The 72,089-nt window shown below is 39.6% G+C and overlaps 3 protein-coding genes across 4 annotated transcripts; all 3 read left to right on the forward strand.

Moving 5' to 3' along the window:
- Positions 1-26,552: 26,552 nt before the first annotated feature.
- On the forward strand, positions 26,553-30,214 carry LOC141609174 (succinate dehydrogenase subunit 7A, mitochondrial-like). The gene is made up of 4 exons (XM_074428349.1): positions 26,553-26,805; positions 26,951-27,019; positions 28,826-28,928; positions 29,971-30,214. Exons 1-4 carry the CDS (start codon positions 26,752-26,754, stop codon positions 30,024-30,026), a joined length of 282 nt encoding a protein of 93 aa, XP_074284450.1. The 5' UTR covers positions 26,553-26,751; the 3' UTR covers positions 30,027-30,214.
- A 1,126-nt stretch (positions 30,215-31,340) lies between these two features.
- On the forward strand, positions 31,341-33,332 carry LOC141609157 (LIM domain-containing protein WLIM1-like). Of its 2 annotated transcripts, none has more exons than XM_074428340.1 (5): positions 31,341-31,723; positions 32,217-32,313; positions 32,434-32,471; positions 32,602-32,691; positions 32,770-33,332. In XM_074428340.1, exons 1-5 carry the CDS (start codon positions 31,586-31,588, stop codon positions 32,989-32,991), a joined length of 585 nt encoding a protein of 194 aa, XP_074284441.1. In that variant the 5' UTR covers positions 31,341-31,585; the 3' UTR covers positions 32,992-33,332. The 2 variants fall into 2 exon arrangements, with proteins under 2 accessions (XP_074284441.1, XP_074284445.1); XM_074428344.1 differs by having other exon boundaries at positions 31,710-31,829.
- A 2,853-nt stretch (positions 33,333-36,185) lies between these two features.
- On the forward strand, positions 36,186-39,867 carry LOC141602755 (uncharacterized). Its single transcript, XM_074422857.1, has 3 exons — positions 36,186-38,745; positions 38,850-38,952; positions 39,056-39,867. The coding sequence occupies exons 1-3, from the start codon at positions 38,345-38,347 to the stop codon at positions 39,770-39,772; spliced, it is 1,221 nt and encodes a 406-aa protein (XP_074278958.1). The 5' UTR covers positions 36,186-38,344; the 3' UTR covers positions 39,773-39,867.
- Positions 39,868-72,089: the final 32,222 nt, after the last annotated feature.

The raw sequence follows: 72,089 nt of genomic DNA on the forward strand, positions 1-72,089 counted from the left end.
AAATTAAAAACAAAAACAAACAAATCTGAAATGAAACGGTCTTTGTTTCCTTGCTTTTCATTCATCAAACACACAAGATCTTAAAAAATATAAAAAAAAAAAATTGAACAGTCGTCGAGTACCACCACCATAACCGTCGGGTACCACCACCACAGTCATCCGCCTTCCCTCACCACGGTCAACCACAACCACAAACCGACAACAACACCTTCGCCACACACTAGATCTCGTTTTTATTTTTTGGTATTTTTAGATCTCGTTTTTGGTTTTTTGTGGTGGTGTTGTTATTGTTGATGGGGGTGGTGGTGACTGGTGGTAGGGTGAGTGGTGGTTGGTGGGAAAGTGTGAGTAGGTGGCTGTGTTGGTGGAGGAGAGGAGAAGGGAGGTCGTAAATAGCGAGGAGGAGGTAGGCAGGGGAGGGACGGAAACGTGGTGGCGTGGGCGAGTGTTGAGGGTGGTTTTAGTGGTGGTGGCGAGTTTTGGGCGTTGGAGAAGAGAGGGGCCGGGAGGCTGTCGTGGTGTGGTGGCCGGAGGTCGATGGTGGTGGAAGGGTGGAGTTGGAGATGAGAGAAGATCTGGGCGCGGTGGTTGACGGATGAGTGATTGGTGGTGGCGTGTGGTGGGGTGGGGTTGGTCGGTTGGACACTATTTTGACAAATATTTTAAAACCGACCCAAAACGACAAATACTTTATTTTTGAGCATTATTTTAAAAACGGATTCGGAATTAACCCAGCGTAAGTGATTTATCAAACCCATCGAATGAAAAATGAAATGAGTGCAATTTTTAATACTCCCTAGGGGCTAGGGCTGAGAATCGGTCCAAGACCGGACCAGACCGAAGACCGAAAATAAAAATTTAGTGTACCGAAGATGGACCTAAAAATTTCGGTCTTGGACCGGACCGAACCCGAAATATTTGGCCAGGTCCGGTCATGGACCAAAATGGACCTAAAACTAGTTTTTCTTCCCTATTTCGTATACGATAATCACATTTTAATTCCGCTAAATAAAATGCATTTAAGTAATTAGACGAGTCTTTTTATGATAATCATTGACATTACTAATTTATAACTAGGTTTGTGACCCGTAAAATTCACGGGTTTATCTGTTTTAGCTTTATTATTTTATCGTATTGTTAAGATTTGTCTGAGCAATTAATTGATCCATTTAAAAAGATATAGTCTTAAAATACATAAAATTTAGTTAGCTAATGCCTTATTTCTTTGACTACTTTGGTTTATTTTCAAAGCTATATGTTGTACTTTAGTTATTATTATGATTAATATACTAATAGCATGTGGTTTTTTTAAAAAAAATACCTTCAGTGAGTCCAGTAATTCATGACACCCATGTGGAAACACATTCAACAAATTCATGAGTAACCCAACCAATTAATCAACATCCAAGCAACATGCCCTAATCAAATAGATATTGTAAATTAAATAAGATGTTAAAGTTGGTTCAGATGATGTTTATGTTACTAAAATTGCTGAAATTTACACATATTGTACTGGGCCATCACATCTCATCTTTTAATTATTTTGCTTTCTCTCTTATAAACTATTTATATTGAAACGCCTGTGAGATGAAAGTTATTTTAATTTGGCTTGAATAAGAACGTGTCAATAGCCATTGAAACTTTACATTATTGATTCTACAATTATAATTATTCGGGCTCAAAACCCTCAGCAACATGGGTCCATGAACATGAACAAAATTAATTATTAATAAGTATTTTAATGTAGTTTTTTTTAATAATTTAAAATAGTTGTCATGTGGCAAAAAATTAAATGTTTAAGGTTGCCTTTTAAGTAGATTGTATAGATAGATTATGTACTAAATTTTCTGTGTAAAAGTTTGAACGTCCCTTTGTTATCTAGGTAAATGAAGTTAGTGAAGACGAAAAGACAAATTAATGCATTATGCTGAATTTTTTTTTTTTTTTTTTTTTTTTTTGAGAATGGTAAATCCCTCAATATAAGGAGCTTAAAACATATAGGATTAGAGTACTTTTTATCTTCCCAATATTTTAATTCTCATAAATCATTTTTTTTATAGTAGCATAGTTACGAAGTTTAATAAATGCTAGTCTTAGTATATCATTTATATATCAATTTGTCAAAAATTCTAAATTTTAAATTTTTGCAAAAATGATAAATTGAGTTAAATAGTAGTCTACTACAAATCTCATTGCAATCTCATTATGTGTTATAAGACATATACATTAGATAATATGACATGTGCGCATAAATATTAGATCATAATATACATTTAGCCATTATCCATGTCAATAAGATTTACTTTGTCCAAATTGTTAATAAGATTTAGATCTTCGCAACTCAAATTTCACACTATGAGAGCTATTTTTCTAAGGGAAAATGATGAATAAAAAAAAATAACACAGACCAAAATAAAAATTACATTTGAAAGTTTCTGAAATACTAATTTTTTTTTAATGAAACTGAAAACAATTAGTCATTTACATTCATGTTGTCAATCTTATAGTTAGTTTATAATATTGTATTGAATGGAATAGTGGAGGGAGTATTTGTTTAAGCAATTCTAGTTTTTTTTTTTGCAAGAAATTCATGATCCTTTTTATTCAACCACCAAGGGTAAGAAAAAATAAAATAATACAAGAGAACAATTCTAGTATTTTACTTCTTCATATAGTTTTCTTTCTCCAATGAACCAGCCCTACAAAAAAAATCCATTGAGTGATTAATAACAAACAAAATGGTGGAATTTGATTTATGTAATATTAACCTTATCGTTATTAATTTAAGTTTTCTTTTAAATAATGAAAGAAAGAGGGCAATGAATCATAAAGATGTAAGTATATTTACCTTTGAATAACACAACTCCATAAATCTTGATAGCCCCTAAATAAGAGCAAAACAACATATATGTGAAGTCTAAATGTGTGATGAGTACTTCATAACCAATGGAACTTAAAAATAATTAAATAAATTATTAATTTAAAACATTAATACATTTACCTTGATACAATGATAAGAAAGATTATTGGCACATACAATTCTCTTGGTGATGAAGGGAAAAAAATATTGACTTGAATTTTGGGTCACAAATGTTGCCTTCCATTAAATATTTATAGCTAGTTAAGGATGAGTTTTATGACTTTTGGACGTCTTTTTTTTAATTATTATCAAATTTAATATATTCATAAATATGTAGCAAAATTTTATGACTTTTAAGCATCTTTTTTATTTATTAGCAAATTTATTATAGATATAAATATAGAGTAAGGAGAAATGAAATATAAAAGGTTTGCTTTAATGTTTTTTACTATTAGTCTTTTTTTTTTTGTTACAAAATCCACTTTGCATGAGAGTTGCTGAGGGAGTTATCTTACGAAACTAAAAGATGGTACATACTTTGCCTTGCCTTTTATTTATAGATTATACTTATAGATTATATTTATAGATTTATATATATATTTAATATAATGAAATTGAGCAAGGTTATAGCAGTAAGAGTTAAGAGGGAATTACACACATAAAAAGTTAAATTAGAGTACACGATTTAAATTTTTATTTGTCGTTTAACCTATTCTATTTTTAAAAATTAAAATGCCAATGTTTAATGTTTAATATGTTGTTATTGCCCTTAATATTTAAAAATTATTTATTATTTTATAAATGATGTAAATTTAGAATTATGTGATATTTATTTGTTGCTTAAAATACTCTAACAATAAACGTCGAAATTTAAAATTTAGTATGAATTTTGACTTTTAATTGTTTTTTAATTTATCTAGAAATTAAAAGGCCAAAATTTAATGTTTGTTATGTTAATTTATTTTTTATGTAAATATTTTTTAATTTAGGTATCATTTTAAATGGATCATTATACGAACATGAATTACCCTCTTAATTAAACACGTCATACCACATGGAGGATTGGTGACGTGGAATTTTGGTAATGCGAGGTGGCATTTAGTAATGCGAGGTGGCATTGTCTGCGTGGCTTTTAAGGTTTACCCTTTTAATAATATTTATAGATGTCTTTTGAAGATAAAACTAGTTTTGGAGCCCGTGAAAATCACGGGATCGTTAATAATTGACTGTGTTTAAGTGTGAATAACTTATATGGAGTAGTCCCTCTCTCTCAATCATTTGTTTAATTTTAATTAAAAAACCACTCACAAATAATTAAAAAAAAGGTAAATAAATGAACACGACCGAGGGAGCGGTATTTTAAAACAAAAGTTTAATACACTCCAAATTTTTGATTCGGGATGATAGGCAAACCAAAATGTGAATAGCTTGGTTGTTTTGAAGTGAGGACACGTGTGGACATGGGCCACGGGGGCGCTTGGGAAACAAGCGTTTGCATTTGTGGAGTCGCCACCAATTTTTATGGGAAATTGGAACCGTTCGAATACCTCGTGCCATGTCAAGACACAAAGTAGTGACATGAACACCAAGAACTCGTTACCCTTAGCATTCTATGTCTAGAATGACTCTCGTGGATGCCAATGAACACGGATGTTCACAGAGATCTGGAGTAAGGGGTGAGGGTACGTATTAAGAAGCTCTTTTGATCGAACACCTAATCCCGCCCGCCTCGATAGCGGCCTCTACTAATGATTAGGGAAGTTATTCATACTCGATATATCGTCGATTATATGCATGCAATGCAACATCCAAGTTTTGATCCTAGCATGTGAGAATTAGACTAAGTCGGTGAACAATTAATTTAACATGCAATTAGGTCGAAATAGGGGTTTGAGGTTCAATTACATGTAAAAACATACACATGATACAGAATACAATGATAAATTCAATAGGAAAATTACAATAATAAAAATTACAATAATTACAATGGGTTTAGCGATTTATGTCGAAAATACTTCTAAAACGGATAATTTGAGAAAAAGAATAAATAAATGAATTAACGAACAAATCATTAGGCGATAATACGGATAATAGTTAATTATACGTAAGCTAATTAAACTAGGTCAAGAAACAACGGAAGTTCAGAGACATAAGTCAACCTGGAACAGGCGCAGCAGGACTGCGCCCTTTGGAAAAGGCGCAGCAGTTGCTGCATCTGTTCCAATGGTGAGTTCTGGCTGTGAAGCCGGAACTACAAATCGTTAATATTATTAATTAGTGATTTTAAGGATCGATTATGATATTTAACTCGGATGAAGGTGATTTAATTCATTAATTACATATGAATGAGTCATAAAAGCAATAAAACATGGATGAAACGAATGTAAATGAATTAATTACATGGATGAAAGATTGATTAATGACATGGGTGAACTAAATAGGTTAAACATAACGAATTAATGAAGAATCAATGACGAATATGACAATAGACGGATGGAAATATATCAAAGATCGAATTCCAGAAACTCAACATGAACAAATCGAATTTCTACAACCCGGATTGACTTTAATGACGAAAACCCGCAAATATTGGATTATAAGGGATTTAAGTCGAATTTAATGAGGAATTACATGTGTTAATGAATGATGAATAATGTACATGCGAAATTATTATGCTATTGTATCAAAGAATTGACGAACGAATGAAAACAAAACAAAGAAAACGAATTTACAGAGGACGAAGGAAGAAGAAAGGAAGCAGGAACTGCGGCAGCCTCACGAAGAGGTGCAGCAGGCACTGCGCTCCTTCGAAGAGGCGCAGCAGTTGCTGCGTCCTTTCTCGACATAAATCTTACATTAGTGATACAAAAAGTAAAGAACAATAAATAAAGAAGGATTTACACCCTCAGACTTACATGTTTGACGAAACGAGATGAACTAAGTTTACGATTAGTGATGCTCGACTCGAATATAGCGAAAGTGCCCTCGTAGGAGGAAAACGATTAAGATTAATTAAGTTGATTAGTTGTGGAGTTGGTCAAATTGGTCGGTCATGCAAACGAGGCTGGTACTCAGAAGGATCCGAGCTTACGTGGTCAAATGTTCAAGCACGTAGACGCCAAAAAGTAAGAACGTGGTCTAGAATGCAAAGGGAGAAGAGAAGGGCGGACACTCGCGTGAGAAATATGAGGAGCGAAGGCTCCTATTTATACTAATCACGTGAAGGCATAGGGTTTTCGGAGAAACTTTGGAAATGAATCTCGAAAAGATATGAAAAAGATACGAAAAATACGCAGAAAATGACCTGGGAAGAGGCGCAGCAGTCACTGTGTCTCTTGGAAGAGGCGCAGCACCTGCTGCGTCTGTTCCCAGGTGGTTTCCTCCTGCGGAAGAAAGATTTCTGTGTTTAATTTATGGAATAACGGGATAATCTTATTTTCCTTAATATTTTGTATGAATATAACGGGAAATTGTTTACCAAAGATTAAAAGATTATGAAATATTTATAAAATATGGAATAGAAATATCCGGAACATTTCAGAACATTCTGACTGGGATTTAACGGTTATCAGAAAATGAAGACGGTTTTAGGCCCGGACTCCAAATGTACTCTAATTACTGTCAAAACGACCGTATCGGCACGTAGATGACAACTAAGAGGTAGACATCAGTGTTTGAGCAATCACTTGACGATAAACTTACGAACTGTCACAAATCGTTCCGCGTACCAAACATGCGGCCCAATCATCACCGGGTGGTTTGCGGGAGGTGCAGAAACGAGGTGTCTACAGAGCCCCCACTTTGACTGAGGCTTGGACAAGGCGAAAGTTAAAGTATAGCCATCAGGTCAATTGAAGATTACAACCTGACGACTATGGCGACGCGAGGCGGTTCAAGGGGTTTGAACCAAGAACCTGTCGTCGGGAACATTTTAGAGTATGTCGACTATCGGGGAGGGTCATTTAAAGTCCATTAGACTACGTAAGGAGGCTCGCCAGCCATAAGGAGAGACCATACCTGAGACTTCTTTCTCGAGATGCTTCCGGAGTTGCGTGGGAGCTAAGGTTAAGCGTATGAGTTAAGGTTAAGACGTAAAAGATATGTATGGATTTGTGCTAGGGTGTGGGGCCCTAAAGGAGAGCATCAATGGGAAGGAGGCCCGAATATAATTTCAGACTAAGGGGTAACTAAGGCTTGAGTGTAGGAACTCTACGAGTTTGGGAACTTCTGGAGAACGACACCTTCATCGCACTCCGCGGGGAAACTAGAAATGTTGTGAGTAGCAGGACACAGGCGGGAACTGCTGGGAGAAATCTGCTTGGGTCGTATTCAAACAAACTTCGGAAGGACTTTGAGAAGGACGATTGTATGTCGCGAACTCTCGTGTTGGGAAAACCTTATCAGGAATGTATCTCCATGTCTCGAGAGGGATTGTCGATCCGCTTACTCTCGCTGGGGGAATATAATGAAGGCGTGTCGAAACACCTGTGAAGGAATACTTGCTCGTTGTGGCAAGCAAAGTCTTGGAAGCGACAAATAACGTATAACAGTCTGTAGTTGGCTTAGAAATGCGGGTCTGAACGAAGAATAATCGTCAAACGGACCAAAAAAGATAAAATGGCATTGGGGAAGAGGCGCACCAAATATGGGCCCACAAATAACGAACTCATAACGAATTTTCGAAAACTTGTATGAAGGGAACCTCAGGAAGAGGCGCAACACCTGCTGCGTCTGTTCCCGAGTGTGTCTTTCCTGCGTAAAAACGCGATAAAACAGAGGGTTTCAATTCATTTATTCGAAACACAAATTATCAATTTCTCTCTCAAATCTTAACCATTTCCGCCAAAATTTGATCCAAAAGCTTGCATTCGCCATGACTAATCGAGGTATGTATATCATTCTTGCATTAATCTTCTATAATGGATGAATTTGATCGACAAAATTTAGGGTTTTCAACCCTAAAATGTCGAAAATTTGGAGCTTTTCCCCCAAATGATTTTGCCTTGTAAAATTGATATTGTAAATGGCTAATTGGTAGTATAAGGATCATAACCATGTATTTGTTTCGAATTTTCATTGAGTTTTGAGCTTTTGAGTGAAATTGAGACGGTTTCACAGCTAGACCGTAAATTGCTTCGAAAATGGCCTTAGGATTGCCCATTTGCGATGAAACTTGATATTTGGGATCCTTGGATGATGGTTAAACTTCCTACAATCTCGATATTTTGATTTGTGACGGCTTTTTCAGGACACTTTTTTAGTGCATAATCGTTGTTATGACGAAATGCTGCCGAAATTTCGACTCGAACCCATGACTAGGCTTCAACTTAGGCTTGACTTGACCCAAATTACCACATGAGCGATCAGTTTTGTGGGAATACGGCCAAAGATGGCGAGAAAAGAGCGACTTCGGGGCTTCAAAAAGCTCGAAAATCTCTAATCAAGGATCGTCGTCACTTGACGCGGCCTAAAATTACTTTAATGTTGCAGGTGACGAGGCTTCTACTTCTGGGAGAGTTCCCATGGAGATAGACACTGCTGTTGACCCTTGTTGACCCTTCTCGTGTTATCGAGGAGGCTTTGGAGGAGGCTTTCACCGCTGCGGTGATGGCTGCTGAGGACGAGGTCCAGGAGGAGGAGGCTGCTGAGGAGGAGGAGGCCCCGAGGCGGGCCAACGTTGGGCGAGGTGGCCGTCAGCTGAGGGGAGCACCCGCCTGGGCTGAGACCTGGGACAGCAGGCACTTGCTTTGGGCTGCGGAGGGTCACCTGTCCTATAGGACGGTGAAGAGCTTGGTAATCTTGAATTCATTACTCATCACTCATCTTCTTTCATCTCATTTGCTCATATCTCTTCCAATATCATTCAAACTAAATATAGCTTTTGTTTCAAATCACAATAGGAGGCCAGGAACATCAGATCGTTCTCGGGCTACATGACGGCGATGGAGTGCTACGAGAGGCTATCTGCGGAGGAGCGCGCCATGATCGAGCGTGGAGCATTCGGTGCCCTAGTGCAGGCTTGGAGGGATATCGCGAAGAGGAAGCTGCGGGCTAACCTCAGCCTGGTCCGCGCTTTCTTGGACCGATTCTGGGACACGACTTCCACTTTTCACATGCCTTTTGGTGAGGTGGGAGTCACGTTGGAGGACTACAGCATGATTTCTGGTCTACCGTGTGGGACTGAGGCTGTGGAGTGGCCGGAGACCGCCATGAGGGTGGACTCGGCCGAGGCAGGGAGGTTGATCGGCTGGAACTTGGCGCCGAAGGCTGTTACAGTGCCTGGTTTGGTGCCCAGTTCTTATGTCCGAGACTACTTTGCGGGGAAGACCCCGGCACTGGTGGTGATTGACGGGAGAGAGACGGCTCCTCCTCCCTGTACAGCTGAGCATAGGGCCCGTTTGTCGCTTTGGTGGTTTCTGTCTTCGATCTACCTCGGAGACAAGGGAGAGAGGCTGTCGACGAAGCTTCTTCCCTTCCTTTCTGACCTGAGCTCGCTAGGACGTTGGGACTGGGTCACTGCTGGTTTTGCGGTCCTCATCCGCTTCATGAGGGCCATGGTTCGTCCGGAGTTGATGGAGAAGGGGACTTCTCCTGGTGTCGTCGGCCCTGGACTACTGTTGGAGGTATGAACCTTTATTTAGACTAAAATCACTTCCTTTCCTTATCAAATTACGAAAGATCGTTATTGACCATCTTGCTTCACAGGCGTGGGTGTACTCCTACTTTCCGAGCCTCTCGCCCAAGAGGACGGAGCCGCTGGAGAAGGCATATCCCGTCGTGAGGGATTGGGTGATGTGTCGGACGAGGAGCAAGCGTTCCTCTCACGGTGTCTACCGGCGGGACGTGAACGCTCTTCAGCTGGACAGTGTGAGCATCTCACTTGTATTCGTTTTGCTTCTTCATTACTTTTAACCGATCATAAGAATGATCCCTTGCTTGTCTGTCCCCAGTGGATGCCCAGGCCTTGGGCAGAGTACGCTGGCGCGCCTCCTTTTGTGGCTGAGGTCCTTCGACCTAGGAACTCGAGCCGGTTGCTGTTGAGGACGTCGATGGGTCATGTGTGGTACTTGGGCGAGCGTTTGGCTCGTCAGTGCTCTCGGGATGTCTTGATGGTTCCCATCGATCCTCTTAGGACGATGTTCAGGGAGCCTTCTGAGGCTGAGAGGGAGGCTGACTTGGCTGGCGTTGGTGGTGACACCCTCCTTCTTCCTGGTGAGGACTACTCGGCGCTCCTCTACGGGAGGTTGGCGTACTGGCCGGTTGTGGTGAGCATCTTACTCTTCTTTATTTTTTGATTTTGAGAATACGATGAAAGATCATCGATTAATGAGAAACATTTGACTTTGCAGGAGGTTGAGGTGGCGGGCATCGAGCCCCCAGAGTACCCCAAGACCCTCGAATACACTGACGCGACCGGGAGGACGACGATCTCCGAGCTGCGTGACTTTGACGTGGCTGTGACGGATGCTGGCCTGGATGATTGGCAGCATCTGATTCGGAGGGTGAGCCTCTAATTTGTATGATTTTTGGTGTAAGAACACGTTTGATTGAACTTATCCAATTATTGAGAACTTCTTTTTGAAAATGCAGGTTGCGCCGTCCCGGTTTGTGGCGTTATGGAGGGTGACCAACCGGCTGCGAGCTACTGCCGTCGAGGCACTTGTCGGCGGTCGAGGTCGTCAGGTATGAACCTTTCGTTTATTTCATTTTTGAACTTTGATTTTCCAACTTTTCTCATAATTGCTTGAAATGATTGACATGAGCCAATTTTGTTGTTTGCAGGGGGAGCGAGAGTTGGCCCAGTCTCGGGAGGAGACAGCTCGCTTGTTGAGGGAGCTCGAGGTTCGTGACGCTGAGGTTGGTGCTCTCGAGGCGAGAGTTGCGGAGTTAGAGGGCGACCAGCAGTAGTTTTGTTTTGTTGTTGGCTGTATCTTGCACATTTGTACATTTTAGGACTTACATTTTGGACATTTGGATTTTGCTTGGGGCTCGAGCCCCCAGTTTGGTGTACGTTTCCCTTTTTTGGCTGTATATATGATGGCCTGAGTGCCTTTGCTGCTGGGTTGTGTTGCTTGTACCTGCAAGTTAGCTTTCAACAGGTTTGGTAGATGACGGTTTATGCCGTCATGCTGCCGAAATTTACATAGAAATCACGTAGAACATACATTTGTATATACGGCTTATATTAGCGCAAAACGAATGACTCAAAAGAATGCAAAAATGCAAAAGAAAGTGCCAAAAATGCAAAAACTTTGCCGGAAATGACCGGACGGCAGGGAGGGTTACCCCCAAAAAAAATGAAAAAATATAAACCTATAAGTTAGAAATGAAAATGTAGGACGGGAGTGAAATGATTAAAAAAAGATAAATAAAAGAAATATATATAAGTTTTGAAATAAATTAAAAATGAAAATTATTTCCTAAAATGAAAATATACAAGTGTGCTAAAATGACGAAAATGCCGATATTGCCTCGAAATGCGTGCCCGCGGAATTAGGAAACACGAACTATGGTAATTTGCACGTATTTACCAAAATAATAACCCGTAGGAATAGGAAATTATTTGCCGAGGAATTTAGGAAAGATCCAACGCGGAAAATCACATAAACATTGCTGAGGAAGAGGCGCAGCATGAGCTGCGTCCCTTTGAAGAGGCGCGGCAGGTGCTGCGCCTGTTCTCTGGTGTGTCTGTTCTGGCAGATTTTAGGAAACAGATTTTAGTATAAATAGAGACGTCGATGGAGCTTTTATTCACACAATTCTTCCGTCTCTTCTTCGTCTTATTACATAAAATTCTCAAAATCATCATTCATCATGAATACTTTGGAGATTCGTCTAAAAGAGTAGACCAACGAGTTTTCCAACATGGAGAAACACGATATGGGTGCTTATCATCTTGGATCTTTGTTGAGTTTGAAGCTTATCAAGGTTGTCAAACCATTCCTAGATGCTTGTCTTGATTATTGGGACCCGAATTATCATGTTTTTGCTTTCCCCGGAGGTGACATTTGCCCATTTCCTGAAGAAATTGCTGCGATCGGTGGGTGGGACCCAGAACACTTGCCTGCTATTCCTTCTACTTCGCAAGGGTATAAGAACAAATTTAGAGACTTGCTTGGATTGACGAGAATTGAGGTGGACCGTTTAGTGACCTCGAAAGGAGTGCGAATGTTGGACTTCAACCGATTCATTAACAGGGCCGACCCCACCATTTCTTATGTTTCTAGGTGAAGAGCATTCGGGTTTTGCTTGTTGCATGTATATGTCCTTCAAGGGCATGTTGATGAAGACTTGAGAGGTGATCCCCGTCTCCTGGGTCTAGTTGAGCAAATGGAGCTGCGCAGGAGCCCAGCTTGTTTATGCTTAGGAGAGATCCTATTGGGTTTGGATAATAGGAAAGCCAATCGCGACCTACCGTACTTGCGAAGTCCCATTATTCTGCAGGTAAAAGAACGCTTTTCTTTTGTTTTTTCTTTTTCTTCTTTCGTTTTTTTTTTGTTTCGTTTTTTTTTTATATATATATATACCCGCTTTTGGTAGGTCTGGCTTATGGAGCGTCTTCGATTGATCGAGCCCCCAGTACATGTTCCTTCTTATCATGCTCGCTCGATTGCAATGAGGACCAGGCTTTACATGGTTGACTTCACTCGAGTCTGCAATTATTGGGAGAATAAATTGAAGAGTGATGATGGCCCCTTGATTAGGTGGATAGTACCATGGTGGCACCTCAAATCTGTCACTGGAGCATCTTCCTTGGATCCTACCTGATCTGTGCGCATTCCTGGCTTGGAATTCATGGTATGCATCTTCCCGGAGAGGCTGATGAGACAGGTTGGATTGAAGCAGACAATGCCGAAGCTTGACACTGTCCCGCAGACTGCCGTGGCGCTTACTACTGAGAGCCGAAGGGAGTGGGCCAGTAAATGGGCCCAAAGAAACGTATGGTTCCTGAACTCTTCTGCTAATGTCTTATGGGTGTCGGATTCCTACCTGCGATGGAGGAAAGCTACTACTCCGGAGGAGCGCGAGAGATTGAGGAAGCGCGAGCCTGTTGACTACAAGGTGCGCGAAGTAGAAAAGGAGAAAGAGAAGCATCTGACTGAGGGAGAGGAGGAAGCCGGGTTTCGAGTTGTTCATCCTTCGAAGAAACCGAAGACCTCTCCTGTCGTGGACAAAGTGATTGACAAGAATGGGAAGGCTAGACCGCGAGAAAGACCGTTGGTGATTAGGTCTGAAGTGGCGCAAGAGCGTACGGCTCGAGGTCGTGACAAGAAATACGACAAGAATGACAAGGGCAAAGGGAAGATGGAGGAATAACCCAAGTCTTTATTATTATTTATTATTATTATTGTAATAAGAAGATGGGGTTTTTAGAATCCTAGCCTATTTTTATTTTTATTATGTAAGGTATTATTATTATTATTAGAAAATGAATGAAATAAAAAAGGTTAATTGGTTATGAAACCGTTGTGATTTTCTATTTATTATTCTTGTCGAATTCCAAATGCAGTTGCAAATGTCCTTCTATTTACATTTTGAAATTAATGGGTTGTATCCCGTGAAGGATTGCCTACGTATTCATTAATAAAATGAAATCAAACCCTTGCGCGTAGTTCGAGTAAATGTAAAAGAATAATTGTTCTAAGCAAGAGCTTGTAATGAACTTAGAAAATAAGCATGAACTTTTTACTTACTCTTAAGGTGCAAATTTAGTTTATTTGATGATATGAGGATGACAAGTTTGTCAAAATGCAAGAGCAGAGTGACATTAGCTTATTTCGGCTTGACCAGGGGCCGTTTATTTAGTGCCACAAGAGCGACACGTGAGGTTACGCGAGGCGCGTTTTTGTTCCAATTCTAAGCATAATACCGTTTTAGTTGGTCAAGGTTTGTCGGGTTTACAAGTTCATTCCCATCTAGGTCTGTGATTCTAACCGCACCCCCCTGGAAGTATGGACTTGACTAGAAATGGTCCGGCCCAATTAGGTTTGAATTTTACCCGTGGATCGACAGGTAAAAGAGCTCTAACCGACTTGAGTACTAAGTCTCCTTCCTTGATGTTCCTTGGCTTGACCCTTTTATTGAAGGCTCGCTTGATACGTGCTTGATATGTTTGGACATTATGCAAGGCGCGTAGCCTACGTTCATCCAGGAGGATGAGCTCTTCATATCTATCGCTCTTCCAATCAGCTTCCGGGATTTGACTTTCGAGTAAGATACGCAATGATGGTATTTCTAACTCGACTGGTTGTACAACTTCCATGCCGTAGGTCAAATAGAAAGGGGTGGCCCCAGTGGGCGTCCTAACAGATGTGCGATATCCCCACAAAGCAAATGGTATCTTGCTTGGCCAATCTCGATAGTTGTCAATCATTTTCTTGAGAATTGTGACAACGTTCTTATTTGCTGCCTCTACCGCGCCATTAGTCTGTGGTCTATATGGCGAAGAGTGGTGATGCCTAATTTTGTACTTGGCTAGCAATTGTTCAGTCTCAGCTTGGAAATGTGATCCATTATCACTAATGATCTCATGTGGGCAACCGTATCGACAGATGATGTTGTTTTGTATGAACTTTGCCACGTTTTTAGCCGTGAGACTAGTGTAGGAAGCCGCTTCTACCCATTTGGTGAAATAGTCGATTGCCACTAGGATGAAACAGTGACCTCCTGTTCCGGCTGGGGTTATCTTCCCGATTATATCAATTCCCCAGGCAGAAAATGGCCAAGGAGATGTCATTGTATAAAGTAATGAAGGAGGGACATGCGTACATTCCCGAAGATTTGGCAGTTGTGGCAATGTCTTACATATTTGATGCAATCAGATTCCATTGTGGTCCAATAATACCCCAAATGTGTGATTTTATTTGCCATCATGGGCCCACTCATATGAGGACCGCATTCTCCATCATGAACTTCTTTCATCACTTTCCGTGCCTGTGAATGATCAAGGTAACGTAGGATTACACCAAGAGGTGTTCTTTTGTATAACTCTCCTTGCATGAAAACGTATTGGGAAGCTAGTAGGCGTATAGCACGTTGTCCCCTTTTGTCCATATCCGGTGGATAGGTACCGTTGAGCTTGAAATTTAGGATTGCTTGGAACCAAGGTTCCTCTGCGATTTCCTCTTCATCGGTGATTTGATGGACATAAGCTGGCTCTGACCGTTGCTCAATACATAAAGGCATTTCCACCATGTCATCTGAGGTCCCAGGAGTCTACATCGGTTTGGAGTATATCCTCGTCTGGAAATGACCAAGTATCTATTGTTTGTGCATCATTGATGGGATTTTCTGCAAAGAATTCGGCAACGGCGCGCCCTTTTATAACTTTTAGAGGCACGTACTTGAGATCGAACTCTGAGAGCATCAAAGTCCATCTTGCTAGGCGTTCGTTGAGGACGGGTTTCTCGAAGAGGTATTTGACTGGATCCATTTTGGAGTATATTTTGACGAAGTGGCTAAGCATGTAATGACGTAGCTTCTTCGTTGCCCACACAAGAGCGAGGCATGTCTTTTCGAGTTGTGAATATTTGCACTCGTAATCCAAGAACTTCTTACTAAGGTAGTAGATAGCCCTTTCTTCCTTTCCTACGGTTTGAGCTAGCATGGCGCCCATGGCTGTTTCGGTTACTAGGAGATACAAACCAAGAGGTTGATCCCGTTGAGGCGGCATGAGCAATGGCAGTTTAGCTAATATCTCCTTGATTCGGTCAAATGCCTTCTGACTGTCATCATCCCACATGGTGTGATCTGTTTTCTTGAGCTTTTTGAAGATAGGCTCACAGATCATGGTGAGTTTCGATATGAATCGACTTATATATTGCACTTTTCCCAGGAATCCTCTGACTTCTTTTTCTGTTTGAGGTTGTGGCATTTCGATCAGAGCTTTGATCTTGGAAGGATCTATTTCTATACCTCTTTGGCTAACGACGTATCCTAGGAGTTTGCCAGATGTCACTCCGAATGCGCACTTCTGAGGATTGAGCCTCATGTTGTACTTTCGTAGCCTTGAGAAGAATTTGCGAAGGTTCGCAATATGTCCTTCTCTATCCTTGGATTTGACAATCATCTCGTCTACGTATACCTCAACTTCTTTGTGCATCATCTCATGTAGGAGTGTGGTTGCGGTGCGTTGATATGTAGCGCCGGCGTTGATTAACCCAAACGGCATGACCGTATAGCAATAGGTTCCCCATTGAGTGACAAAGGCGGTCTTATGCATGTCTTCTAGGGCCATCTTGATTTGGTTATAGCCCGCGTACCCATCCATGAAGGATAGCAACGCGTGATCTGCGGTATTATCCACCAATATGTCGATGTGTGGTAGAGAGAAATCATCTTTAGGACTTGCTTTGTTTAAGTCCCTAAAATCAACACAAACACGGATTCTCCCATCCTTTTTGGGTACAGGTACTATGTTGGCTACCCAGTCAGAGTACTCGGAAACTTTGATGAACCCGGCTTTGAATTGCTTATCGACTTCTTCCTTAATCTTGAGAGCCCATTCTGTTCTCATTAGACGAAGCTTCTGTTTCACAGGCTTGAAGTCTGGCTTAATTAAGATTCTATGTTCGGCAATATCCCTGTCGATCCCTGGCATGTCTTTGTAGGACCAAGCGAAAACGTCTTTGAACTCGTGTAGGAGGTCTATGAAACTGGCCCTTTCGATGGGGTTCAGGGTAGTCCCTATCCTAAGTTCTTGGGGTTCTAGTTCGGTTCCTATATTTATGGGTTCAGTGTTCTCTATTACTGGTCCCCCTTCCCCCTCTTGTAGTATTTCTTTGGCTATGTAGGGAGGTATCTCAATTGAGTCTGGGTCATCCTCAGTATCATCGTAAACAGAATTGCACTCAAGATAACACAAAGAATAAGCAGAACCTGATTTATTCATATTAAAGTTTGAGAAAAGTTGAAACAAAGAAGCCATCTGATCTGTGGTCAGTGGCGGTAGAGGGACAGTTGTTGGGATATTTCCCGAACTACTGTTACTATTCGAGGCTAAGCTAGGAGAAACAAAGGGAATGGGGGTGACGACAGGAGGAGACTCCTTAGTGACTTCTCTAGACTCTGACTCCGACTCTGACTCTGACTCGAATTCATCGTCTTCTGGTTCTCCTTTGAACATCTCTCCTTTTCCAGTGGTGAGCTTGAAGAGTCTTCCTTGATTGTTGGTCCACTTGATTGATTTTCTCCATCCTTTTTGCTGGTTCGCGTTTGTTTCTGTGATTAACGAGTTAGGGTTGAAGTGGTTGGCAATTTGGAATTTACGGCCTTATACTTGCGATTATTCTCCCTATAAATGTCATCTCCTTTAAGATACATCAATTGCTCCTCTAAGTATTGGAGTCTTTTCTCAGCTGCAGTCACTCCCATGGGAGGGTTTTCGTCCCTAAAGTCATTCACGAAGTCATCAACTACTTCACTTTCTCGAGAAGGCAACCTCGCCTCTACGGCGTAGATTGGGCCCTCGATGGTGTCAAGGCGATCATACACTTGGTCTTGGGTAACTTGGATTTGAGCTAGCGCGGTTAGGATTCGATCATTACCATCTTAAAGTTGATTGAAGTTCACGTCGCTTGTTTCAGGCATCTTGGAAACTGGATAAGAGATCGATGATGAATCAAAACACGATCGACCATTCTAACACACTTAATAAGAAAGAAATGTTTTGACTCGTGAAGTGGGTGTGTGCCACTTGTGTCAGTGAGCTTTGAAGAAATGACAAAGTTTGAAAATGTGTGTCCTAGTCAACTATAGTGTAGTTGTAGGAGTGGACTCGAAGTGAGGTTTTGAAATGGGCTTGGGCCCGAATTTTGACTTGACAAATGGACAGAGTTTTGACTCGGTTTTGCGCTAATCATGGGCCTTTTTCGAAATTTTTCATTTAAAAAGGATTTTGATTTTACAAAAAACGTCATGGTTTCGTTTAGAGATGGTGATCATGTAAGGTACAAGCATTTATACAAGCATTATAACGGGATGCTGAGTGCATTTAAAAAGGTTTTGGTTTAAAGGGTGGGTTGCCATACCGAACCATCAAACCCAAAGTCTGTGGAGAGGCTCGTACCAAACAAGAGTAAGGCCGATTCCTAGTCCATTTCCTCAAGTAGTGAAGGCCCTTGATACAAACAAGAGTAAGCATCGTGGTATGGATGACGTCAATCGCTATCCATCCTTAGGCCCAAATAAGAATTAGGACCATTTAGACGGGACGATTGGTCGAATGGGTTGGGTTGGGCCTAGGAAGGCCGAATGAAACGATCTAGGAAGACCGAGTTATCAAAACCGACAATTGTCTTGTACAAACTATTCCCTAACCTTGTTCAAGTTTCACCCTTTTGGCTACACGTAAGTGTATTATCCCCAGCGGAGTCGCCAAACTGTGGACATGGGCCACAGGGGCGCTTGGGAAACAAGGGTTTGCATTTGTGGAGTCGCCACCAATTTTTATGGGAAATTGGAACCGTTCGAATACCTCGTGCCATGTCAAGACATAAAGTAGTGACATGAACACCAAGAACTCGTTACCCTTAGCATTCTATGTCTAGAATGACTCTCGTGGATGCCAATGAACACGGAAGTTCACAGAGATCTGGAGTAAGGGGTGAGGGTACGTATTAGGAAGCTCTTTTAATCGAACACCTAATCCCGCCCGCCTCGATAGCGGCCTCTACTAATGATTAGGGAAGTTATTTATACTCGATATATCGTCGATTATATGCATGCAATGCAACATCCAAGTTTTGATCCTAGCATGTGAGAATTAGACTAAGTCGGTGAACAATTAATTTAACATGCAATTAGGTCGAAATAGGGGTTTGAGGTTCAATTACATGTGAAAACATACAAATGATACAGAATACAATGATAAATGCAATAGGAAAATTACAATAATAAAAATTACAATAATTACAATGGGTTTAGCGATTTATGTCGAAAATACTTCTAAAACGGATAATTTGAGAAAAAGAATAAATAAATGAATTAACGAACAAATCATTAGGCGATAATACGGATAATAGTTAATTATACGTAAGCTAATTAAACTAGGTCAAGCAACAACGGAAGTTCAGAGACAGAAGTCAACCTGGAGCAGGTGCAGCAGGACTGTGCCCTTTGGAAGAGGCGCAGCAGTTGTTGCGTCTGTTCCAAGGGTGAGTTCTGGCTGTGAAGCCGGAACTACAAATCGTTAATATTAATTAGTGATTTTAAGGATCGATTATGATATTTAACTCGGATGAAAGTGATTTAATTCATTAATTACATATGAATGAGTCATAAAAGCAATAAAACATGAATGAAACGAATGTAAATGAATTAATTACATGGATGAAAGATTGATTAATGACATGGGTGAACTAAATAGGTTAAACATAATGAATTAATGAAGAATCAATGACGAATATGACAATAGACGGATGGAAATATATCAAAGATCGAATTCCAGAAACTCAACATGAACAAATCGAATTTCTACAACCCGGATTGACTTTAATGACGAAAACCCGCGAATATTGGATTATAAGGGATTTAAGTCGAATTTAATGAGGAATTACATGTGTTAATGAATGATGAATAATGTACATGCGAAATTATTATGCTATTGTATCAAACAATTGACGAACGAATGAAAACAAAACAAAGAAAACGAATTTACAGAGGACGAAGGAAGAAGAAAGGAAGCAGGAACTGCGGCAGCCTCACGAAGAGGCGCGGCGAGCATCGCGCTCCTTCAAGAGGCGCGCAGATTCTTTGCGTCCTTTCTCGACGGTTATCTTCTGGTAATCCGTAAAAAGGGGTTTTAAACGAGGTTTTATAAATCGGTTTTAATAAGTATTTTCGACATAAATCTTACATTAGTGATACAAAAAGTAAAGAACAATAAATAAAGAAGGATTTACACCCTCAGACTTACATGTTTGACGAAACGAGATGAACTAAGTTTACGATTAGTGATGCTCGACTCGAATGTAGCGAAAGTGCCCTCGTAGGAGGAAAACGATTAAGATTAATTAAGTTGATTAGTTGTGGAGTTGGTAAAATTGGTCGGTCATGCAAACGAGGCTGGTACTCAGAAGGATCCGAGCTTACGTGGTCGAATGTTCAAGCACGTAGACGCCAAAAAGTAAGAACGTGGTCTAGAATGCAAAGGGAGAAGAGAAGGGCGGACACTCGCGTGAGAAATATGGGGAGTGAAGGCTCCTATTAATACTAATCACGTGAAGGCATAGGGTTTTCGGAGAAACTTTGGAAGTGAATCTCGAAAAGATATGAAAAAGATACGAAAAATACGCAGAAAAAGGACCTGGGAAGAGGCGTATCGATCCATCAAGCGTCTCTTGGAAGAGGCGCAGACTTTGCTGCGTCTGTTCCCGTGTGGTTTCCTCTGCGGAAGAAAGATTTCCGTGTTTAATTTATGGAATAACGGGATAATCTTATTTTCCTTAATATTTTGTATGAATATTACGGGAAATTGTTTACCAAAGATTAAAAGATTGTGAAATATTTATAAAATATGGAATAGAAATATCCGGAACATTCCAGAACATTCTGACTCGGGATTTAACGGTTATCAGAAAATGAAGACGGTTTTAGGCCCGGACTCCAAATGTACTCTAATTACTGTCAAAACGACCGTATCGGCACGTAGATGACAACTAAGAGGTAGAAATCAGTGTTTAAGCAATCACTTGACGATAAACTTACGAACTGTCACAAATCGTTCCGCGTACCAAACATGCGGCCCAATCATCACCGGGTGGTTTGCGGGAGGTCCAGAAACGAGGTGTCTACAACACGGTCTGTCAAATTGAACTTTCGGGTACTTGTGGTCTTATGGACAATCTTGACGCCATAGAAGTATTGGAACATGAATTTGCGCTCCATTGTCGTCCCTTGTTTTCAAAGGATTTAAAAATATGAGTACAGGTTGCTAGCAATAAAACAAAACATAAAAAGAAGTCACCCTTCCATATATGAACAAATTGCATTGAAATTTATTTTCTACTCCATATGTAGTGAAAAACCTCCTAACTTCGAAATATATAGCATGATTACTTTTCATTCATTATCCTTTCTTTCTCTACAAAAATATAACCTTCTTATTACTTCACTTATAGTAAGTACACATACAGATATAGAATTTAAATAAATACTCCCGTCAAAATCCTAAAACTCGTACAATATGGATAATTATGCTAGTCTCGTAAAAATATTTCTTATTGGGTATGCAAAATAGTTACGCGAATTTCAAAGCACGTCCATGTTAGGATCGCATTAACATATACATACCTCCTACAATAACATCATTAATTAAATTATCAATTTAATTAATTGAATTGACACCTCCAATTAAGACTATTAAATATAAATACATGAACAAAAAGAAAAGAAAAAAGGAGACACAAAATTCCAACAAAATACTCTAAATTATAGAGAGAACAAAAAAAAACTGACTTTTGTAAGGACGGGTAATGTTGGTTTGGACAACCTGGTATCAAATAAGACAATATGAATTGGTATTTGGATGAGATTTTATAGAAAGAAAATCAATGACTCTCAATTTTCTCATTTGAGTTGCTAATGATTCGTCAATTGCCTCTTTAATTAACGATTCTTCAATTGTCTCTTTATTATTTGACAATTACTTTGATCGGCTTAAAGATTATAGAATATGAATGGTTTTTTTCACCAACAAACATTGCAACTTGCCTCTTTATTGCTTGAATGGAGATATTGTTTTTTATTGTCGTTTTGGTAAAGTACTTGGCCTTATGTTTATCTTGCAAAGAAACGGTCGTGAACTTTTATGTGAGCAACTTTAACAACTATTCCGAATCATTCCAAGGAAAGGTTACATATATTTAAAATATCACATTTTGTGTTCTAATAATATACTCCGCGGTATATAAATGATTAGATTTGGGACAAAAAGTAAGAGAGTAAAGTAAGGATCAAAACTTTATAGGTGAACTCTAATAATTATTATTATTAGTATAAGATGAGCAAAACTAATTACACATTTCTCGGAATCACGCGATAAATAGAGATTTATGCATATACGATTCCAAACATAGCTTCTTCATATTCGATCATTCATCAAAAATTATAATCAAAACAATACTATTATACTTCATACGAAATATTAGTCTTTCCTAATTCATGAGAAAATAAAATATAAACAAATCTTTCAAAAAAAAATATTTATCCAAAAAATATTGTGAGTTACAGAATAGTATATTTGATGGAAAACAAAAAAAATGATTTAAAGGCTTGAAAGCATTGGAATTGGAACAATGAATTAGAGAATAAGAATCGGTTTCTAACTAATTACTAATCATGCACAATATTTATTATGCATATTGTAACACTATGATAAGATCAAATTGACATATGTGCATCGTACTTTAATAGTTTGGCTAAGCAATTTGATTTGTAACCTGTTTGACAAAATAAAAATAGAACATAAGTGTTACAAATGAGACTAAAGTGTAGGAAAGAGTGAAGGACAATAATGTAACAACATGTCAGCAACTTATTAAAGATTTTTGCTACCATTCGATATTTCAAATACACCATTGTAGAAAAAAAGAAAAACCGACAAAAATGAAAGAGTCATCCAAACCAAGAAAAAATCTGTAAAGAAGATCCATAGCCATTATTTCCAATCTCGTGCATTGTTATTGATATGTGAGTATGCCATCCTCCTATAATATTGATACAAACACACACACAAAATAACTAATAAAATTCTAATTAATTCAAACATAATAAAAATAAAAAGTGAAACAATTAATTTAGTTCTCTATGTATACTTTACCTACCAATTTTTTGAATAAAGTTGAAAATTCATTCTCAAACAATATTAATATAAACAAAAAATATAACTAATAAGATTCTAATTAATTCAAAACATAATAAAAATAAAAAGCGAAATAATTAATTTAGTTCTTTAGCTATACTTACCTACCAATTTTTTGAATAAAGTTGGAAATTCATTCTCCTGCAATATTAATACAAACACAAAAAATAATAACAAATTAATACAAACCATAAGAAAAATAAAAAAACAAAACAATTAATTTACTTTTCTTTGTATACTTTAGGTGCTATTTTTTGAATAAAATTGAAAATTAGGGTGAATATAATAGTTATATATATGAAAAATTCTATTACTAATTCTCTCAAAATTTTATGATTGAAAGGAAAATAAAAAAATATGGTACATAAATACGGAGTATATATATATAGTAATGATGAAAGGAAAGTTAAAAGGTCATTTCATTAAATAAAGAAAATAATGGTTAAATAAATAACAAAAATTATGAGAGGAGATCAATGGTTTACAATATTTATTTTTCTTTCTTTTTGTGTGTTTATACCTTATATTTTTTTTAATTTCTTAACTTATACTCCCTCCCATCCACTCTTTTCTTCCTCTTTGAAGTGGGCACGGGGATTAAGGGTGAGGAGTATAATATTGATAAAGATATGAGTGAGGTTTGGTAATTGGATAGAGGTATGAATAATTAGGATTAAATATTAATAAAGGAGATGAGTGAAGTTTTGTTATTAATTAGAATTAAATATTAATAAAGGATATGGTGGGGTTTGATGAGTGGAGAAAGGTAAGAGTATATTATTAATAAAAACTTTCTCAAAAATGAAATGGGAAGAAAACGTGAATAATCCGTTTTAGGAAATAGGGAAGAAAAGAGTGGATGTGAGGGAGTATTTTTTAATTTTCTTAAATTAGTAATCCATGTCACTTTTTTTTTTGCCATGTCACATTAAAAGTTGTCACGTCACAATTAAACTTGCCATGTCACATTTTTTAGGTTAGCCTTTTAATAAGATTTTATAGATGTTAATTTAATTCATAATATTTTAATTTTTTTTTTGAATGCAACTGCCCGAAGGCATTACTCAATAGATAAACGATCAAACCGTACAGCAGTGTTTGCGGATAATGGTAATCCATCATCGCATACAACTTTACCCGAAACACGTGGAATACAATGAGCTAAAGCATGAGCTACACAATTATTAGTACGAGACACATGTAGCCAAATGACCGACTGAAACTTAGAACTACAAGCGGTAATGTCCTAAATCAGCAGCGAGAACATACTTCTTCCCGTCTTCCTTTCTTTAATGGCTTTAATAACTTGCAGACAGACGCTCTCCACTTCAACCAATTGAATTCCGCGCCTCACCGCTTCCTCCAACCCGTCCAACACCGCGCACGCCTCAGCGACATGAACTTCCCATTGTTGCACTCGCCCAACCGACACCCCCCCTCCCAAACACCTCACCACCCGCATCCCGACTTACAATCCTCGTAGTAACCCCCTCTCCATCCTTAACCCCGGCATCGACATTAAGCTTCACTTAGCCATTACGCGCTGCCTTCCACCCTCCTTCCACTTCTTCCCCTCCCTTCGACCCCCGAGCCTTTTCCATTCCCATCGCCCCCTCATCGCTTTCCCCTACTCCCTCGTGGATAACATCCTTTGTACGCCTAACAACTAGCTCTGGTTCCACCGCAATACTGTCAAAAATGACTTTATTCCGATGCTCCCAAATTGCCCAACATCCGACCATCACTTTCACATATTCCGACTCACACAAATCCTTCCAACAGGCTTCTACCCACTCCTTCACATCACTCCCTCAATGCTCCACCAATACCTCGATGCCAAGCCCATCCCAAACCCAATATGCCACCCCACAATCCCGAAATAAATGAAGACTCGACTCTCTAAAAGAATGACATAAGGGACAAAGAGAGTACTAACCTCCGACTCGCACAGCGATGTTCGCTCTTGTAGCTAATGCTTCACTACACAGTTGCCAAAAGAAGAGCTTCACATGAGGCCAAACCGAAAATTTCCAGAGCCGGGTCCAGAGCCACTTTCCCCTTTCTCCATCCGAGCTATTAGCCATATCACCATCATCGCCTGCCATCCTCTTGTAAGAACTTCGAACCGAGTACAAGCCATCCCTTTCCAGCCCCCATTGAGACTTACCCGAATGTTCCTAATCCGTTCCCGTTCGAAAGGCAGGAAGAAATGATTAAGTCTGTCCTCATCCCACTCTACTCCATTCGGCCTAAGCTGCTCCGCAACACACATACCCTCATTCCCCGGCCCACATGGTGCAATAACCCGTCCCCTATGCGAATTTGGAATCCACGCATGACCCCAAACTTTCGTCTCCTTCCCGTCTCCAATTCGCCGCCTAAGCCCCTGCTCCAACACCGTATGGGCTTCGAGTATACTTCGCCAAGTATAGCTGGGGTTATGCCCAAGAACTGCCGTCATATACTCACCATCAGGGAAGTACCTCGCCTTTATAATACGAGTCCATAGGTTATTCCGGATTAGTAATTAAGCGCCATGCCTATTTACCCAATAAAGCAAGGTTGAAAAGCCGAAAATCTCGAAATGATTAGTCTTTAAAAACATAAAATTTGGTCCATTTGATTTGGACCTAAATTAACCGGTATTGAACCGAACCGGACCGAAGACCGAAACATGAAAAAATGAGGACCGAGAACCAGACCAAAATAATTCGGTCCGAATTTGGTCCGACCATATGATCCGGTTCGGTCCATTTTCTGGTCCGGACCTAAATTTGGTCACCCGTATTAAGTGGAGCCATGGGACTAATTGAATTAAAAAAAAAAGGGTTTTTCTCATCTGTACCCTTATGTTTTTACGTTTTCTAACTTGTACCCCTGCCTTCTTTTTTTTTCTCACCTATACCCTTATACTTTCCCTCTTGTCCCCTACATGACCTTACTACTTACTCCATCACTTTGATTCCGTTAACTGCCTCCCTCAACTTCTACTTCAGTTAATCTTCTTCTTTTACTCTTCATGCTCCGACGAGCTTCCATTCGCACCACCAGGTTTCACCGCCATGGCTCATGTTCTTCAACTCGCCCCACTAGGCCACCAACAGCAAATCCTCAAGTTGACTAGTCGACTGCCGAGTTCTCATTCCTGCACTTACGACCACCTAAACCCGAGCCCGAATCAAGCATAATTCGGTTTATCATGGCTCAAGCTTTTTGAGTTTGTCTAATTATAGACTGAGCAGGTCTTCTTCAACCCTTCTCTTCTTCTACATTTGATTAATTGGATTTGAATTGAACCACACCTGAGCTCCGTTTCGGCATCGGAAGTGAAGAGCTGGTGGCGGTGGAATGGTGGAGTTTGCAGTTGCGAAGGTGAACGAACGAGATTGCTTGTGGCGTGGTCTCGTTTCGGAATCCGCGCCGCTGTTGCTTCTCCTATTAGCTCGAGGTGCAGGGGTGTAATAGCAGAAACTCGGCGCCGGTTCTGGACTTGTGGTGGACTGCTGCTGTGGTTCGAGAGCGGAGTGGTGAATGGAGGACGAGGATAGTGGGGTTGCGGAATTAAAAAAAGGTGTTTCGTGTTGGTGTCGATGTCGGGTTTAGGGATGTTGATAAGAACGGAGTGCAGGTGTTATAGTGGAAGGTTGGTGATTTATATGGTGGATTGATGGTCTAGGAGTTGGATTTCGTGCCGTTGCTGGTTGTCATACAAGCTAGAGGAGACCGCAGGAGCTATGAGAGTTGAAGATGAAGAGTAATATTAATAGTTAACGACGGAAATAAACAGTAGGGTCATGTTTTAGAGTAGTTAGAAAGTAGAAGGGTATAGGTGGGAATATGAAAAACGTAGGGGTACAACTGAGAAAACTATAAACACAGGAAGGGAGTACCGGAGTATAACAAGGTCGTAGTTCCTCCATTTCCCAATGATAGCAGAGGCGGCCATTTGCCTGCTATTCGTGATCGCCACACTACTTCGTAATCCATATATATATACTTCTGATTTCTAAAGCTTGGGTTAAAGATAACGATGGCGTCCTTCCTCAACAAAACTCAACTTTTCTCTCACCTCCGATCTACTCAGGTACTTTACCATCACTTCCTCGTTTTTTTTTTTTTTTTTTTTTTTTTTTTTTTTTTTTTTTATCTCTCTAATTATTATCAATTTTACATGTCTTCAATTCTTCCCTGTAAATATATTCTTTGTTTTTTCTTTCTGCAAATTACAGAAAAAGGGGAGTTCGTTTGCGCAACCTAGTCGTGGATATCACATTGATCTTGCCGAACGTGAGAAAGCTGTCAGTATCCTACTCTCTAGATCACAATTGTGTTCCCCCTTTTTGCATTTAGGTTAAACTTATTTTGTGGATTGTGATGTTACCGGCCTAAAGTAGTGATTATTTGGTGAAAATCTTAGTCGAGCTTGGATGTTTGTCCATCATCTTTTAGATTGTGGATTATGGCGTTCTGTGCATTGATTTGCGTGGCTATATATAATGTATGGGGTATTTCCATTGCATTTCCCGAATGTTTCGTCGATTGTGGTGTAGTATGTGTAGTATATTCTTGGCTATTCCGTAGTTGTTGCTTGTTATTGTGGATATATAGAATGCATGGGGTATTTCACTTGCTTTTGCATTTATCCCTCTAAATTTTTTGAGTACTTCACAATGAGCAAGTTTGTTTTTTTTTTTAGAGGTTTGATTCGATTTTTGGCTGTTATTGTAGTGTTATATACTTTACGATTTGGTAGTTTGAGAGATTCCGTTGTTTGAGCTGGAATAGCAAACAACTGAATAATTAGTTAACTGCTCCCTCTAGTGCACTCAAGTGGCCACATTTTGTACTTTTGTGAGGACAATTTTTAGTTATTTCTAATTAGGGAATTGGAGGGAATAGGATATGATAGATATTTCTTTCATCTTATATGATTATGGCAGAAGTGAGGTCGAACCGTGTAAGAAAGAGGCAGTCTTCTTAATGACTTAACTATTTGAACTATCTTATAGCGTGCCACACATAGAACTATAGAAGTGTATGTGACTTTCATGTTCTCTAGGCTTAAATGTTATCTTGCTAGAAATGATTTGTAAGTTCTTTTTTTGTCATCTGTACATCAACACTTATGTAACCCTTAGCTTTGTTAATGGCATATCGGCGTGAAGCCGTTGTAGCATTGGTCTGACTCTGTTATTGACAGTGAAACATGGTTTACAAATAAACTAGAATGATTTGATGGTGTAGTTGTTTGGGGTAAAACAAGTGGCAAAAGCAGTCACCTCTAGATTATTCGATTGAAAAGCAATGGCATCCATTGTATTGCTCAAAGTCTCAAATCCTGACATAAAGTCAGAAATTACAATATCAGCGATGTTGTCTGGCCCATTGCGCTCCCAAACTCCGGTAGAATAGTTTATTTGCAGGAAATGAGCAATACAATTTGTGGCTCAAATACCTACAATTTCACAAACGTAAACTCCGCTAAAGTAAAAGAACTAGAATCATCAATCATGGTAGACATCACAACCAATATTACCAGAAGTAATCAAGTCTATTATCATGTGTATTTAGTCTTGCACGCCAACGTCGCCAAGTTGTTTGCACTTGACATCTCCGTTCCGAATAACCAAAGGCCTGCTGCTGTTAGATAGCTCTTGCATTCATCTTGGTAGTTTGATTTTCTCTGAAATTCTGTGATCTCGTTTGAGTCCTTTCCAAACCTTGTCTTGTAGTTGTGGCTTATACAGATTAGCCTGTTGCTGATGTCGATGCAGGCCATTTACTTTATTCCTACCTTTTTCTTGTGGTTGGCAAATGGCAAATACCTTTGAAATCTGAAATTCTGAATGGTTACTAATTTACCTACTAAGTTTGTACCCTTAAGGACTAAGGATATTTTTTTTATTTTTTTGTGTTTTAGTTTTTATCTTGAGGTCTCATCAATTTAATTACATGAGACGATGAGATGAGGCTGTACCTTTTTTCCTTCAAAATGAAGATCCTTAACTGCTAGTATTGAGCTTGCATCAACTATATTTGCCACAATTTTTCTGAGGATTTGATCTTATTGCATTTCTGATATGGTTGTACTGATTTTTGTGCAGCTGTTGGCAAAGGACCCAGCACTTAGTAAGTTCAAGTCACATAAGCAAGGTGTGAAGCGGATTAAAAGATTTGGTGATGTTCTCACAGTTATTGTTGTGGCTGGTATGCTTCTACTTTGTTTGACTTCCTTGAGATATCCTGTATGATGTTGTTGCCTTGTTTCTTTTTATTTGGGGTCAATGTTTGGGAGCCATTAGAGCTAGTGATGGTGCAGTTGTGGCTTATGCATTATGTAGAAGTGTAGAACATGATTACTAGAGAGCTAATTGGCAGGTTTTATTATTATAGCCGACGAAATTTAGCCTAGATTATGTTACTCTCTTGGTGCAAGGTATAATAATAACTTCGTGAGTAGCAGAAATAACGATCGTAAAATCTGTTATGAATTTATGACAAAAGGATTTTGGGAGTTGGATTTTCATTTGGATTGTTGGTTTAGTACTTTAGTTATGAATTATTTTGCCACATAGTTGCTGTCTTTACTCTTTAGAGCCCTAATTCTATTTTTAAAAGTGGGCTAATTCTAGGGGCGTTGGTTCGAACTGGGTAAGGGAAAGGAAACAAGGAAACAAGGAGAAAGGAACGGAATATCCTTATATCTTACTCCCTCCATTCATTTCATTTTTGTACATCTGTTCAAAATCTCTCAAAATGTTTTGAATAAACATATGGAAATGGAATTAATGGAGGGAATACTATGTACTAGTTGTTTGGTATAACCACGAAAGTGAATGAGAAAGCACCTCAAAAATTCATGCACCCTGAGAGTGCGAAAAGACCACTCAAAACCCCTCCCCCATTACCCCAACCCATGCTACCTCCCCCACCTGCTGTCACACACCACCATTGTCGCCGCAAGCCCCACCCACAGGAGCGTCGGCGACCGCCGCCCCCACCCTAAGACAACCCCCAAAACAACCCTACATCCACCGAACACCACCCTCACCCACCAAACAGACCCTAACTTCATGTTCCAGTTGGATAGGATTACAACATATGTGGGTGTGCTCTGTGCACAATAATTAGGTGTTGATCCTCATAGATCCGTGCTCTGACCCTTTCTTATTCATTGTAGAAATCAGTTAGATTCTGTTGTGTTTCCGGCAATCTTAACCGTTGATAAATGTGGTTGGGTTTCATGCAGGTTGTTGCTACGAGATCTATGTTGGGGCAACGATGCGGGAAGACGCTAGGAAATAGGCTAAGTCTGCTTAGCATGTGTGCTGAATCAAACGTGTTTTTGTGACAATTCAACAGTTGACTGGTGCTATCTGGTTGATGTTTTTCGCCTCATTGATTATAAAACTAAAAACTAATAGAGAGTTCTTCTAGAAGTGAAAATAATGAACTTATCTACCATCGAAGGATTTTTGTGCTCTTGATTTGCATTCTGGGTTGTCTTTAATTGCACTCTTTTTAAACCAGGAGTGGCGCAAGAGAATATTTTATTCCAAAATTTGATGAGAGGTTCACTGATTTTTTTTTTTTTTTTTTTTTAAATTTTTTTTTTGGGTTTTGTTTATTGATTTTGAAAATGAGAAATAAGCAATTTCGAATTCCTCATCAAGACACAACCGGTTCCTAACCCCTTTTCGATCACCACTGTCTCGGTTGTTAAGGCATGATGCTACTGGAAGTGTCCTATTAATTTGCTTCCGATTTCAAAATACAAGAATATACTTATCTGATATAATCATATCTTTCGGCTCTAGTAGTTACTAGTTAGTCAAGTATGGGGGCCATTAGAAGCAGGCGGCTTAGCAACTTTTTACATTATGGATTTCTAATAGTACAACTTTTTATTTTTTTGTTCCAAAAGTTGGTACTAAACCTATCTGTAGAAAAATAAAGGTCATTACTCTCCAAGTTGAATATTCGAGAGAAAGCGAAGAAGTGTTTAGCTAAAATTCCACTTGTGTTAAAAGAAATGGCCGGTACCTATCTCTTACGACTAATTTAGATATACGGTTAGTGCTATATAACAAAGAGTGGAAAAACAGATGTCAGCTACCTTTAACTCTTAAAATTATGAGAGATGGTGCTCATAATCTTGAATTCATATCTTAATAACGTAAAACTTCCCATTGTGGCTCCCTTAAAAACAAAAGAGTGGAGCGTCGTTGTTATTACAATTATTATAAAGGAAAATAGTTATGGCCTTATGGGTCCAAATTGAAGGACAGTTAATCTTGTTGAAGACGGGTGGGTCGGATTAACTGACGGGTAATGCCACTCACAAAACGGATAGGGGGATAAGGTGGGGGCACCCTCATGTGCTTCCCTCTCTCCTCTATTTGGATCATTTGTGAGAGGAAATGGTATCCGTCACTCCAAAGTGACAAATACGTGCCGTCTTTAATGAGATTTTGTGATTGAAGGAGTGATCAACATTTCAAACTCTAAGTCAATATATATTGAGTTTATGATGGGACACTATGACAGGTAATAGTGTAATACCATGTGTTTGTAGGTACTGTTTCAATGAAGTATTGTAATTTTAAATTTAATTTGATTAGAGTCATGCTAAATGACCTAAATAACCCGGGTGTTAAAGAGCCATAAAATATAGTCACATAATGCAACTTGTGCTTAAATTCTGAGAACGAAGGTCTGAGCTGTTTCATTCCTCTCATATGCAAACATATTAGAAGATCATTTGAATAAAAGTCTTCCCTAGTAAACAATATTCAAAAACACAGGCCAGGCCAAGAATATATAAATTCTTGTCTTGTCTTTTTTAAGATTGAAATTTAAGAAAAATGGCAAGTTTTGGAGGAACAACCCAGAAATGTAAAGCATGTGACAAGACAGTATACTTGGTTGATCAGCTAACAGCTGATTCCAAAGTTTATCATAAAGCTTGTTTCAGATGTCATCATTGTAAAAGCACCCTCAAGGTTCCTTTTTCTTCTCAATATCATTTCTTTTTTCATATTTACTTGGTGGTTTTAAGGATATGATCAACCAGCCTAGCTAATGTTTGTGTTTGTCTTACAAAATTGCGTACGTTTAACCCTCATTTAGATCTCATTGTGGTCGCGGTAGGTGGAAATGTTCCATGAGATGTGTTATCAATAACTATGTTCAAATAATGTTAATATTATTGAAAGGTCAAGATGATCGATCATGAATCCAAACTTTTTTTATGTTTTCATAACATCATTGCTCAAACAGAATACGTTGAAGGTTGATTGTATAACAAAGAATTAGCAAACACCTCTGTTTTAATCTTTATAAATGGAGTTGATTAGTAAAACTATGATTCTAACTTCTAAGTCAATCAAGATGTTAATCAATTTGATTACATCAGAATTGATTATGAGTATGAACCAGATAAATTCATAATCCAAACTATGATTTGATTGAGTCGTATTCGTATTGGTTTTGCAGCTTCATAATTACAGCTCATTTGAAGGAGTCTTATATTGCAAGCCTCACTTTGATCAGCTTTTCAAAATGACTGGCAGTTTGAATAAAAGTTTTGAAGGTGTGTATTTTTCGTCTTATACGTGAAATCACCATTAAACAACCTACAATAATCGATAAGTTATGAAACTGTACCTCCTTCAGGGCTTCTACTGACAATCCTATTTGGCATGTCTTTCAGCTGCTCCTAGAACTGTAAGAGACAGATCTTCTGATCAGGTACTTAAGCTGATGCTTTATATCAAGCTGTTTATTTTTTCGGAAATAATTACAAGAAAGTCATAGAAACACTAATAGAGTAGTTGATTATAGAAGTGTAATGTTCTTTCCTCACTGATCTTCTGTGCAGGGTCAATCCAACAGCAAAGTCTCTAGCATGTTTGGAGGAACTCAAGAGAAGTGTGTCACTTGCACGAAAACTGTTTACCCTATTGAAAAGGTGAAACTTACATAATGAAAGGGTCAAATTGCTTTCGATGCTACGTTTTGGTTGCATGACAGTTTTTGGGGTTTTCAGGTAGCAGTAGAAGGCAATGCATACCACAAGGCATGCTTCAGATGCAGCCATGGAGGGTGTGTGATCAGCCCATCAAATTACGTGGCCCATGAACAGCGCCTTTATTGCCGGCATCACCATTCACAGCTATTCAAGCAGAAGGGTAATTTCAGTCAATTAGCAACTCAAAACGCTAATGGAGTTGCTAACGGTGTGAGCGACAAAACACCAGCCTCAGCCTAAACTGTTTGCCACTTTTGCTGCAATGCAAACACCGGCGTGTCATCGTAATTTGACGTCTTGCAGAGTGAACTACTGAGTGACAATTTTCCAGTGCCTGTTATGATACTGCTCCTTTGTGTTTATACTGCATCCTTTGTTCCATGCTGAATGAGATAACTTTTTCTTTGTAGTTTGTTTTCATCTTGACGAATATATCTACCGGTGCTATTTTCTTCCTCACAAACTTTGTTATAGTAAGTTTATTGTCAGACCAACTCGATCACTTTTTTTTTTTTAAATTAATGATGAAAACTACATTGTGGCAAAAGTGGAGGGAATCGTGGATGGTTTTTTCAATAAAACCTCGTTCTTTCTAGCTTAATTTCATCTCATTTCAATTTAGCTCAGCTTTATTCAGTTCAACTCATTCAGTTACTCAGCTCATCTCTTCACAAATGAACTCTTACTTCAATTTCATTCAGTTCAATTTAGTTCAACCTTTATCTGCCGAAAAAAAAAAAAAACATGCCCTAAATCTAGTTATGGATAAAGTAGTTGGAAGGATAATCCGATTGAATTAAATGTATGATGCATCCATGAGCATGAGGCCAGCGTTTCATAATTTTAACGTGACTGTAAACAACATAAATTGACTATAGAAGAAGATAGGTATACAATATAGCAACCCATTATAAATAGAAGAATAGAGAAGCATTTTCCAAATTCAGACTTGAAAGCTTCAGGTCGCTTATAATGAACTATATGCAATGCATACAACAGAGTACAGTATAAGACGGAATATAGTTTTCTAATGCAAAATCGTATGAACAAAAACTAAACAGCAAACTTCACAAACCGATTCACTTGAAAAACAACACTTAACAATTAAGTTGGCATCCATTACATATTCATTTGTAAAATTAACCGGTAAATTAAGGAACAACAAATCTTATATGCAACCAGTGCATCCCTACGACAAGGCAACACAAAATCTCATTATAGACGGCAACTATCCGTCTATAACTAAAGACGGGCCAAGTAACATACCACATTATGCATAAGACAAACAACAACTTACATGGTGGGGCCCAAAAATGTTACCACTTTAAGGGTATTTGACCCGTCTCTTGCTATAGACGGATATATCGGTCTATAGCAAGACTTGCTGGGCAACAAGATGTTTTTATTGTTTAGGCCTAAGCCCATGATGTTACTATACCCTAAGGAAAATTTATAAACAAATATGTTTGAGAAACCTTTTCACCGATAAAATAAAGTTTGGTTGTACTAATACTGTTTGAGCCAAAATCTGCATATTGGGGCAAGGAGAAGACTGGTCCATTAGAAGGAGTAGGAGGGACGAATTGGGCTGAATAGGCTGACAACCTTGAGGAGCCCGTAAGCAAGAAGGAATCAGGTGGGCCGCTGGCAGAACAAACATTACAAGAAAAACGCGGGTTACTGACGGCCCTACCGACGGAAAAAAGAGGCCGTCAGAAAACACGGGTTACTGACGGATTTGTGACGGAAATTCCGTCAGTAACATTTCCTGACGGATATCCCGTCAGTATCTATTGGCGCGTTGACCAAGTCAAAGGCGCCAAAAAAATGTGACGGAAATTCCGTCGCAATCCCACAATCTTGACGGATATTCCGTCGGTGGGCTTCACACCTTAAATTGGAGTACAAATGAAATCATTAAGCACACGACGGAATATCCGCGCTTTTTTAAAATCCGACGGAATATCCGTCGAGGCCGAGTTATTTGAATGCTTTGTGTGATGACAGTTGTCACAATTATTGGCCTCCGACGGATATTCCGTCGATATTTCTAAAAAACGACGGATATTCCGTCGATGGGGCAAATAATTGTGACGTGTAAAGTGACCGCATTATTGTTCGATAAGGGTATCACCGACGGATATTCCGTCGCTTTTGTGACTTTATACTCTGACGGATATCCCGTCGCTTTTTTTTTTTTTTATACGACGGAAATTCCGTCGGTGGCTCCTTTATCTCAACCACGGGAACATCCCGTATCACTTTACCAATTTTTTCCCCCAAATTAAAAATCGCCAAACCCTCCTCCACCACCTTAAAACCCGACACCACCACCAACCTCCTCTACTTCGGCGCCGCCACCACCACCAACAACACCACCACGCCGTCGCCATCACTATAAGGTAATTTTATTTGTTTTTCTTCTTTTCTCCTTTCTCTTTTTCCTTATTCTTTAATTGTTTTTAATTTTTTTCTCCATAGCTTCCCACCGCCACTACTGCCGCCCTTGCCGCCGCCCCTGTCGCCGCCCCATGCCGCCCCCCCCGCCCCCCCGCCACTTCCCTCTTTCTCATCCTTCTTTTTCATTTTTTTCTTTGTTGAACTAATTAGGTATTTTCTCTTTTAATTTTTTTTGTTTAATTATCTTAATTGAATTAGAATATTAGTTATTGTTTTAATTACTGTTGAATTATTGTTGATGTTGATGCATGTTGACTTAGGATAGAAGCCAATTTTGTTTAAATTTATGTTGTGACGGTTTTATTGTATGCATCTAATTTTTTTGTTAATTAGATTATTGTTAAATTTTGTTAAATGTTAATGTTTTTAAAATGATAATTAGACTAGATATGTAAATTGAAAAATTATTGATGTTAGTTTTTAAAATGATAATTAGACTAGATATGTAAAATGAAAAGTAAATCATGTTAGTTTATGTTAATTGAAAAGTAGTCATTGTTGTATGTTTTGTTTTTAATATTGTTAAAATTATTGTTCATATTGACCTAGTACCCGTTCAAAAATTACTCACTAGGAGTAATTATTGAATAGTCCCCGCTTTGGGATCGTCTTTGTACGTTTAAGTCACTTAGATAGTAAACATGTGCTTGTGATTTGTTAATGAGAAATGAGTTTGGTGACAATTCCTTTAATGTTCTCTAAATGCATATGTAGAGTAATTATTTATTCTATATTGTGTATTTGGAGAACGGATGGGAATTGCTGCCGAATTTTTTTTCTCATTAATAAATCACAAGTACATGTTTGCTAGTGACTTAAAACGTACATTGATGGGTTTAGGTTGGAGTGATAAGGACCCAATTCAAAGAAATACAATATTTATATTGGTTAAAATGTTAAATTATTGTTTATTATGCTTGATTTTGATTGTTGTTAGGTTATTATCTTTTTTAATGACATATATAAATGTGTAGATATATAATAACATGAAAAGATTAGAACGGCAGTGGATGTATGAAAGATTAGACGAAAAAAAGAAACCCAAGAAAGCATATGCAGAGGGGGTGAAAGAGTTTATTAAATTCGCGGAAGGAAGTAGTGAGTACAAGAATTTAGGTGAAATGAGGTGTCCGTGTAAGAAATGCAAAAACCTAGGTTTTAAAAGGAAAGCGGATGTTCAAATTCATCTTTGGTCGTATGGTTTCGCCGATAATTATTATGTATGGACGTATCACGGTGAGAAACTACCTAGTACAAATGCTAGTGAGAATCCTTACCGTGAGTTCGTGGAAAATGCATTGCGTGATACCGTTGACCAAATTTTGGAGGATCGACTTAATCCCGATGACCTTAACGATGAAGAAGTGCGTTATGAAACCCCGAACCCCCAAGTTTCTTCGTTCTTTAAAATGTTAGAGCAAGGTGAACAACCGGTGTTTGAGGGAAGTGATATGAGTTTGTTGCAAGCAGCTGCTAGGTTGTTATCAATCAAATGTGAGAACAACATATCTCTTAGATGCGCTAATAGTTTTGTGTCGTTCGTTGGTGACATAATTCCAAAGGAAAATCAAATGGCGCGCAATTTTTATGAGATTAAAAAAGTTCTGAAGGGACTCCAACTTCCCCATGAAAAGATTGATGCATGTATCAATGGATGCATGCTTTTCTGGGAGGAAAATTCTAATCTTGAAGAATGTACAAAGTGTCGTGCATCTCGGTATAAAGGTAAAAAGAATTCAAGTGGGAGGCGAATTCCATGTAAACCAATAACTTATTTCCCGCTTGCGCCAAGGTTACAACGACTATATGCAACCAAGCACATAGCAGGTGAGATGAGTTGGCACTACAAAAACTCTCGATTAAGAGAAAGGGGGACAATGGCACATCCAAGTGATGGAGAAGCGTGGAAGCATTTCGATAGAGAGCATCCAGATTTTGCAAGTGAACCCCGGAATGTTAGGCTAGGTTTGTGTACGGATGGATTTCAACCTTTTGGGCAGTTTGGGACGAAATACTCTTGTTGGCCCGTGATTGTGACTCCGTACAACTTACCTCCTTGGTTATGCATGAAGAGACAATTTCTGTTCTTGTCTGTGCTAGTTCCCGGTCCTAAGAATCCGAAAACAAATTTAGATGTTTTCCTCCAATCGTTGATCAAAGAGTTGAAACAACTTTGGGAAACCGGCGTGGACACTTATGATGTCTCTAAGAAACAAAATTTTCAATTAAAGGCTGCATTAATGTGGACGATCAACGATTTCCCGGCATATGGCATGCTTTCTGGTTGGTCCACAAGTGGATATCGTGCCTGTCCTTATTGTCCAGAAAATGATCATAGATCTTTTTGGCTTAAAAATAGCAAAAAGGTTTGTTGGTTTGATTGTCACCGTGAGTTCTTAACACCTGATCATCCTTTCCGCGACAATTGTAAGCATTTTCTTAAAAACAGAAAAACTGAGAATCGCATAGCCGCATCGAAACTAACGGGTGATGAAGTGTGGGAATCCGTAAAAGACTTGCCTAAAATAGTTGATGCTTTTGATAAAGAATTGAAAAGATTGAAAGATCAGAATGAAGGTTGGTGGAAACAAAGCATATTCTGGGAACTTCCCTATTGGAAAACATTGCTGATTCGACACAACTTGGATGTTATGCACATTGAGAAAATTTTTTTTTGAACAGCTTATCAACACCATCATGGATGTACCAGGTAAAACTAAATTTGACACTAAGGGTAAAGAAGACTTTAATGAACTTTGCTATAAACGGACCACATCATCTAGGTTTGTTTTATCAAACGCGGAGAAAAAGGCTCTATGTGACTGGGTTGCTAACTTAAAATTCCCGGATGGTTATGCTTCAGATTTGAGTCGGTGTGTTGACCATAAAAAGATGGTGTTACATTCCATGAAAAGTCATGATTGTCATGTCTTTATGGAACGACTACTCCCCGTTGCCTTGAAAGAGTTGCTCCCGACAGGTCCTTGGAATGCAATAACTGAGATAAGCCAATTTTTTAGAGACCTGTGTACTTCTACGATTAGAGTTGATTCTATGGAACGTCTAGAGTCAAACATTGCGGAGATAATATGCAAGTTAGAGAAGATATTTCCCCCCGTCTTTTTTCAATTCCATGGAGCATTTGCCTCTTCACCTACCTTATGAAGCAAAAGTTGGAGGACCTGTTCAATATCGATGGATGTATCCATTTGAGAGATTTCTTAATCATATAAAAAAAAAGATTGGCAACAAAGCTCGGGTGGAGGGTTCAATATGCAACGCTTTTTTATTAGAGGAAATTTCAAATTTCTGTTCTTTTTATTTCGAAGATCACATTGACACAAAAGCAAAAGACTTAGATGTTGGTGTAAATTCCGATGACCAGTTGAAATCTAAGTTACCTGAGTTATTCAATGATGACATGGGAACTACAACCGGAAAATGTATACAGAGGTACTTAACTGAGAAAGAGTATGAAGAAGCTCATTTTTATGTGCTAAGGAACTGTGGAGATTTTTTAGATACTTATGAAAAGTAAGTTAATACTTCATCATTACTCAATTGTTTTTTAATTATCAAATTAGATCGAATTTATAGGTAATTAATACATAACTAAAACATGCTTTCCCTACTTATAGGGAATTTGAGGCACATATCAAAATCAATTTTCCTGATGTCACATCCTCTGATGATGTTTGGGCATCACATGAGAAAAGTTTTCCGAAATGGTTCCGAAATCAAGTAAGTGATGATACATTTTCTTTGAAATTGAACTATACATTTAGATTTCTTATTAGATATTGAAAAAAATATAACAACTTAATTAACATTTTTTTATTCATAGGTTCATAGATTGAAGGATCATCTAATAATAGCTTTAGCATTGGGTCCTAGTAACATGGTGAAGTCTTGGAGACGGTATTCCATCAACGGCTATAAGTTTCGAGCTTATAAGGAGGGAGTTGATGTTTCGAAGTCTACGTTAAGCAATGGGGTTTCTGTGAATTCAACTGAAGGGTTGGACTACTATGGAACCCTAAATGAAGTAATTGAGCTTTCTTATTATGCCGGGCAAAGGGTTTATAGGGTTATATTGTTTAAATGTGATTGGCTTGATAATTCCCCACAAGGACTTAGTATCCATAAGGTTTATGGACTTGTAGATGTAAACGAGAAAAAGAAACTTCGTGGACATAACCCATTTGTGGCAGCTTTTCAAGTCGATCAAGTTTGTTATGCTCCTTATCCAACCATTAAGAAAGGTAATCAAGGTATTCCGTGGTCCGCGGTTTTTAAAACCAAGGCAAGATCACAAGTTGATGCTCCTATTGAAGAAAGTGTCTTTCAAGAAGATGTGGTTGTGAATGATCACTCAATTTCACCGATTTTGTTGGAAGATACAGATGATGAAGATGTATACGAAGTGACAGTGGAAAGAGGTCAAGGGGAATATGACAGAGACGTCGAAGAAGAAGGGGATGAAGATGAAGTTGAAGAACTTATTAGATACGAAAATGAGGAATCGAGAGGAAGAAGTGGGAGTGCTTTTTTCATAAGATGAACCTGTTTTGATTTGTAGTGATAGTGATAGTGAGGAGGACTAGTTGTAATTGTACAATTATTAAACATTCAATAAAATATGCCCTCCGTTTTTTATTACTTGTCGTTCTAAGCTATTTGGTTTTTTGTTTTATACATGTCGTTTTAGCTTAACATCAATAGTGTGTTTCAATTTTCAAGATTTGGTTATAAGAAACCTCTCAATTCACCCAATAAAATGCATTAAAGAAGAGGCAAGTGGTAATTAGTTCACAGTTTTCCATAGTGTTTTTTTCAATTGTTTATATATACCCCCGCGAAATGGTTGTTTTGAACTAACGATTTGAATTGTTAACATGCAGTGATTATGCCGAACATTTTTCGCCGTATGATTGGGAGCAATAGTAAGGCAAATGCATCTCAACGGAATCGGGAGGACGACGAGGTTGAGGATGAGGAAAATCCTGAATTTCCAACGATAGACGGAGAACATGCGGTGATTCTCTCGAGAGGCCCGTGCTCGGCCAGATCATTTTTGGTAAGTTTATGTTAATTTTTCTTAAGTTTAAAAAAACTTAACATTTACAGTTTTAATTTCAAATATTTATGTGTTTTTCAGGTGGGAAGACGAACCAATCAAGAAATATGTTACTTGGTCATTCACCTGTAACACAGGAGATGAGTACTTCACTAGGTGGGGTGAAGCGAGTAACGCACAGCGTCGGAAGATGTGGAATTACTTTGCGGTAATTATGTTTTTCAATAATAATTTTCTTAAGTTTATAATAATTTTCTTAAGTTTATAATAATTTTCTTAAGTTTATAAGAAATTTCCAAAGTTTTATATAACTAATTTCACACTTGTTTTTTGAAACAGACTCATGTAAGATCCATCGATCCTGGGTATGATCCTATTCCTGAGTGGCAGGCGAGGGTAACGAGGCGGATTACCACTCTTATCAATGGAATAAAATATAACAAGAAACCGCCAAAGTGGGTGCCTGTTTCTTGGTTGGAGAACCTTAGGAATAGGCCAAATGATGCTACTTTTGCCAAACATTCGAAAATCAACACGGCAAATAGGAAGTCGGGTGGGAAAGATGGGAAAGCATTGGGCACCCACACTCTTGGTCGGAAGAGTTGCTCCGATGCTTTCAAGGAATTGGTAAGTATTGTTTATATTGCTTTTAAAAAGTGGTTAATATATATGATTGACAAAAATATACTTGATTTTACTTGTTTCCATAATAATTTCAGGGTCAAGAGGCCACCCCCACAAGATGTTCATGAAGACGAAGAAAAATAAGAAGGGCGAGTGGGTTAACCCTCGAGCGGCTGATATTGAGGTAAATTCTTGAATTTAATTTAATATTTATTTTTATTACAAAGAACGATAATCTCTTTCTTATAAAGATAGGTATATATATATCATTTCGACGATTTTCTATTTTTTCGCGTGATTTCCAAGAGGAGATGAGCCACCATTGCCACCTGGACAGTCTCCCGACGAGATTCAGGCCTACTACAAGGCTGTAGGAGGATTTGACGAGAAGAACCGGATGTTTGGGACAGGAGATACAGGGGCCCAAATATGGTATGATCTTCCTCCTAACAAAGCTGGCCGACGGTCTTTATCTTATGCTCCTAGCATGATTTCACAGCTTTCCACCCAAATGAATGATGAGCGATCCGCTCGAGTTGCTCTTGAAAGACGGGTTCGTGAACAGTCAAGAAATGGCGGCAATGAGAAAGGCTTGGGCTGATTTGCAAGCATCTCAACCCCCAAACACGTGTTCACAATTTACTCCACATAGAAGGGATGACTTTGGGGGTGGTGATGACGGGTTTGGAGGTATTGGTGGTAGTTTTATTGACCCTATAAACACTTAGAGCCTTTAAGTTAGAGCCTTTAGGTTAGAGCCTTTAGGTTAGAACTTTAGTTTAGTTAGTATTGTCGTCTAGTAAGTATGAAAGACATGGTAAAACAATTCTCTGTTTAATTTGTAAGACAATGTACAAATTTGACTATGTTTTTATGTAAAACAATTTGCGTCCCCTTCTCTTTTGTTGTCTATTGATTCCCGCATTAGCGGTCGACGTGAAAATGGATTCCCGCTTGGCGGTCGACGATTGGATGTGTTTTGCAGGTTTTGTTTATATTGGAAACGATGCAAATAGGCATCGTGGTGGGCAAAGCAGTCAGTATTTGAAACGATGCAAAAACGCATCGTGGTGGGCAAAGCAGTTTCTTGTTTCCAGGCCTGTTATTTAATATATCTGACGGAAATTCCGTCAGTAATTTTAAAATACCGACGGAATTTCCGTCACTGCTTTCCCTCTCCATTTTTCCAGATTCAAGAGGAAAGTGCCACGTGTCCATGTAACTGACGGATTTTCCGTCAGTAAAGTGAGAAAACTGACGGAATTTCCGTCAGTGATTTCCTCCATCATTTTCCCAGAATTAAAAGAAATGTGCCACGTGTCTAGCCACTGACGGAATTTCCGTCAGTAAAATTAAAAAACTGACGGAAATTCCGTCACTACCCTCTGTTAATTTGATTTCAGAAACTTACGTGGAATGCCACGTGTCGAACAACCGACGGAAATTCCGTCGATGTCTGGCACTTGACGGAAATTCCGTCACTATTGACCTATAAATAAAGACGGATTTTCCGTCAAAGATCCGTCAGTTTTTTGGAAGACTGACGGAAATTCCGTCAGTACAGGTATTTTACTGACGAAATAAGCTGACCCTGATTCCTGACGGAATTTCCGTCAGTAAATTGAAATACCGACGGAAAGGCCGTCAGTATGGGCTTTATTTTTCCGTCAGTTTCCCGCGTTTTTCCTGTAGTGAAAGAGCATTGTTCCTCAGTTAGCAAGCTATAATTCGGCAGCAGAGGAAGCCCATTTAGGGTGTTATTCGGCTAACTTATCATGCAAGCAACTTAAAGCCTACTAGGGTTTGGATCCTATATATAAGGCGAAGAAAGGGAGAAAGAGCATTCATTCACATATCAAACCCTAGACATTGTACTAGCAAGATAGCTGTACCACCATTACTGTATTCGTCCTCCATATTACAAAGCTAGTGCAATCCTTGGAAGGGTACCGTCCCCTTCTCGCGGTCGTTTTCCACATTGGGTTTTCCGCGTCACCAAAAGCTCTTGTGTTAATCTCTTATTTACGTCTCTATTTGCTTACATATCAACCATACAAACATCATAAACTTCTCACATAACGCATAAGACCACTTTGACCTAATTTAACCTAATTCGGTAGAAAAATACCAAAACAGTTTGACGCCCACCGTGGGGCATAGTGGTCGTCATCGTTAATTACTCAACACAGAATGGACGGAAGAAAGAACGCAACATCAGCATCACCAACCGGGTCGGGAGGTAGCCAGCCGCCGTTGATACCACCAAACCCCATCCAGAATCCGGCTTCAACGGCTCAACCTCGAGCGCCCGGACACACGTCGAGAGTCACACCCTTGTAGATACCCAGTATCTGCACCTTCAAAAAACCACCCGATGATGATCAGATTATAACGTGTTTTTGATATGCGTGCGTGGATTGGCTATACATGAGACGGTTTAATGCACTACTCGGACCTGAAAAATGATTTCATAAAAGGTTTTCTAACTTCCTTTGCATTAAAATAACACTATTTAGAGTTAAAACCGTCTTCGGACCCAAAGCCGACTCAGAAACCAGCAACTCGAGTCAACCTGAGTTAACCCGAGTCAACCCAAATCTCGAATGTCAAAAATAATGCCATGAATGCCTTTATCATGTCATTTCCATTAAAATGACCCTATTTAGAGTTAAAACCGTCTTCGGACCCAAAACCGACTCAGAAACCCGCAACTCGAGTCAACCTAAGTCAACCCGAGTCAACCCAAATCTCGAATGTCGAAAATAATGCCATGAATATCTTTATCATGTCATTTCCATTAAAATGACTCTATTTAGAGTCTAAACCGACACCGGGCCAAAAACCAACTCGAAATTCAAATCCCGACTCACACGGGTCAAACCCGAGTCAAGGACACAAAATACCTACCCCAAATATCACCCAAGATCAAGCTTACACGGCTAAGCAACCATCAAAGACCACAAATCACAACCAACAAAACATTGGTTAGAACAAATGCAAAATCCAAATTTCTGAAAGGGACAATACACCCCTTTCAGTCACTAGGTAGCTCGCGCCTCAATGGGGTATCTGCTTAGCCTCTAACCAAACTCAACCGACCTACCATCCCACATTTCTCTATAAATACCACCCTTCACACACCACAATATTTACGTGAGTGTCCGCCTCCTCTTTTCTCCCTTAAAATACTAGACCCGACTTCCTAAGTCACAAAATCGACACGTGTTTACGACCTACCGATCGTAAACACAAGCCTTACACATATTGTTTGGTACCGTCGCCGTGCATTCGACCGACCCATTTGACCAACTCAATTCAGCAATCAACATGTTTTAATTAACATACTTTCAACATATTTTCAAAACAAAATCCTTTTTTAAGGCACTCTTTTAAACTTGTTTGATCGTGAGTAGTCGCTATGAGAAAACAGTCTCTAAAGTCGTCTACGTCGCAAACATCAATACACGTAAGTTTGAGGGTGTAAACAACTCATTTATTTCATGTCTTTACTTTTTTTATGAGTTTATATGCATGAACAATGCATAACACGATTCAAATATAGGTTAGACGAGCCAAAACCGAGTTTTGGCCCGAGACAGAAGCCCTTTGCTATGCAAAGAGGCTCGCGCCTCTTGTGGGTTCTCAGGTCAGACTCAAACGTGTTTGTTCTCGTCTTTCCTCTTTATTTCATTTCTTATTTGTAATCGGTTTTTACCATTTCGAATGTTTCAAATCATTTTTATGACAAACTCTTTAGTCATAAATTATAATCACCCTTGGTTCCATGTACCATGACGGTTTAATCCGTGACTCGGTGATATTAATTGGTTAATTACATTTTAAAGGAAATTCTTTTCTTTTATTTACCATTTTCATTCATTTTTATGATAAACATATTTTGACCATTACAAAAATCATCCTTGGTTCTTTATACCATGACGATTTATTCCGTGATTCGATGATATTATTGGTTAATTACAAATTAAAGGGTATTTTAACCCTCTTTTATTTTATTTACCCATTTTCTCATTTGTTTACATTTGTAAATATGTTAGTCATAATTCATAATCATCCTTGGTTCTTTATACCATGTCGGTTTAGTCCGAGTACGATGATAAACTTGACTAATTACAAAGAAATGAACTTAACATATTTAGTTCAAATCAAACATTTTACATTTCTATTTGTAAACTATGCTTTTCAAACATGCAAATCCGACAACGAATATTACTAACATAATAGTAATTATTCCGAGTCATGCAAACAATACTTGCAAATCATTTATTCACAAATACGGTTTTAACCAACCATTTTAACAACCAGGAGGCATCTCTTGGCTCGCTCCGTGGCTCGCGCCCCAAGAGTCTACCTATTTCCATCTTTCCGAACCTGGGCAGAGCCCCTTCCCTCGCCAATAGGCTCGCGCCGCTATGGGGCTGCCTGGCGCTGTTCTGCCTCATTTTTAACACTTGTTTAGGACGATCCCGATTACGGTTAAACCGAATACATGACGGATCAGATTGACAAGCTCACGTTTTTACACTTTGTCATTTGACACCCTTTTTCAATAAATGGATCGTGTTAAGCATCATAACCCGAATTTGGTAAATGGATGTTTAATTTCTATTTTCACATGCAAATCAATCTAAATCCAACTCGACATCAATTACTTGATATTTGGATAAGCAAACCGACTTAGGGAATTCTCACATGTTAGGTTAAACTTTTGGATATGCATTCATGCATTTACCGTTTTATCAACTCTTGCACTTAAACAACCATGATCGATCAGTAGAGGCCGCTAACGCGGGCGGAATTGGGTGTCCGATTAAAGGGCTTCCCAATACGTACCCTCACCCCTTACTTGGAACCTTTGGATAGTGAATGGCCTTATCCAGGGCGTACGAGTGTCATTTTAGGCATAGAATACTAAAAGAGGGACGAGTCCTTATCTTTAGTTCCTATGTCAAACACCGCTTTTTGCCTTGATTGACCTAGGTATAAAGTGGATTCGAACGGGTTCCAAGCATCCCACAAATGCTTGGTGGCAACTCCGAAAATCTCTACATCGTTTCCTGGCCTTTGCCGAGACGAAACCGACCGATCTAAAGCGATCCGGTCGAAAGCATTTTTACGCCGCCGAGCGTGGCTTTCAAAAGACCGCTGCATGTCCACAGTTTGGCTTGGCGTGTAGGTGGCCCGTGACTACGGACCGGTAGGCGGCATCTCTGCAAACCCGGTTTTTACAACGGTCGGCGAAAGATCGAAGTTTAAAATGACCATTATAACGGCGCAAAATGATGTTTTGAAACTTTGAAATGACACGGAAGGACTTATGATCACATAACACATAAGCACTCGCAATTTCATTATATTATGCATAATGTTGACACGGGTTTTGGCTTAAAAGGGTGGGTTACACACCAAGCGATCAAACCCCGATTTTCGAGAGGGATACCAATCCAAACAAAATGTGTAAGGAGGGTGCCCTAGCCTCGTGCACGAAGAAATGAAAGCCCTTTGATGAAACAGAAATGTGTAACGTCAACGGTATGCTTGACTCAATCGGGATTCGAAACGCGGGGATGAGAAAACTCACGTGGACGGGACGAGCCAATTGGTCGATAAAGGTTAGGTTGTGGGCCCGGGGAAGGATCCCGACTTATGACCGTAATATCAATTAATAAACTTTAACCACGACCTCGTTCGAGTTTCACCTCTAAGGATCACAAAGACACAAGTGTCCTAGTTTTCCCCAGCGGAGTCGCCAATCTGTGGACATGGGCCACGGACCGGTAGGTGGCATCTCGCCCGCAGACCGGCCTGTGGCCCATGTCCACAGATTGGCGACTCCGCTGGGGAAAACTAGGACACTTGTGTCTTTGTGATCCTTAGAGGTGAAACTCGAAAGAGGTCGTGGTTAAAGTGCATTAATTGATATTATGGTCATAAGTCGGGTTCCTTGTCCGGGCCCACAACCTAACCTTTATCGACCAATTGGCTCGTCCCGTCGGCGTGAGTTTTCTCATCCCCGCGTTTCGAATCCCGATTGAGTCAAGCATACCGTTGACGTTACACATTTCCGTTTTGTCAAAGGGCTTTCATTTCTTCGTGCACGAGGCTAGGGCACCCTCCTTACACATTTTGTTTGGATTGGTATCCCTCTCAAAAATCGGGGTTTGATCGCTTGGTGTGTAACCCACCCTTTTAAGCCAAAACCCGTGTCAGCATTATGCATAATATAATGAAACTGCGAGTGCTTATGTGTTATGTGATCATAAGTCCTTCCGTGTCATTTCAAAGTTTTAAAACACCATTTTGCGCCGTTATAATGGCCATTTTAAACCTCGGTCTTTCGCCGACCGTTGCAACCCCTTTTTAGGCCGTCGTAACGACGATTTTCAGACCTCGGTCTTTCGCCAACCGTTGGAAACCTTTTTACGCCGTCGTAATGACGATTTTCAAACCCGGTTTTTACAACCATTTCAAAAAATGCCTTTTTATGTCGTCGTAATGACGATTTTCAAACCCGGTGTTCACAACCGTTTCAAACATCGGTCTTTTGCCGACCATTGCAAAACTTTTTATACTGTTACAATGGCCATTTCAAAACCCGGTTTTTATAACCATTTCAAATACACCTTTTCATGCCGTCGTAATGACAATTTCAAACCTCGGTTTTCACAAATCATTTCAAAATACCCTTTTACGTCGTCATAATAATGGCCGTTTTAAACCTCGATCCCTTGTCGACCGTTGCATTCTCAAAGCGCCTTTTTACGCCGTCATAATGACAAATTCTACCCTCGAATTTTCAAAATTCGAAATCAAGTTTCGAACAAAAACGTTTTTCAAACCGTCGTAATGACGATTTCAACCCGTGCAACTTTCCAAATTTCAAATCTCGTTTTCGAAATCAAATTTGGCTTTCCTAAGCCGTCGTAATAACAATTTCAATTCTCACACTTTTCGATCTGCATACCGTCTTTCAAAGGTTAAAAACGGTTTTCTAACTCGTCGTAATGACGAATTCGATCATCATAATTTCCAATTTCAAATCATTGAAAACAAATTTAACCGTTTTCAAATTTCAAATTCAAAATCAAATCTTTGAAAATAAATTTAACCGTTTTTAAATTTCAATTATAATTCCAAAATCTTTTGAAAACAAACTTAACCGTTTTCAAATTCCACAATTTCAAATCCTTGAAAACAAATTTAACCGTTTTCAAATTTCAAATTCAAAATCAAATCTTTGAAAACAAATTTAACCGTTTTCAAATTTCAAATTCAAAATAAAATCTTTGAAAACAAATTTAACCGTTTTCAAATTTTCAACCCAATTTTACGTTCTTTGAAAACAAATTTAACCGTTTTCATGGCCATTGTGATGACGATTCCAAATTCTTCATTTCTCGATTTCCGAATCTGTGATTCGGAATTTCGAAAACCGTCTTCGGAAACAACACATTGTTTTCAGAGCCGCCGCAATCTCAACTCAAACCGTCTTTTGAAGAAAAACCTAAGACAACCCTTTCAACTGACCGACCTTTTGAAGATCCCTACTCTTCGGAAGCCGTCCATAGAACGACAAATGAATCTTTTTGAAAATTTCTATTTTCGAAAATTTCAGTCCACCTTTCTGATTCAGCGTCGAGTTGATTACAGTCCAGTCGATTTCAAGTCAAGTCGTCTAGATAGCGTCGAGTCTCCGCCGAAGTTAGTACCTACCTTCTGGTCTAGGCCGTGTCGCCTAATTGTCAAGACATATTCAATGGCGTTAGGAGAGTCAAAACCTCTCGGGTATTAAACCTATCTTTCCCCTACATTACAGGTCAAAGGTCAAGTTTGCGTACGCGTCTTGTCCAACGGCGTCACGCCATCGACAAACCTCCAAACTAAGTCAGAAGTCGTCTGTCTAGGTATCACTATGCCAAAATTGACACTCGAGTCTAAGTTCAAAGTCATGCACCAAGAGTTCAAACACAAGAGGTCATTCACGCTCTTTAATGAACTCATAACCTAGTCACACCGTCGCGTCTCCACAACATAACTGCCTTTTATATATATGTGTCACACTTGGCTTTGTTTGTGCAATACCTTGCCAAGACAAGTTATGACGCCTATCGTTATGTCAATAGGAATCCCTTGGGTGCCATCAATCGTCAACCAGGAACTCAAGAAGCCGATCAATCTGCATCCGCCATGACTTCCGCCGAAATCAACAACATGGTCCTTCGACTCCCAGCTACCGTGGAAGACTTGAGCACTCGTCTCTCCCAAGTTGAGGACAAAATGATAACCGGGAATTTTCTCTCTTCTGATATTGAGCAAAGGGTTAAGTTTCTTGAAAGCCGGCTACTTGCCAACGACAAAACCAACCCTAGTTGGGGGGCTACCAAAACCACTGAAGCAAATCCCCTGGGAACTCAACCAAACAAAACCAGACGACCTCATAGGTCCTTCCCTGATTTGGGTATGCCTTATGCCACAGCCTTGGAAAGGCTAATCTCCAAAGGAAAGCTCAAACCAATTGGTCCAACTCCAAACCCTCTACCAAACAAGCGGGGAAATAGATGGGACGGAAAACTGTTTTGTCAATACCACCAAGGTCGCGGACATGACATCGAGATGTGTCTCCCCTTAAAAGGCGCCCTCCTTGATATGATCGAAAAGGGAGAATTACCATTACCTCCCTCAACAAACAACAAGAACAACCATCCAGAAAACCCTATTGAACACAGTCAGGAATCTTTCCTAGACTGCTCTCACCTCATCTCTCCTGACGATGAGGAGATTCATGCAATTGACGAAGATGGCATACAAAGCACTATAATGATGCTCTCCATCTCCATCAACAATATTTTCTCAAAGCTGAAGTGGCTATCGATGACTTGAACACTCGGGTAGCTAATTTGGAGAAAAGGGCCGGTACTACCGAAAATGAAACTGGCCATCAAGGGGAAGACCAACCCTCCATTCACCAACCAATAGTTGTTGAAAATGAGGAATTATCTAATGGTTCGGACACCCATGAACCCAACAACAAAGAACATGAAATTTCCTCGCCAAATACCCTTTCAAATACCAAGCAACATCCCAAAAACTTCCCATTGACAACGACCAAATCCTGCTTTCGCCCAAGATTGACAAACGAAGACAAAACTCACAAAAAAATCCCAAAAAACACCAATGTTGGAATCATGGGAAAACATCAAAGGGTATTCACAGATCTGGGAATAACATATGGCACCGCTCTGGAGATACTTGCTTCAGAAGGAATGCTCCAACCCATTGGTCCAACTCCGGACAAACCCGAACACAAAAGAGCCCGATCCTGGGATGGTAATGCCTATTGCCAATACCATCAAGGCAAGGGCCATGACACCGAAACCTGTTTCAAACTCAAGCATGCCATTCAAGATATGATTGAAGCTGGCGAAATCATAATTGCACCTCTCAGTCAAGACAATCCTTCTGGATGTCTCAAGTCAAACAACAAGGTTGAACGTTCTCTAAGGACATTCACCAACCCTAACATAACCTATGCCGTAGCTCTTCAAAAGCTTGTGAGTGAAGGGAAACTACAACCAATCGGGCCCACTCCGGACCCGTCTGAAAGCAGGAAAACCCGTTTCTGGGACGACAGTGCCTATTGCCAATATCATTAAGGAAAAGGTCATGATACTGAAACATGCTTCAAACTGAAACATGTTATTCAAAATATGATCGACAACCATGAACTGGTAGCTTCATCCCTAAGCCAACCAAGTGATGAAAACAACCCTCATGAACATCTCATTCTGTAAGGAGATGAAAGCCTCATGGACTATTATCCTCATATCATTCCCAACAACGAGAGTGAAGTGCTCAAGTGGGTCAATGCTCAAGACCAAACATTCAAGCCGCTGGATGCTGCGAAGGAGACCTTCGAGGAGGAAAGTGATGATTAGGAATCCGTATCTACGATTGAGTCCGACTCCGAGTTTTAGGCTTTCTCATATCTATCCTAGTGTTTTTCCTTTTATTCCTGAGTGACAAACTGGGGGCTGTCCCCATGAGTCACACTTCATCGAGTCTGTGCTAACATCTTATTTATCTAAATAAAAGCACGATTTCCATCTATCATATATTCTCCCCTTTACTATTTCCCGTTGACAACGAGAATTGATTTGAGAATTGATTTAAAACAAACAACATGTTCCAATTCAATGTGAGTACACTCGAGTGATGTTCCGTACCGAGTAAGTAAAGGACCCGAAACTCCGTGTCCATTCTCTTTACCTATTCCATGTCTGGAAATAGAAACGTTTCATTAGCACCCAATCTAGAACGAGCTCTTAACAAAGGGATTCTACGACGAACCCAGATAAGAAACCCGGAACATCTCCTTGTTCATGATCAATGATGGAAGGCAAGCCCATTGCCCACAAAAACATCCCATCACCAAGTATCAACCTCTCACCAAAGGGTACATCCCCGTCTGCACCTTTACCTTCCTTGAACGAAGGATGGCAAAGGACCAATACATCCAAGCCAAAACAAAAGCCCAAGCCAGAGCTAAAGCGAAAGCCAAGGCCCAAGCCAAAATCAAAACAAAACCAGATTGAAACCCTTCTCGAAAGGCCGAAATCCCCAAAAGCACAAACAAATGTCTAACAAAATGTTGGGCTAAAGCCAAAACAAAAAATGAAATAGCGAAATTCAAATTCGCTATTTCCACAAATTCTAAACGACGAAATGCAAAACCGTCACTTTTCAAAAAATGAAATAACGGCATTCAAAATTCGTTATTTTCCCACAATTTCAAATGACGAGATTCAAAACCGTCACCTTTCAAAAAAAATAACGGAATTCAAAATTCGTTATTTTCCCACAATTTCAATTGACGGATTTAAAAACCGTCCTTTTCAAACAAAAATGAAATAGCGAAATTCAAATTCGCTATTCTCATAAATTCCAAACGACGGAATTTAAAACCGTCACTTTTCAAACTTCGGACCAGCGAGTCCAACACCAAAATACAAAGTCCAGGACCAACAAGTTCAAAGCCCAGGACCCATGAGTCCAACACAAAAAGTCCAGGACCAACAAGTCCAAAGCCCAGGACCCATAAGTCCAACACACAAAGTCTAGGACCAACAAGTTTAAAGCCCATGACCCATAAGTCCAAAACACAAAGTCCAGGACCAATAAGTCCAAAGCCCAGGATCAACAAGTCCAACACACCAAATGCTGGACCGACAAGTCCAAAACGCCAAACACTAAAACCTCAACCAACACTGCTTCACCCCTAAGTCTTTCCAGAGAATACTACAGGGAGACCTATCTAGGCTTCTGAGGATTCCTCTCAAGCTCATAATATCACACCTTAACCTTTAAGGTCCAGACATGGGATTTTTATCCCAAATTATTTACCAACCATTTCGTGCTCGGGCCACATCAAGCCTGAGACCCCATTCCGCACCACATTACAAGCCGTAACCCATCGGCCTGAACACCACAAAATACAAACTCCGGATTTTCATTTGTCAAACAAACCTCTTAATACCAAGCTTCACATTCCAAAATGCCGAAGCCTTTTTCACCTTGACCCATATACGGAGTCTTCAAAAAATATTGCTCCCCGGAACGGGACATGCGCATTTCATTCTTGGAGTCCACTTTTTAGTGTGCTCACGTAATAAGAAATATTTTTTAAACTATGCCTCTTTGATTCATGATCAAGAGGTAATTCTCTCCAATCAACTTTCGAGTCACCAAACGGAATTTACCGTCGTGATCCTCAACTCCAGATTTTTATCTGTCAAACAAACCTATCATTACCAAGCTCCATATTCCATAATGTCGAAGCCATTTTCATCCTGACCCAGATACGGAGTCCTCGAATGCTTTTCTACCGAGAACGGGACATACCCAATTTACCCTTAGGGTCCACATTTTAGTGTGCTCACATGATAAGGAATATTTTTTCACAAATTATACCTCTTCGATTCATGATCAAGGAGGAATTATCTCAAGTCAATTTCTCGAGTCAGCAGACGGAGTTTACCGTCGTGACCCTCACACATTAAGATACTAACAACTCGCTTAGACTCTAAACTATTCCCAACGGCAGGTCCTTGACTCGCATCCCCGAGTCGCCTCGACGTCGCCCTTCCCGACGGCAGGTCCTTGGCTCAAACCCTTTTGAGTCACCTCGACGTCGCAATGGTCTTCAGGTTGTAATCTTCGATTGACATGTAGGCTATACTTTGACTTTTGCCCCGTCCAAGCCTCAGTCAAAGTGGGGGCTCTGTAGATACCCGGTATCTGCACCTTCCAAAAACCACCCGATGATGATCGGACTATAGCGTGTTTTTGATATGCGTGCGTGGATTGGCAATACATGAGACAGTTTAATGCACTATTCGGATATGAAAAATGATTTCATAAAAGGTTTTCTAACTTCCTTTGCATTAAAATAACACTATTTAGAGTTAAAACCGTATTCGGACCCAAAACCGACTCAGAAACCCGCAACTCGAGTCAACCTGAGTTAACCCGAGTCAACCCAAATCTCGAATGTCAAAAATAATGCCATGAATGCCTTTATCATGTCATTTCCATTAAAATGTCCCTATTTAGAGTTAAAACCGTCTTCGGACCCAAAACCGACTCAGAAACCCGCAACTCGAGTCAACCTGAGTCAACCCAAATCTCGAATGTCGAAAATAATGCCATGAATATCTTTATCATGTTATTTCCATTAAAATGACCCTATTTAGAGTCTAAACCAACACCGGGCCAAAAACCAACTCGAAATTCAAATCCCGACTCACACGGGTCAAACCCGAGTCAAGGACACAAAATACCTACCCCAAATATCACCCAAGCAGATCAAGCTTACACAGCTAAGCAACCATCAAAGACCACAAATCATAACCAACAAAAAATTGGTTAGAACAAATGCAAAATCCAAATTTCTGAAAGGGACAATACACCCCTTTCAGTCACTAGGTAGCTCGCGCCTCAATGGGGTGTTTGCTTAGCCTCTAAGCAAACTCAACCGACCTACCATCCCACATTTCTCTATAAATACCACCCTTCACACACCACAATATTCACGCGAGTGTCCGCCCCCTCTTTTCTCCCTTAAAATTCTAGACTCGACTTCCTACGTCACAAAATCGACACGTGTTTACGACTTACCGATCGTAAACACAAGCCTTACACATATTGTTTGGTACCGTCGCCGTGCATTCGACCGACCCATTTGACCAACTCAATTCATCAATCAACATGTTTTAATTAACATACTTTCAACATATTTTCAAAACAAAACCCTTTTTTAAGGCACTCTTTTAAACTTCTTTGATCGTGAGTAGTCGCTACAAGATAACCGTCTCTAAAGTCGCCTACGTTGCAAACATCAATACACGTAAGTTTGAGGGTGTAAACAACTCATTTATTTCATGTCTTTACTGTTTTTATGAGTTTTTATGCATGAACAATGCATAACACGATTCAAATATAGGTTAGACGAGCCAAAACCGAGTTTTGGCCCGAGACAGAAGCCCTTTGCTATGCAAAGAGGCTCGCGCCTCTTGTGGGTTCTCAGGTCAGACTCAAACGTGTTTGTTCTCGTCTTTCCTCTTTATTTCATTTCTTATTTGTAATCGGTTTTTACCATTTCGAATGTTTCAAATCATTTTTATGACAAATTCTTTAGCCATAAATTATAATCACCCTTGGTTCCATGTACCATGACGGTTTAATCCGTGACTCGGTGATATTAATTGGTTAACTACATTTTAAAGGAAATTCTTTTCTTTTATTTACCATTTTAATTCATTTTTATGATAAACATATTTTAACCATTACAAAAATCATCCTTGGTTCTTTATACCATGACGGTTTATTCCGTGACTCGATGATATTATTGGCTAATTACAAATTAAAGGGTATTTTAACCCCCTTTTATTTTATTTACCATTTTTCTCATTTGTTTACATTTGTAAATATATTAGTCATAATTCATAATCATCCTTGGTTCTTTATACCATGTCGGTTTAATCCGAGTACGATGACAAACTTGACTAATTACAAAGAAATGAACTTAACATATTTAGTTCAAATCAAACATTTTACATTTCTATTTGTAAACTATGATTTTCAAACATGCAAATCCGACAACGAATATTACTAACATAATAGTAATTATTCCGAGTCATGCAAACAATACTTGCAAATCATTTATTCACAAATACGGTTTTAAACAACCATTTTAACAACCAGGAGGCATCTCTTGGCTCACCCCGTTTCTCGCTCCCCAAGAGTCTGCATATTTCCATCTTTCAGAACCTGGGCAGAGCCCTTTCCCTCGCCAATAGGCGCGCGCCCCTATGGGGCTGCCTGGCGCTGTTCTGCCTCGTTTTTAACACTTGTTTAGGATGATCCCGATTACGGTTAATCCGAATACATGACGGATCAGATTGACAAGCTCACGTTTTTACACTTTGTCATTTGACACCCTTTTTCAATAAATGGATCGTGTTAAGCATCATAACCCGAATTTGGTAAATGGATGTTTAATTTCCGTTTTCACATGCAAATCAAGCTAAATCCAACTCGACATCAATTACTTGATATTTGGATAAGCAAATCGACTTAGGAAATTCTCACATGTTAGGTTAAACTTTTGGATGTGCATTCATGCATTTACCGTTTTATCAACTCTTGCACTTAAACAACCACGATCGATTAGTAGAAGCCGCTAACGCGGGCGGGATTGGGTGTCCGATTAAAGGGCTTTCCAATACGTACCCTCACCCCTTACTCAGAACCTTTGGATGGTGGATGGCCTTATCATGGGCGTACGAGAGTCATTTTAGGCATAGAATGCTAAAGGGGGGACGAGTCCTTATCTTTAGTACCTATGTCAAACACCGCTTTTTGCCTTGATTGACCTAGGTATAAAGTGGATTCGAACGAGTTCCAAGCATCCCACAAATGCTTAGTGGCGACTCCGAAAATCTCTACATCGTTTCCTGGCCTTTGCCGAGACGAAACCGACCGATCTAAAGCGATCCGGTCGAAAGCATTTTTACGCCGCCGAGCATGGCTTTCAAAAGACCGCTGCATGTCCACAGTTTGGCTTGGCGTGCAGGTGGCCCGTGACTACGGACCGGTAGGCGGCATCTCGCCCGCAGACCGGCTTGTGGCCCATGTCCACAACCCTCGGCTAAGGTTACCTTACCTCCCAAGCCTCCTACTACAGGACAACACTCTAAGTCTGATAAAGGGCCAAGAAGCGTGCATCTCACCCCACCACCAAGCCCAACGCAGACCCTGCTTAACTGCATGGACAATCTGCAGAAGGCAATAGACGGTATGCGGGATGATCAGAGGAAGGTAGAATCCCAAGCAGCAAGAAAGAACAGGGAGCTCTGGGCACAGATAGATCTCATGAAGCAATAAGCAAACACGCCAACAAGCGTAGAAGGTGGAAGCCAGGCCCCAGTAGTAGAGCATTCACAGGAGGCATCAGGCAGCAGGAGTCAACCACGGCAGATCCCCACCGAGTTAGTTACCAGATTAGATCTGGCAGCGTTGCCGTCAGGAGAAACAATAATCCCGCAAGGGCTAGGATACCTAACACCAGACAGCTGGTAGGCTGCCAGAAGCACAGAGATAATACCAGCTAATGCTCCAACCAATAATTTCTTTATGACTAATCAGACAGCTGGCGCAGGATTCGTAAGCTGTCCACTGATAGGCTGGCACCCAGGGATGCTCGTAACATCAACCCCCTGGATAACGAACAAAATCAAAGCCCTGGAGAGATCTGGCCAGGAAGTAGCAGCCAGCTAGCAGCAGCAGTGCAGACCCTGACCGCTTGACAAACCAGTAGTACTTGGAGTTAAGGGAGATGCTAAGCAGGGTACCAGGAATGCCTCCCCCACTTGAGAAGGCAAGCCCTGATAGCTACGCAGACTCGCCATTCGTGGACGCGATATCGGTTGTCGCTATGCCTAAAGGGTTCAGTAACCCAAGCATGACGCTCTTTGATTGCACGACGGGCCCCTTCGATCACGTGAGCCAATACAAATAAAAAATGATGACAGTAACAACCATTGGGCATGTAAAGGAAGCTTGCATGTGCAAGGGTTTCGGATCAACATTGTCAGGGCCGGCGCTCCAATGGCTAGTAAGTCTACCTAACAGGTCAATATCAACATTTGACGACTTGGTAAACGCTTTCACTCAGCGGTTCGTTAGCAGCCGGAAGCCACAAAAGCACGCCGGAGATTTATACCGAATAGTCCAAGGCGTCAACGAGACGATTGGAGAACTCAACACCAGGTTCAATAACGAGAAGGTAGCAGTACGGGAGTGTGACGTATCGACAATAATAGAAGTATTCAGGAGAGGCCTGCACCATGATTCAGATCTATACAAACTGCTGATTATGCATCCCTGCCACATCTTTGAGGCAGTCTAGGAAAAAGTCGCGGCAACAATCAGGCTGGAAGAAGATATGCTCGCCAGAGCAAGCATACCAAGTACGCCAAGCGTAACCAGTACATCAGCTGTAGAAAATTCAGGTAGGAAACAGCCCACTGGGAAGAAGGAGGAGAGATACAAACCATATGGCTGAGGAGTGAACAGAATCGACAATAGGGAGGAAAATCAACAGCTTCCTACGCTGGCCGAGTATGGGTTCACAATTGGCATCAGGGGAATTCTGAAAGCACTAAGGGAAATGGGGGACGGGGTAAGATGGCCTAGGTCGCCAATAGAGGGACAAGCTTGGAGGAAGGATAACAAGAAGAAGTGCGAATTTCATCATGATATTGGACACACTACGGAGGATTGTTACACCTTGCGTAGGGAGATCAGGTGCCTGTACGAGCAAGGAGACTTGAGCCACCTATTATCACGTAGGGAAAAGCAGCAAGATAAGGTAGGCTCTGCTAAGCAGGCTAAGCCCTCCATGCAGCCTACATGCACCAAAATAATAAACGTGATAACATGTGGCTCAGATTTAAGTGGGTTGACATTTTCAGCAGCAAAGAGACACGCTACCGAAACGAAGGGCGACAGGCCAGAAACCTCTTGTAGAGTCTCCCACAGTGAACTGCCCGCTGTCGCCTTCGACGAAGAAGATGTCCATGACAGTTAGGAAGACCACGACGCACTTATTATAACTCGGTCAATGGCCAATTGTACAGTGAGGAAGATCCTGGTAGATACTGGTAGCTCAGTCAATTTGATCATGCTGAAAACCATAAAAACCATGGGGTTCAGCGAAAAAGATTTGCAGAAGAAGACCATCCCACTGGTGGGATTCAGTGGGGAAACAGCTAACTCACTAGGAGAGATCGTGATCCCAGTCTATGCCAGAGGAATAAACAAACAAGTAAGGTACTTAGTCATTGATTCCACCTACAATGTAATTCTTGGAAGACCATGGCTGCATCTAATGAAAGCAGTCCCCTCAACATATCATCAATGTGTGAAGTTCTCTACACCTTGGGGAGTAGAAAAGATACGTGGAGATCAAGAGGAAGCTAGGGGATGCTATAAGAAGTCACTAAAGTGTACAACTAGCCCTCTAATATAGCAATTACAGAAGCAGCACGTCCAGGACGAGTACGTCGAGCCCCCAGCCGAGGAGCTGGATCAAATCAACCTGGACAGGCTGCATCCAGAAAAAACGATGCTAATAGGGTCAGAGTGCACAGGCGACCCTAGACAACACCTAATCAAGTTCTTGCAAGCCAACATAGATTGTTTCGCATGGTCCCCATGACGACATGGTAGGGATTGACCCATCTATCATAACACATAAACTGAGTGTAGATCCAGGATGCAAGCCTATCCAAAGAGACGGAGAAAGTTCGCAGCCGAAAGAAACAAGGTAATCAACTAGGAGGTAGACAAGCTGCTGGCAGCAAACAAGATAAGAGAAGTAAAGTACCCAGAGTGGCTGTCAAAGGTAGTGGTAGTGCCAAAAAATAATAGGAAGTGGAGAGTATGCGTGGACTTCACAGATCTCAACAAAGCATGCCCAAAAGATCCCTTCCTGCTACCACATATTGATGCCCTGGTCGACGCCACAGCTGGACACGAGATGCTAACATTCCTGGACGCCTGGAGTGGTTACAACCAAACAAGATGGACCCAACAGACCAGAAGAAGACAACATTCATGTCAGAGAGGGGGAATATACTGTTACAATGTTATGCCCTTCGGCCTGAAGAATGCGAGATCTACCTATCAGAGATTAGTCAATCGAATGTTAAAGGAGCAGATAGGAAAGACTATGGAAGTATATCGATGATATGGTAGTAAAGTCAAAGAAAGCCGAAGATCATATGCAGCATCTAGCAGAAACCTTCGATACACCCAGAGAGTATAAAATGAAGCTGAACCCTTCCAAATGTACTTTTGGAGTCTCATTCGGAAAGTTCTTGGGCTACATAGTGACCCAGAGGGGAATAGATTCCAGCACAGAACAGATAAAGGCGGTACTACAACTGGAGTCACCAGAAAAGCCGAAAGATGTATATCGGCTAGCAGGAAAGGTGGCAGCTCTCAGCAGGTTCATTTCGAGATCATTAGACAGATGCAGGCTATTCTATGATATATTAAGGAAGAGTTAAAGATTAGAATGGACTAAAGAGCACGAGCAAGCATTCAGAGAGCTGAAGCGCTATCTCAGCACCCCACCGCTGCTGTCGAAACAAGAGCAAGGAGAACCATACATTGTTCCTATACCTAGCCGTCACATAGGTAACAGTAAGCGCAGTCCTAGTCAGGGAGCAGGATAAGGAGCATCGACCAGTATACTACGTAAGCAAGTCTCTGTTACCAGTAGAGACCAGGTACACATCCCTTGAAAAGCTGGTACTTGCACTTATAATTGCATCCTACAAACTGCGCCCTTATTTCGAATCGCATACCATACAAGTTATGACTAATTATCCCCTAACGTCTGTAATGAGGAAGCCTGAAATATCAGGCAGAATGTCGAAATGGTCCGTACACCTTAGTGGATATGACATTAGGTATGACCCAAGGACAGTGATAAAGTCACAAGCACTAGCATATTTTGTTTTAGACTTCAGCCAAACTATCCAAAGTCTGACTGATAAGGAGATCCTAACCCTCAAAGGGGACAGAGATGCAGAAGTCTGGCAGATGCACATCGATAGGGCCTCCAATAAAAAGGAGGGGGGGGGGGGTGTAGGCCTAATCCTGCGATCTACAAACGGGGATCTGATAGCACAAGCAGTCCGCTATGAATTCAAAGCTACTAACAACGAAATAGAGTATGAAGCTCTAATATTAGGGCTGCGGCTAGCTCTAGATATGAGAATCAGAAATTTACAGGTATACAGTGACTCCCTGTTTATAGTTAAATCACGTAAATGATGAATATGCAGCCAGGGACTAAAAAATGATAGCCTACTTAAAAGTAGCAACGGAGCTTAAGCATAAATTCAGAGACTGCAAGCTTAAGCAGGCTCCCAGAGACCAAAATGTGGAAGTAAATGCCCTGGCAACCGTGGGGGCAACTTTCAAACCAATGGAGCTGGCTAACATACCCTTCGCGCACGTGTTGGAACCATCAATCTAAAAAGCGGAAGAAATAGACAGAGGAGAGCTGGAAGACCATCAGGATCTGGAGAGTGGAGCAACAGTTCTGTCAAACACTAATGACCAGTCAGTTGATCCAGACCGGCGCACGCCTTACTTAGATTGGCTGAAAGATGGCAAGCTGCTAGCTGACAAAAAAGAGGTAAGGAGGTTCAAAATGAAAGCCTCCAGATTTGTACTGATTGCCGATGTACTTTTCAGAAAATCACCGGCATGACCTTACTTACGGTGCCTGAACAAGCAAGAAGCACAAACTTTGTTGCATGCCCTCCACAGTCGCGAATGTGGAAACCATGCAAGGGGCAGGAGTCTGTCAAACAAAGCTCTCAGGCAGGGCTACTTCTGGCCCACAATGAAGGTAGATTCAGTAGAATACGCTTGAAAGTGTGATGCCCGCCAGAGGTCAGCACCGATGATCCACCAGCCAGTAGAACCTTTGCACCCAATCATCTCTCCATGGCCGTTCATGGCGTGACAAATGGACATCGTTGGCCCACTGCCCAGGGCCCTAGGAAACAGACTGTGGATGCTAGCAATGACAGATTATTTCTCCAAATGGATAGAGGCAGAAGCATTCACCGAGGTAAAAGATAAGCAAGTAATTTATTTTATCAAACGTAACATCCTCTGCAGGTTCGGTATCCCGTCAGAAATCATATGTGACAACGGATCACAATTCCTGTCAAACGACTCGGAAAGATACTGTGCTAGGTGGAACATCTCACTGAAAAATTCAACACCCAAAACTCCAAAGTCCAATTGGCAAGCTGAATCCAGCAATAAAATCATCATTGAAAATTTGAGGAGGAGGTTGGAGTAGGTTGGAGGAAAGTAGGCAGATGAGTTGCCACTAGTACTGTGGTCAGACAAAACTACACCAAAGGCGGCGACAGGCCAAACACCCTTCAGCCGGGTGTTTGGAGCAGAGGCGGTGATTCCATCAGAGGTTCCAGTTCCAAATCACAGGTATGGATGCATGCCAGAGGAACTGAACAGTATAGAGATGATCAGAAGCCTGGACACGGTAGATGAGCTGCGAGCAAGCGCGAAGATACGTCTGGCCGCCTACAAGCAGTCAGTCGCCAAAAGCTACAACAAGAACGTAAAAATCAGGCTCCTGGAGGTAGGAGACCTGGTTCTCCGTGAAGTGTTCCAAAACACCACAAACCGCAAAGCAGGAAAATTTGCCTATAAGTGGGAAGGACCATACCATGTTGAAGGCGTTGTTGGATATGGTGCGTACAGATTAATGACCATGGACGATCAATTAATAGACAAACCATGGAACATACTTCACCTGAAGAGGTATCACTTTTGATAACAAGTAGAATTTAGTGTACAGAGTTTGTATTCAACCCCCCCTCCCCACCGAAAAAAAAGATAGTAGGCATACTATTAGTTTTCTATTGTACTTGTTTTTATTCGCATTTCTTTAAACTTGAAACTACTATTGGAGTTGTGTGGTCTGTAGCTTCCTGGGTCCATGGTTGCTCTGGAACCCCATGAGATAGTGCCAGGTACTTCACATCGCTCTAGTAGACTTTTGATTTTTCTATTTTGGGTTCATTGAAATACCACTTTGGGCTCTAACTTTATTGGTACGTTAAGAGTGTTGCCAGCAGGAGTGCCAACTGTGAACGCGGGGTGACAAGGCACATGGCACTCCAACATGCCTAACCTAATTCCCCAGTAGGGGCACCCTCACGAGGTGGCTTGTGGAACATACGAAGGGGGGCTTGGCCGACAGCTTAATGCTCACGCAGCTACCCCGGATACCACCCCCAAATATAGCTATCGACACCGAATACTCGATGTAGTCAGGGCTGTTAGAATCATTAATCTCATTAATTAACATATTCATATATGTAATAATTTATTTAGTCATAAAATAAATGCTAGATCTTATGCATGCAAACTAAAACAAGATAAGAGAAAAAATCATCAATCTTACTATGTGATTTCGGATTAAAGGGCACCAACAAATTCACCTATTTGTTAGTTCTTGAGCTTTCCTTAAAATGGATGAACAAGGTTCAAATTAGAACCTCTCCCAAAAGCATATACCCAAAGAAATCTCTTAATAACTTATATATTTATGAACTATTAAAAATATAAGTTTTACTTAAGATATGACACAAAATATTAATTTTGTTCTCTTGTAATTTTCGGCCAAGAGAGGAAGGAATTTGAGAGATTTTTATTTCTCTAAGCTTTCACAATTGTAGAGAGAAACTACAATTTTCTTACACTAGAAAAATATATATTGAAGTTGTGAATAAAAATTAGAGGAAAAGCTCTCACTTTTCCTCTTGGAAAACCGGTGGGGTGAGGGAAGGGTGCCCAATGCATGAACTTGTTTTTCTACCCAAGAAAGATAGGCATGCAAGGCTAGTCATTAGGGTTAATTATCATGTTCCTATTTAAAATAAAAACACAATATTAATCCTAACCCCTTCCCTTATTTCGGTACACATAAGATAAAATGGGTAGTCCATTTTATTTTGTCATTTGTCAATTGTGACATATGTGACATGTTACTTGATATGTGAAATTGTAATGTATTTTTAACATATTAAAAATCAACATACTCATAAAATATGTCATATACAATATTGACTAGTAATTCGTAATTACTTGTACCAAAACAGTTTATCAAATTATAAATTACAACGTCTTGTATTTATAATAAATTATTCATTCAATTTCAATTTCAATTGTTTCGTAAACAATAGTTTTATCTAAGTAATAAAACAATTTGATTACTTAGACCGTATCCAATTTAATCGAATTATAATAAGACACGTTAATCTTACTCACAAAATCATCCGTCAATTTTAAGCAATTTAATTAACTCGTATCGGCATACGATTAATTAAATAATCAATTAAGAGTATTTACCTATAGGTATGACCTAAGGGGATCAACTGATCACCACCGTCGCACGACAAGAATGTCAAACTCTAGTCGACCAATCATTACGATATGTGTGGACCATTGATCAAAACATTACATCCCCATGTATTCTTAAAATGAGATTTAAACATGTGATCATCATGATCTACAGGTGTGATCGCATTATTGTCGGAGGACACATATTCCAACAATCTCCCACTTGTCCTCGACAAGTGTGCGTTACCAATTATCTTGTCCTATTACTATCTCCCACTCAATGCAAGGTGTCTTTCAGGTCATACTTGTAAGTGATCATATCGAGAGTGGTTTCCTCGATCTGGAGAATAACTGATTGACCGGAATTATCTACCATAGATACCTTCCGAGCGTGGCCACGCATTTCCAGTTCATTACTCCTCGAGTGGCCCTGAGATATTGTTATAACCCTGACAAGGGGTGGACAATTCCTATCGTACTTATTCCCTTCGACTAGCCACAGCCATCATAACCCAAAATATGCCCATTTGACCCCATTTACGAAGGTCGTAGTAACATAAATCAAAGTTAATCTGAAACGGTGCCAGCTTAGGCGAACAGCCTTTAGTCAAAAGAATTGACTCATTAGAATACTATAGTAGCTCTCGCCACGACCAGGCTATATAAATTTGCCAGAACTCTATAAGCGGTCATTAGCCCGACAAAGTGTTCCTAACAGTCTGCCTATGTGATCGAATAGTCATTCTCATATGACTCTATGGCACTTGAACTTGCCATCAATCGCATCACACTCTAGTCACTTCGAGACGTCACCTCATACAAGTGACTATGGGCGATTACCATGTCAATTTAGTTCACTTTAATGGGGTTCAATCTTGTCTCCACAACCCATTTGAATATGACAAAGTAATGGAAAAATAAAAGACAAATGTGATTATGCATATGATTAAATAAAACAACTCTTTTATTTCATATCAAAATCTAACATAAAACTGGCATGCGTTTAAGTCCCATGGACGCAACATGTCCATCATGCTTAGCCTGCGATAAAGGCTTGGTGAGCGGATCAGCAATGGTATCATCCGTCCCAACCTTGCATATCGCAATTTCCTTTCTTTCAATGAAATCTCTAATTACATGATATTTTCTAAGTACATGTCTAGATATATTACTAGACTTTGGCTCTTTGGCTTGGAAGATCGTCCCACTATTATCACAATAGAGAGTGATGGGATCATTGGCGGTAGGTACTACTCTTAGACCTTCCATGAATTGCCTGATCCATACAGCTTCCTTGGCGACGATGTTGCAATGTACTCGGCCTCCGTTGTTGAATCCGCGATCCACACTTCCTTGAAGCTTCTCCAAAGAAACAAAGACCACCATTGAGCATGAAAACAAAACCAGCTTGTGATTTCATGTCATCTCTATCTGTTTAAAAACTTGAGTCCGTGTAACCATTAACACGGAGCTCGGTGTCACCTCCAAACACTAAGATATAATCCTTAGTTCTTCTCAAGTACTTAAGGATGTTCTTGACGGCTATCCAGTGACTCTCACCTGGATTTCCTTGATATCTACTCATCATGTTTAAGGCATACGAGACATCAGGACGTGTGCATATCATGGCGTACATGATTGATCCAACAGCGGAAGCATAAGGGATCAACTTCATGCGTTCAACATCATGGGGTTCAGAGGGCGATTAAGACTTGCTCAATATTGTCCCACTTACCATAGGTACCAACCCCCTTTTGGATTTGTCCATGCTGAAACGTCGAAGAATCTTATCAACATAAGATTCTTGACTTAGTGCCAATATCCTCTTGGATCTATCTCTATGGATCTGGATACCTAATATGCGTTGTGCCTCTCCTAAATCTTTCATTTGGAAGTGGTTACCTAACCACTTCTTAACCGAAGACAACATTGGAATATCATTTCCAATGAGTAGTATGTCATCGACATACAAGATTAGGAACACAACATTGCTCCCACTAAATTTCATGTATAAACATGGTTCCTCAACACTTCGAGTGAAACGATTCTCTTTTATCACATGATCGAATCGATGATTCCAACTTCTTGATGCTTGCTTAAGTCCACAAATGGATCTCTTAATTTTGCATACTTTGTTAGGATTTTTAGAATCAACAAAACCTTCGGGTTGTATCATGTACACCTCCTCTTCTAAATGCCCATTTAAAAAAGCGGTTTTGACATCCATCTGCCATATTTCATAATCATGAAATGCGGCAATCGCTAACAAAATCCGTATGGATCTTAGCATGGCTACGGGGGCGAAGGTTTCATCATAATGAAGACCTTGGACTTGGGTAAATCCTTTTGCCACTAGCCTTGCTTTGTAGACATCATCATGTCCTTCTATGCCATTCTTGACCTTGAAAATCCATTTGCATTGAAGAGGTCTTGCCCCTTTAGGCAAATCCACCAAGTTCCAAACTTGGCTCTCATGCATAGAATCCATCTCGGACTTCATGGCTTCAATCCATAAGGAGGAATTTGGATTAGAGATTGCGGCTTTGTAGGTGGCAGGCTCGTCACTTTCTAAAAGCAACACATCGAGTGTTCCATCTTCTTCGATAAGTCCGACATATCGATCGGGATGGCGAATAACTCGGCCCGTTCTTCTAAGTGGAGGAGGGACAACCGTGCTAGACGACGAATGAACATCTTCTGGCGTCTCTAACTCGGTTTGTGGCTCTTGAACTTCATCAAGTTCAAAATTTCTACTACTCTGTCTCTTAGAAATAAATTCCCTTTCTAAGAAGACAGCCTCGCAAGACACAAACACTTTGTTTTCTTGAGGTTTGTAGAAGTAGTATCCTCGAGAGGTCGAGGGGTAACCTACAAAGATGCATTTTTTGGATCTTGGGGCAAGCTTGTTGTCGGTCTTTGCCTTGACGTAAGCATCACATCCCCAAATCTTCATGTAGGATATATTAGGAACCCTTCCCGTCCACATCTCATATGGAGTCTTTTCGATTGTCTTCGTGGGACTATTATTCAAAGATCTAATTGCGGTTTGAATCGCAAATCCCCAAAACGAGTTTGGTAGCTCGATTTGACTCATCATTGATCGAACCATATCAAGTAGGGTTCGATTTCTCCTTTCGGCAACACCATTGAGTTGTGGTGTTCCGGGTGGAGATAGTTGTGATATTATGCCACAACCTTTCAAGTGTGAATCGAATTCATTACTAAGATATTCTCCACCACGATCAGATCGTTGTGCTTTTATCCTTTTGTTCAATTGGTTCTCTACTTCATTTTGAAATTCCTTGAATTTCTCAAAAGCTTCACTCTTATGCTTCATTAAATAGATATACCCATATCTACTCAAGTCGTCGGTGAAGGTTATGAAGTAGTCATAATTTCTTCGAGCGGTGATACTCATTGGTCCACACACATCGGTATGTATGAGTCCCAATAGTTCACTAGCTCGTGTTCCTTTACCGCTAAAAGGATTACGAGTCATGTTACCAAGAAGGCAATATTCGCATGTTCCATATGATTAATAATCAAATGGTGTAATCACATTAGTTGAAATTAATCTTTTGATGCGATTCTCGTTTATGTGACCTAATCGACAATGCCAAATGAACGATTCATTTGGATCACTTGATTTGAGTTTCTTTGATTGAATGTTGTAGATGTCATTAGTTGGATTCGAGGTTTCTAAAATGTAAATGACATTAATGGAAGGAGCTTGGCCTATAACCAAGTCGTTCCTTGAAATAATACAACGATTGTTTTTAATGACAAAACAAAAACCGTCCATGTCTAACATGGCGATAGAAATAATGTTTTTAGAAAGTATAGGCACATGAAAACAATTATGTAAATACAACTCAAATCCATTAGGCAAAGCTAATACATAAGTTCCCTTGGATTCGGCCGCTACTCGAGCTCCATTTCCAAGGCGTAGATCCACATCTCCTTTGCTAAGCCTCTTCACGTCTCTTAACCCCTGTAAATGATTACAAAGGTGAGAACCACAACCGGTATCCAGTACCCATGTCGTAGTGGAAGTATAATTTACATCAATAACATAAATTTCCTTAGGAATTTTACCTTTTGGAACGATGATTCCTTCCTTTATATTTCACAAATATATAGGACAATTCCTAAGCCAATGTCCCATGCCATAGAAATAATGGCATTCATCTTCAACTTGCTTGAAAATTTTCCCTTTCTTTCCCTTCTTCTTGAACCTTTTGCCCTTAGAAGCAAGAGCTTGATTGCTTGAGCTCCCAGTAGTTTTGGCATCTTTCTCTTCCAAAGATAAAGTTCCTATAGATTTTATGAGGTGGTCTTCCTGAGACCGGCTCACAAGAGATCTTGTAGTAGTAGGTGGTCTAGAAGAAGTGATGAAGTTTATGTTTCCATCCGAACCTATCCCAAAATGAAGTTCTCTAGTAGTGTCGAAATCATTGTTGAAGCAAACGTCGTCAAAAACATTGTGGCAAGACTCAATAGTTATCGGTGTAGTAGCGTTTGATGGATTCATTGTAATGAACTACAAGTATGGAGGAAAAGGAAATATTAACATTTGTCTTTTTAATCATACTTGTAAATAATTTTAACAAGATATGAGCATTTATATAGTGACCTCTACCCAACTATTATAAATGATTCCAAGATCCAAATTCATATTAACTTGGGCACGGTGTGGCCGATTCATCCCTTATCAATATAACTCGGTGGATTAACTCTTTAATCGATTCTACTTTTAGAACTCTTGGTCGATAAAATTACATTAATGTTTATCTTTAGCCCAAAAGACATCCGACAATGGTCGAGAATACTTTTGTTGAGTTCAACCCAAATTTCGAATAAATGTGTCCATGATCCAAATCCACATTAACTTGGGCACGGTGTAGCCGATTCATCCCTTATCAACATGAATTCGGTGGATAGACATTTATCACCCACTTCCCCTACGTAACAAGGTTTGTACCCCGGTGTGGCCGAGCGCACTCCCTCACGAAATAGGTTTTCATGGTTTCTACTTTTTGGTAAGGCTAAGTCTCAATTGTTTATTTTAGCGAGAGGTCATGTCAATTTATTATCTATCACGTTTTAAGTGAACTAAAGCGGTGAACTACGATAATTGTAATTGACACGGTCGATAAACTCGATTTAAAATGCATGTTTAGTTATGGTGATTTAGCGATGCATGCAACATATAAATAAAATGCAAAGCATAAAAATAAAATCCTAGTATGGCCTTCCTAAAATAGTAAATCTAATAAACTATTACAAATTCGGAAACCAACTCCTTTGATCCCTTGAACTTCGGTCCTGGCACGCATTTCAAGGCAATACTTTCTTTGATGGATCGCCTTCTCGAATGACACCGTCTTCAAGGAACTCCGGAATAATTAAATTACAAAATGAATTACATAATTTCCTATTATACATTTGTAATAAAAATAAAAATAAATCTATTAAATTACAAAACGGTGATACGAGATCACAATAATTACAACCGAATCGATATTCCCATACATTTCGGGTAATACCAATTAAAACTAAGGCCATACTAAGTAAAAATTACATAATTCAAAATTACATAAAATTAAAATATGACAATCATAAATAAAATGCAGCATTATAATATGTACGAACATGCTAGATTTATGCTAAATCGCCTTTTAAGAGCCAATATCGTATATTTATCTGCTTTCATGGATTTGCGTGATTATAACTTGTTAAAATCACAATAATTACATAAATTCATATTTATGTACAAGTTAATTACCCTAACCATCTTAGGACTCAAAAATTAGTCTCCACTAACATTTTGACAATAATTAAACTTGATTTCTTAATATTGTTCATAAATGGACCTAAAAATATAAAATTATGCTATAAACTTCAAATTAAATTATAAAAAATTTCAAATAAATTCGAAATTTGAAATTTAAACTCATAAACATTCTGATAAAATACCATGACACTCATAATTTTCAAAACTTAGGTTAAAAATTTCGAAAATTTATCGAGAAAAACAATGTTGCGGTTTATCGGTTTTAACAATTATGACCATAAAAATATGAGAAAAATTATTTTTATCAAATTTTCACTTTTAGATCTGAATACAAGATAAAATGCAACATGTGACGTTTTTCCTTTAGTCATGAAGTATGTTTTAGCATTATTACTAATTATAGTCACTATTTATGTGATTTTTCATCAAAAATTCATAAATCATGCATAAAGAATTCATTATAGCCAAATATTTTACACACATCTTGTAAAATTTCATGTGACAACATACTAAATTTCCATGACCAGATTCGAAATTTAACTCATATTAACCTATTTACCCATTTAAATACGATTTTAACTTGAAAAATCCATATTTCGAGCAAAACAACTCATTTTATCATGAACATTTACAGGCCATCAGTAGATAATATATATGAAAACATATCCAAAAACCACTGAACAATTCGAAGTTTAGCTATTTTTCGTCCAAAAATGACATTTTTATCATAAAAATCACATTTTAATGCCAATATTATATAAAATGAACAATAAAATCCATAAATAAACCAAAATGTCCTAAAAATCACTTAGGACCAGAAACTTTTAACATGCAAAGTTATTTATAGGTTTATCTTCATAAATCCAAATTAATTAGTTTTGTATGTTAATCTTATAACTCGGAAAAACTATAAACCGATTTGCATGCAAAGAACCTAAGGCTCATGATATCGCTTGTTAGAATCATTAATCTCATTAATTAACATATTCATATATGTAATAATTTATTTAGTCATAAAATAAATGCTAGATCTTATGCATGCAAACTAAAACAAGATAAGAGAAGAAATCATCAATCTTACTATGTGATTTCGGATTAAAGGGCACCAACAAATTCACCTATTTGTTAGTTCTTGAGCTTTCCTTAAAATTGATGAACAAGGTTCAAATTAGAACCTCTCCCAAAAGCATATACCCAAAGAAATCTCTTAATAACTTATACATTTATGAACTAGTAAAAATATAAGTTTTACTTAAGATATGACACAAAATATTAATTTTGTTCTCTTGTAATTTTCGGCCAAGAGAGGAAGGAATTTTAGAGATTTTTATTTCTCTAAGCTTTCACAATTGTAGAGAGAAACTACAAATTTCTTACACTAGAAAAATGTAAATTAAAGTTGTGAATAAAAATTAGAGGAAAAACTCTCACTTTTCCTCTTGGAAAACCGGTGGGGTGGGGGAAGGGTGCCCAATGCATGAACTTGTTTTTCTACCCAAGAAAGATAGGCATGCAAGGCTAGTCATTAGGGTTAATTATCATGTTCCTATTTAAAATAAAAACACAATATTAATCCTAACCCCTTCCCTTATTTCGGTACACATAAGATAAAATGGGTAGTCCATTTTATTTTGTCATTTGTCAATTGTGACATATGTGACATGTTACTTGATATGTGAAATTGTAATGTATTTTTAACATATTAAAAATCAACATACTCATAAAATATGTCATATACAATATTGACTAGTAATTCGTAATTACTTGTACCAAAACGATTTATCAAATTATAAATTACAACGTCTTGTATTTATAATAAATTATTCATTCAATTTCAATTTCAATTGTTTCGTAAACAATAGTTTTATCTAAGTAATAAAACAATTTGATTACTTAGACCGTATCCAATTTAATCGAATTATAATAAGACACGTTAATCTTACTCACAAAATCATCCGTAAATTTTAAGCAATTTAATTAACTCGTATCGGCATACGATTAATTAAATAATCAATTAAGAGTATTTCCCTATAGGTATGACCTAAAGGGATCAACTGATCACCACCGTCACACGACAGTAATGTCAAACTCTAGTCAGCCAATCATTACCGATATGTGTGGACCAGTTGACTGTAAAACATTACATCCCACATCTATTCTTAAAATGAGATTTAAACATGTGATCATCATGATCTACAATTGTGATCGCATTATTGTCGGAGGAAACATATTCCAACAAGGGCCCCAACATGCATACAAAAACATGAAGAGCGCAGGGATTTCTGAGCAACCAGGATCCTGCAACGTTCCACTGGTCCTAGAATGACGATAAACTTGCCTAAGGTGCGCCCCTGATGGCTTTAAACGTGATGAGCACACCTTGCGTCATGAACAAGATTAAGTAGTCAAATGCGGCGTTAAGTCTAAATCATCCCCCTGGGTTGACACGACAGCTAGCTAAGTCTAAATCAGCCCCCTGGGTTGACACGACCACCTTCACAGTCTAAATCGACCCCTGGGTTGAAACGACAGGTCTAAATCAGTCCCTTGGGTTGACACGGCCACCTTCACAGTCTAAATCAGCCTCTAGGTTGACACAACAGGTCCAAATCAGCCCCCTGGGTTGACACGGCCACCTCCGCAAAATCTAAGTTAAACCCCCGATTTGACACAATGATGTTTATAAATCTAAACCAGCTCCCAGAGCTCACATGGCTACTTAACATGCGCCCAAGTCTGTTAGTAGACAGAGAGGGCGACACACGTAACACAAGATATATAAAGCTAGAAGCCTGCTTGCTGACCAGGCAGCTGTCATTACCAAAAAAAGATGATCAAACCTGCCACCTG

The sequence above is a fragment of the Silene latifolia genome, chromosome 1, assembly GCF_048544455.1.
Source record: "Silene latifolia isolate original U9 population chromosome 1, ASM4854445v1, whole genome shotgun sequence".
Taxonomy (NCBI): Eukaryota; Viridiplantae; Streptophyta; class Magnoliopsida; order Caryophyllales; family Caryophyllaceae; genus Silene; species Silene latifolia.

What these genes read in the sequence shown, in the direction of transcription:
- LOC141609174 (XM_074428349.1), top strand. Translation starts at nt 26,752, where the DNA reads ATGGCGTCCTTCCTCAACAAAACTCAACTTTTCTCTCACCTCCGATCT. An exon ending in TTGCCGAACGTGAGAAAGCT is followed by an intron (nt 27,020 to 28,825) that starts GTCAGTATCCTA and finishes ATTTTTGTGCAG; the next exon opens with CTGTTGGCAAAGGACCCAGC. An exon ending in CACAGTTATTGTTGTGGCTG is followed by an intron (nt 28,929 to 29,970) that starts GTATGCTTCTAC and finishes GGTTTCATGCAG; the next exon opens with GTTGTTGCTACGAGATCTAT.
- LOC141609157 (XM_074428340.1), top strand. Translation starts at nt 31,586, where the DNA reads ATGGCAAGTTTTGGAGGAACAACCCAGAAATGTAAAGCATGTGACAAG. An exon ending in ATTGTAAAAGCACCCTCAAG is followed by an intron (nt 31,724 to 32,216) that starts GTTCCTTTTTCT and finishes TTGGTTTTGCAG; the next exon opens with CTTCATAATTACAGCTCATT. An exon ending in GAGACAGATCTTCTGATCAG is followed by an intron (nt 32,472 to 32,601) that starts GTACTTAAGCTG and finishes TCTTCTGTGCAG; the next exon opens with GGTCAATCCAACAGCAAAGT.
- LOC141602755 (XM_074422857.1), top strand. Translation starts at nt 38,345, where the DNA reads ATGGAGCATTTGCCTCTTCACCTACCTTATGAAGCAAAAGTTGGAGGA. An exon ending in TTTTTAGATACTTATGAAAA is followed by an intron (nt 38,746 to 38,849) that starts GTAAGTTAATAC and finishes CCCTACTTATAG; the next exon opens with GGAATTTGAGGCACATATCA. An exon ending in CGAAATGGTTCCGAAATCAA is followed by an intron (nt 38,953 to 39,055) that starts GTAAGTGATGAT and finishes TTTTATTCATAG; the next exon opens with GTTCATAGATTGAAGGATCA.